At 44.3% G+C, this 71,269-nt stretch overlaps 4 protein-coding genes across 10 annotated transcripts; all 4 read right to left on the reverse strand.

Moving 5' to 3' along the window:
• Positions 1-25,189: 25,189 nt before the first annotated feature.
• Positions 25,190-31,201, reverse strand: LOC123123892 (putative disease resistance protein RGA3). 2 transcript variants are annotated; one of them, XM_044544532.1, is made up of 5 exons: positions 26,703-31,201; positions 26,210-26,318; positions 25,954-26,091; positions 25,723-25,835; positions 25,190-25,624 (listed from the first exon to the last, which is right to left on the reverse strand). In XM_044544532.1, the coding sequence occupies exon 1, from the start codon at positions 31,011-31,013 to the stop codon at positions 26,859-26,861; it is 4,155 nt and encodes a 1,384-aa protein (XP_044400467.1). In that variant the 5' UTR covers positions 31,014-31,201; the 3' UTR covers positions 25,190-25,624; positions 25,723-25,835; positions 25,954-26,091; positions 26,210-26,318; positions 26,703-26,858. The 2 variants fall into 2 exon arrangements, with proteins under 2 accessions (XP_044400467.1, XP_044400466.1); XM_044544531.1 differs by having other exon boundaries at positions 25,192-25,641.
• Positions 31,202-34,431: 3,230 nt separating this feature from the next.
• On the reverse strand, positions 34,432-37,780 carry LOC123123893 (DNA-directed RNA polymerase II subunit RPB1). Of its 2 annotated transcripts, none has more exons than XM_044544534.1 (6): positions 37,318-37,780; positions 37,163-37,230; positions 36,996-37,046; positions 36,752-36,811; positions 35,554-36,585; positions 34,432-34,927 (listed from the first exon to the last, which is right to left on the reverse strand). In XM_044544534.1, the coding sequence occupies exons 1-6, from the start codon at positions 37,598-37,600 to the stop codon at positions 34,919-34,921; spliced, it is 1,503 nt and encodes a 500-aa protein (XP_044400469.1). In that variant the 5' UTR covers positions 37,601-37,780; the 3' UTR covers positions 34,432-34,918. The 2 variants fall into 2 exon arrangements, with proteins under 2 accessions (XP_044400469.1, XP_044400468.1); XM_044544533.1 differs by having other exon boundaries at positions 34,432-34,937.
• A 1,065-nt stretch (positions 37,781-38,845) lies between these two features.
• LOC123123894 (mitogen-activated protein kinase kinase 3) lies at positions 38,846-47,317 on the reverse strand. Of its 5 annotated transcripts, none has more exons than XM_044544538.1 (12): positions 47,072-47,317; positions 46,842-46,940; positions 46,560-46,718; positions 45,895-46,146; positions 44,233-44,451; positions 43,986-44,123; positions 43,692-43,859; positions 43,118-43,231; positions 41,684-41,791; positions 40,353-40,444; positions 39,524-39,903; positions 38,846-39,322 (listed from the first exon to the last, which is right to left on the reverse strand). In XM_044544538.1, exons 3-11 carry the CDS (start codon positions 46,674-46,676, stop codon positions 39,540-39,542), a joined length of 1,572 nt encoding a protein of 523 aa, XP_044400473.1. In that variant the 5' UTR covers positions 46,677-46,718; positions 46,842-46,940; positions 47,072-47,317; the 3' UTR covers positions 38,846-39,322; positions 39,524-39,539. The 5 variants fall into 5 exon arrangements, 4 of the variants coding, with proteins under 4 accessions (XP_044400473.1, XP_044400470.1, XP_044400472.1 ...); XM_044544535.1 differs by having other exon boundaries at positions 39,519-39,903; XM_044544537.1 differs by having other exon boundaries at positions 38,846-39,416; positions 39,519-39,903.
• A 20,777-nt stretch (positions 47,318-68,094) lies between these two features.
• Positions 68,095-68,504, reverse strand: LOC123126230 (60S ribosomal protein L28-1-like). The gene is made up of 2 exons (XM_044546609.1): positions 68,351-68,504; positions 68,095-68,261 (listed from the first exon to the last, which is right to left on the reverse strand). Exons 1-2 carry the CDS (start codon positions 68,496-68,498, stop codon positions 68,095-68,097), a joined length of 315 nt encoding a protein of 104 aa, XP_044402544.1. The 5' UTR covers positions 68,499-68,504.
• Between the last annotated feature and the right edge of the window lie 2,765 nt (positions 68,505-71,269).

Consider the following 71,269-nt stretch of genomic DNA (forward strand, 5'->3'; position numbering starts at 1 on the left):
GTAGAGTTCTGTAGAACTGTGTAGTGTGCTTGAGACCAAGAATGCCCGTCCCTGCATATTATTGAGTCCCCTCCAAGCGTGTCTTTTCCAGTCAGTCTCCCCTCATACCGCGATATAGGGAGACCTATCTTCTTAAGGCCAGGAATGAAGTCAACACAAAATCCAATGACATCCTCTGTTTGATGGCCCATGGAGATGCTTCCTTTTGGCCTAGCGCGGTTACGGACATATTTCTTTAGGACTCCCATGAACCTCTCAAAGGGGAACATATTGTGTAGAAATACGGGGCCCAGAATGACAATCTCGTCGACTAGATGAACTAGGACGTGCGTCATGATATTGAAGAAGGATGGTGGGAACACCAGCTTGAAACTGAAAAGACATTGCGCCACATCACTCCTTAGCCTTGGTATGATTTCTGGATCGATCACCTTCTAAGAGATTGCATTGAGGAATGCACATAGCTTCACAATGGCTAATCGGATGTTTTCCAGTAGAAGCACCCCCAATGCAACCGGAAGCAGATGCGTCATAATCACGTGGCAGTCATGAGACTTCAGGTTCTGGAACTTTTTCTCTGGCATATTTATTATTCCCTTTATATTCGACGAGAAGCCAGACGGGACCTTCATACTGAGCAGGCATTCAAAGAAGATTTCCTTCTCTTCTTTGGTAAGAGCGTAGCTGGCAAGACCTTCATACTGCTTTGGAGGCATGCCACCTTTTTCGTGCAAACGTTGCAGGTTCTCCCGTGCCTCCGGTGTATCTTTTGTCTTCCCATACACGCCCAATAAGCCTAGCAGGTTCACGCAAAGGTTCTTCGTCACGTGCATCATGTCGATTGAAGAGCGGACCTCTAGGTCTTTCCAGTAGGCTATGTCCCAAAATATAGATTTCTTCTTCCACATGGGTGCGCGTCCCTCGGCGTCATTCGGAACAGATAGTCCGCCAGGACCCTTTCAAAAGATTACGTGTAGATCATTAACCATAGCAAGTACGTGATCACCGGTACACATGGTGGGCTTCTTCCAGTGATCTGCCTCGCCTTTGAAATGCTTGCCTTTCTTTCGAAATTGATGGTTGGTCGGAAGAAATCGAGATGGCCCAGGTACACATTCTTCCTGCATTTGTCCAGGTATATACTTTTGGTGTCAGCTAAACAGTGCGTGCATGCGTGGTATCCCTTGTTTGTCCTGTCCTGAAAGGTTACTGAGAGCGGGCCAATCGTTGGTGGTTACAAACAGCAACGCGTGCAGGTTAAATTCCTCCTGTTTGTGCTCATCCCACACACGTACACCGTTTCCATTCCATAGTTGTAAAATTTCTTCAACTAATGGCCTTAGGTACACATCAATTTCGTTGCCGGGTTGCTTAGGGCCTTGGATGAGAACTGGCATCATAATGAACTTCCGCTTCATGCACATCCAAGGAGGAAGGTTATACATACATAGAGTCACGGGCCAGGTGTTGTGGATGCTATGAATGCTCCCCGAAAGGATTAATGTCATCCGCTCTTAACCAAACCATACGTTCCTTGGGTCACCTGCAAACTCAGCCCAGTACTTTCTCTTGATTTTTCTCCACTACGACCCGTCAGCGGGTGCTCTCAACTTCCTTCCCATCTTTCTTACGGTCCTCTCTATGCCATCGCATCAACTTGGCATGCTCTTCGTTTCTGAACAGATGTTTCAACCGTGGTATTATAGGAGCATACCACATCACCTTCGCAGGAACCCTCTTCCTGGGGGGCTCGCCGTCAACATCACCAGGGTCATCTCGTCTGATCTTATACCGCAATGCACCGCATACCGGGCATGCGTTCAAATCCTCGTACGTACCGCGGTAGAGGATGCAGTCATTAGGGCATGCATGTATCTTCTGCACCTCCAATCCTAGAGGGCATACGATCTTCTTTGCTCCGTACGTACTGTCGGGCAATTCATTATCGTTCGAAGCTTCTTCTTCAATATTTTCAGTAGCTTCTCAAATCCTTTGTCAGGCACAACATTCTCTGCCTTCCACTGCAGCAATTCCAGTACGGTACCGAGCTTTGTGTTTCCATCTTCGCAATTGGGGTACAACCCTTTTTTGTGATCCTCTAACATGCGATCGAACTTCACCTTCTCCTTTTGACTTTTGCACTGTGTCCTTGCATCAACAATGACCCGTCGGAGATCATCATCATCGGGCACATCGTCTGGTTCCTCTTGATCTTCAGCAGCTTCCCCCGTTGCAGCATCACCGTATTCAGGGGGCACATAGTTGTCATCATCCTCTTCTTCTTCGCTGTCTTCCATCATAACCCCTATTTCTCCGTGCTTCGTCCAAACATTATAGTGTGGCATAAAACCCTTATAAAGCAGGTGGGTGTGAAGGATTTTCTGGTCAGAGTAAGACTTCGCATTCCCACAATTAGGGCATGGACAACACATAAAACCATTCTGCTTGTTTGCCTCAGCCACTTCGAGAAAATTATGCAGGCCCTTAATGTACTCAGAGGTGTGTCTGTCACCGTACATCCATTGCCGGTTCATCTGCGTGCATTATATATAATTATGTGTGTCAAAAACCATTACAGATTCACATGGATAGATAAGTGACCAAATTAATAGAAGTTCATCATCACATTAAAACCAAAGTACATACATAGTTCTCATTGAACAACATATAGCTCTCCAGAGCATCTAGTTAAACCATACATTGAAACTATGTAAAACCTTTCAATGCAACAACAAATGCGATCATAATCACAACCAAGGTAACAATTGATCCAACGCCATAATGATACCAAGCCTCGGTATGAATGGCATATTTTCTAATCTTTCTAATCTTCAACCGCATTGCATCCATCTTGATCTTGTGATCATCGACGACATCCGCAACATGCAACTCCAATATCCTCTTCTCCTCCTCAATTTTTTTTCCTTCAAGTAATTGTTTTCTTCTTCAACTAAATTTAACCTCTCGACAATAGGGTCGGTTGGAATTTCTGGTTCAACTACCTCCTAGATAAATAAAATCTATGTCGCGTTGGTTGGCATAATTGTCATAAACAATAAATGAACCAAATAGTTATAAAATGATAATATATACCACACCCGGATCATAGACAGGACGAGGCCGACGGGGGCGGATACCAAAACCATCGCACTATATAATAACAAGCAATAATAAAAGTAAGAAAATTAGACAAGTATCTATCTAAAGTAAGAATTTTTTTTCTTTTAGAAAGAAGATAAGAACAAGAGGCTCACCATGGTGGTGCCGATGATGAGATCGGCGCGGGCGATCGATGGCGGTGAAGACGGGGACGGGACGTGACGGACCGCTAAACCTAGACAAATCTCGGGGAAAATGGAGCTCGGGGTCGAGTTTCGAGAGGAGAGAGCTTAACTAGTGTGGCTCGGGCCTTTCATCGAACACCTCTTGTGCATAGGAGGTGAGCTAGAGCACCACAAAGCTCTCCCCTCGCCGGCCACAAAAAACAGAGCAGTGTGGAGTGTTCTGCTCGCCGGCGAGGGGGTATATATAGCCACCTCATTGGTCCCGGTTCGTGGCACGAACCGGGACTAAAGGCTACCCTTCTGTCCCGGTTCTAGGCACGAACCGGGACCAATGGCTGTGGGCCAGGAGCGAGGACCATTGGTCCTGGTTCGTGCCTAAAACCGGGACAAATGGGTCCACACGAACCGGGACAAATGCCTCCCGAGGCCCAGCTGGCCCCCTGGGCGCACGAACCGGGACGTATGCCCCCCGTGGGTCCCGGTTCGTGACAGAACCGGGACTAATGGGCTGGCCAGGCCCCAACCAAAGCCCTGTTTTCTACTAGTGAATATAGATATGAAAATAGAAGTTGCAAATAGAGGAAAAAGCAAATAGCAATATAGATCTAAAAGTATATGATAGAAAAATAGACCCGGGGGCCGTAAATTTCACTTGTGGCTTCTCTTAGAAAATAGCATACGGTGGGTAGACAAATTACTGTTGGGCAATTGAAAGAAAAGCAAATAGTTATGACGATATCAAAGACAATGATCATGTATATAAGCAATATGCCCAAGATTAGTAGGCCGACTCATGCCTGCATCTACTACTATTACTCCACACATCGACCTCTATCCAGCATGCATCTAGTGTATTAAGTTCATGAAAAAATGGAGTAATGCAATAAGAACGATGACATGATGTAAACAAGATCTATTCATGTACGAATAGACCCCATCTTTTTATCCTTAATAGCAACGATAGATGCGTGCCTTGCTGCCCCTTCTGTCACTGGGAAAGGACACCGCAAGATTGAACCCATTACAAAGCACTCCTTCCCATTGCAAGATAAATAGATCAAGTTGGCCAAACAAAACCCAAATATCGAAGAAGAAATACGAGGCTATAATAATCAAGAATGGATATTAGATCATGGCAAATCTGATCATAAACTCACAATTCATCGGATCCAAAGAAACACACCGCACAAAGTCATTACATCAAATAGATCTCCAAACGACCATTGTATTGAGAAACAAAGAGAGAAGAAGCCATCTAGCTATTGCCTACGAACCCGTAGGTCTGAGTGGAACTACTCACGCATCATCGGAGAGGAACCAATGAGGATGATGAACCCCTCCGTGATCGTGTTCCCCTCCGGCGGAGTGCCGAAAAAGGGCTCTAGATTGAATCTCGTGGCTCTGGAACTTGCGGTGGCTGGAATGAAATTTCTTCGACTCCCCTAGGGTTTTGGGGGTATGAGACTATTTATAGAGCGAAGAGGCGGTGCGGGAGGCCACCGAGATGGGCACAACCCACCTGGGCGCGCCCTGGTGGGTTGTTCTCCCCTCTGGCACTTCTTCATCCCATCTTGTGTCAATTTCCAAAAAAAAGCGCTATGTTTGGACTCCGTTTGGTATTGATTTTCTGCGATGTAAAAAACAAGCAAAAAACAGCAACTGGCACTAGGCACTATATCAATAAGTTAGTCCTAAAAAATGATATAAAATAATTGTAAAATGATTGTAAAATATCCAAAAATGATAATATAACAACATGGAACAATCAAAAATTATAGATACATTGGAGACGTATCAGTGATATGTTTGTTGAATTGTGTTCTGTCTATTGAAGCAAAGAATAAACAGATTGGTGGCTCACATTTCTCTAAACAATAATTTATGTTGTGTGTGTGCGCGCGCTTTCTTAGGTAAAACATACTAATAATTTTCTACGGTGTTCGGGTGTAAGAAATATCCTAAAAGAGATTTGATGAGTATATTTTTTGCTGAGTCATAAATAAAAATAATTCTAGATTATATGAGGTGTCGCTAAGTGGCTTTTCCACAGATGTGGCTCACATTTCTCTAAACAAATAATTTATGTTGTGTGTGTGAGCGCGCTTTCTTGGGTCAAATGTACTAATAATGTTCTACGGTGTTTGGGTGTAAGAAATATCCTAAAAGAGATTTGATGAGTATATTTTTCGCTGAGTCATAAATAAAAATAACTCTAGATTATGTGAGGTGTCGGTAAGTGGCTTTTCTGCGGATCTTACTCACACCATCGCTAGTTGGCATTGCTTTCGTCTTTTCCTTTGATGGCCAACTCTTCATTCCAATTCGTCCGGACTTATAATTGGTTGGTGGGCTTGAATGCCCATAGGCTTGTGGGCTCTATTCTTTACTACGTAAACAACAATATTTGTGATGTTCATGCAACATTTAATTTTCCACTTAAAATGAAGAATGCTTTCGCTCAACACTTTAATAATGCAATACATATTCAGTAGCTACAGTAAATAATTCACCAAAGCACCACAATAATCATGATCACTTGTTACTAACAATATATAGTGATCAAAATAAGAAAATTTATTGTTTATACTAGAAAATCAAATGCCCCATTTTTAATGGGCTACGGTTAAATCAAAAGTGGTACACATGTGTTTCTCTAGTGAGATTCATCATTCATGATCGAAACAATTAAATATTGAAATTGAGACTAAAGTGTGTGAATATTTGATATCTATATATAAAAAAATAATTTCAAGTATAAGCCATTTATATGGTGGTTGAGACCATTGGGTAACACCTCCCTCTTCATTATTCAAGTTATGCAATTATCCATGAGGTAACACCCTCTTACCTCAATCTTAGAGGTGGGGCGAAAGAAAAGATGAACCCTTAATCAAAAACTTGGTGAGTGCCGACGCTCTGAAACATATCTATTTTGTAGTTAGATTGTGTTTTTCTAAATATTTTGCTTATTTTCATAGCAAGATTACTAGACGATGGAAGCGAACTAAGGTTGTTAATACAATTCAAGGGCCCGCAGACTTGTTGGGTGCTGAAGTATAATTTGCCAGGAGCAATGCTATTCATACGTATGGGTTTTACAAAAAGTTTACGAGCTAGTATAGTCGGCAAACAGTTAGCTAAAATCGCTAAAATGCTAGACTTACGTAATTGTTTTACGTAAGCCTACAAACATTTCTTCTCGCTAATGATAACCCACCCCACCCCACCCACCCCATGAAATTTAGGCTGAGCCCGCGCCCCACTAATCTCCAATCAAAATGTGCCAAATCATCCTGTAAAACCCCTCTCCACATAAAACCCCGTAGGTGTAGCAAAGCTCCGTGAGGTAGTTATGATCCAAATGAACTAGTATGTAGAGTTTTTGTAGGAACTTGTACATAGGGATAAGATTGCTCATCTGCCACACACTCATTATCTATCACTCGTTCGTCTTGTCAGTAGTTGGCTTTTATATACCATCCTAGTTGCATGTCAGGGCATGGTAAATGGAAATGCTAGCAAGTGCCTTGACCTTAATCTTGCCACATGTGAACAGATGACATCAGCAGGATTTTTTTGGTTTTCGGCTTAAAAATGTTTTATCTCCTAATTAAAAAATCCAATTAAAAATCTGTTTTCATTATTAAATCCGTCTCGACGAGATCTTCAAAACTAGACCCTATGTTGATATGTTTCGACAAAAAAAAATTTGTCCAAAAGTTGCCATGATGTTGACACTGTAGTTGCCATAGTGCTTAAACTGAAGTTGCCATGTGGCAATTTTAGTATTTTGATGATGGCAATTACAGTACTTTGACCATGAAAATTATTTTTTGTATGAACCATGGCAATTTTAAGTACATGTATCATGGCAATTTTAGTTTATTGTTCATGGCAAGTCTAGTTTCTTAATTTCCCGTTTTATAATATGTCAAAATTTACTTTTAAATGTAGAAGAAAATAGTTGAAACATATCATGGCAATTTCAGTGTAAACACCATGACAATCCATGTGCAATAGATATGGCAACTTTTAACCCAAAAAAAATTCGTCGAAATATATTGATATGAGATCTAGTTTCGAAGATCTCGTCGCGAGGGATTTAATGGTGAAAACGGATCTTCAATCAGATTTTTCATTTAAGATATAAAACATTTTAAAAATTGAAAATCCAAAAAGATTTACACATGCATGCATGCGGTGACATGATGCAGTCTGTGTGTTATAGGGCGTGTGGGCGGATTTCGCTCCACCACACGTGTGAACGTTAGCGTTGTCCTTCTTTTGATAACTAGGCTTAATATTGTAATACATACTGCCTTCGTTTTTCGACAAAGGGATAAATTGATTGGCTCAAAAAGGAGCATCAAGAGAATGCATACCCTAAGAGCACACACTCGGCCTCTGCATAGTTAGGATGCACACAACCAACACTAACACGCGCACATAACAAATATGCCGGCATTAGCAAAGTCATATAAGACCAAAGCTATGCAGAGAAAAATCCAAAGCTATGCCGAGGTAAAAGAAAAAAAGTCCAAAGTGATCATATCCATGATCAGTAAACTATAACAATTACCATATCCACACCATCCATTTCATGACACCACACAAACGACAAGGTCTTCAACAACAACGCTTTCAAAAAGGGAGCGACACTCAAGCGTTGCTGTCACCGGATCCAACCATCTAAGTTAGAATCTAGGTTTTACCCTGAAGAATCAATCCAAGCATATCCGAGCAATGCATTTAACAAGGTAACAACGTAAAAACATCGTCATTGCCAAATATAACAAGCTCAGGTCAGACATAGGATTTCAACCCGGAGCTCGCGGCCTGATGCTCAAGTAGCACCATCGAAGTCATCAAGTCTTGTCGCCACCACTTTTCCACCGTCCCATCAGCTACATGCGATGTCCACCGCCACTGCACAACCATCCCTTGTGTCAAGTCATCGACCATATTTTGTATCACACCATCGAAATCAACCACTAAATCTTGAGATGAAGACTCCAAAGATCTTTCGGTGACCGCCGCTGTCATGGAGCATTAGGAGGCTACTGCAATATAGTCTACATGCACCCCATTCAGCCAACCAGATCTGAAACACCACCACCAAGCCATGGACTATAGCACTGTCGGTCATCTCGCCGGTGATCAGAGGATGCCATGGTGACGACGGGCGCGACCAGTTGCCGATCCGGTTTTTTTTCAGACCTCGCCAAAGCTACAGCCGCAGTCGAACCTCCGGCGGTGGCCTCCGGTTGACGTGCTCCACAGTCGTAGACAAAACCACCGCTACATCGCCAGCCAAGGGAGAGCCAGATCTGGCGGAGTCCCGTCGGAGAAGCCGCCCGAGGCCGCTGTAATCACCCAGTGCGGTTGTCGTGCCTGCCGGAATCAAAGCGACACGCCGCTGCCTTGCCCTAGAGCTAGGAACTCGAGCGCCACCATGCCAGGAGCACGCTCCAGAGTCACGCCATCCCAACCTCCTAGCGCCAGTAGACGAAAATGCCCCGTCGCCGCCATCACCGGAGCCTGTCGAGCTTGGCTGGCCGGTGCCTCTGGCGACGGTGATACGAGAGGTGGGAGTGGGGGAACGACCGGTGGCGCGATTACCTCCCTTGAGTCGTCAGGGAGAGTGACACGGGGGTCACGTGAATCCATTGTGTATCTAATTTGAAGGACGCCCCGTACTGCCTTCGTAAACTAATATAAGACCTTTCAGAGCATCTCCAATGGCCGCGCAACGCGCGGCGCGCTAAAAAAGCGTTTGCAGCGCGCTGACCGCGAGTTTTTGCATGGCGAGGAGCGCTTGCTCCAGCGGCCGCTACAAAATATAGCACGCCTGAGCCGCTCCAATAAACGCGCTAAACTGCAGCGCGCGAGAGCAGCCGACGCTTGTTTTATGTTGCATTTTGGAGACGATGATGATATTTCATACATCAAAACAAGACATGGCATAGTTTAAAATCACCCAAACAAGTTCATGACATAAAAGTTCAAATTCATGCCCGCAACATCATCCAACCAAGTTCAAAATCCGAACCAAGTTTATGACATAAAAGTTCACACAAACGAATGGCACATCAACAATCATGTCCTCGTCTTCGTCCTCCTCTTCCTCCGATTCATCATCCTCATCCAAAGACGATTCTTTCTCCTCCTCTTCATTGTCACGCCGCATCATCATGTGAAACTCGAAAGGTGTTGGCAAGATCTTCAACGGCATCATGCGAAGGTGTGTGATGAGGCACACCGGAAGACATTCCACCCATGCCGCCCTGAGGTGCTCTCATGCCTCCCATGAGAGACGCAAAACACGGCCAATTCGCCGGCGGCGGCGCGGGCGGGGCGAAAATGGCGCGGCGGAGAGGATGCGGCACGAGCGCTCGAGCGTGCGGCGCTCGGAAGCGGGCACAGCAAATAAACGACGCGTGATGGCATTTCGGACCGCGCGCTTAACTCTTTATGCCGCGCGCGCGGTTATGGTGCCTCCGCTAGAGCTCCCTGAGCGGTTGCGCGCGCTAAAACCAAAAAATTCCAGCACGGCACTTATATAGTGCGGCTGTTGGAGATGCTCTTAGAAAATATTAATTAACACGAGTGCATTGCACGGTGGAAGCAAAATAAACCAGATTCATTGCACCTGATTTATTACATTCGATCACCATGGGGCACCAAAAATTAGTACCCCTTCGATCGGAATTAATTGACGCAAGGAGGAGTGTTCTTCGGAACAAGTGACTACATACAAAGCAAAATGAGTGAATCTATACTCTAAAATATGTCTGCATACTCCCTCCGTCCGGTGAAGAGTGTACATCTAGCTCCAAAATTTGTCCACAAAAGAGTGTACTTCTATCTTCCCAATGCACTTTAAAGTGAGAAAAAATACTTCTCTCTTATCACACAGTAATCAAGACCAATAACAATCTACACATGGTCTTCTTAATTTCTACATGCACTTAGCTCATTGGGGGTTCAGTAATTAAAGAGAAGAGAGATGGTGGTTTATATCTTTCCATTGCATTTTTTACTCAACTCCATAATTTGTCCTAAAATTTCTAGATGTACACTCTTCACCGGACGGAGGGAGTACATCTGTATGTTGTAGTCCATTTGAAATGTCTAGAAAGACAAATATTTGAGAATGGAGGAAATATATTATTAATCTTGTCAATAATCAAGGCAACTTTAGAAAATGTATTAGGCCCTATATATATGAATGGAAGTACATGTAATACTTGAACTAGCATGTGAGAATCGCTACCAAACGTTGGACTCACCCGTCACCACCTAGCTGCGATATTAACCCTGGCCATTTGATTGCTACCCCTACGGCCTCCACTTGCAGTGGCGGAGCTATTTGTTCTCCTGGGGTGGCTGTGCCCCCCCCCCCCCCCCCCCCCCCCCCCCCCCCCCCCCCCCCCAACATTGACAAAAAGTCTGAAGGATTTTTTTTAAAAGGGTTTAGATGATGATAAATTTATTATTTGGCCCCCTCAGGTCTGCATGTTTTATCATTTGCCACCTCCCTGAGCTTTTTCCCTAGCTCCGCCACTGACCACTTGAGTATAACTACCATGAATTTCCCATGATCAGCATATATGCCCTTATCATCTTCTTTCCCAGTCACCACTTAAGCATAACTACTATTTAGTGCCACCAATATTCAATTTCTGTATTCTCTATGGAGGTTTTTTTTGGAAAAAATGTCATAGTTTTCATAAATATGTGTCTCCATTACTTGCACTACCTCAACCTACAAATTAATACTCACATCAAAACAAATGTGCTCCACTACAAATATGCACTTTAAGCATAACTACTATTCAATGCCACCATCATTGTCCGCCCCAGCAAAGCAACGCTGCTGGAGGTTCATTAAACCATTGTAATTAAAGATGAATACTCCCTACGCTCTTATATTATGATACGGAGGGAGTAGATCAAAAGTTTCTCAACAACAACAAAAATAAAGATAAAAGCAACGCTACTAGAGGTGCCACGAAGCACACATCATTTGTTCCATAATTCCGACTGTGCCCCCCCCCCCCCCCCCCCCCCCCCCCCCCCCATCCTCAGCTGAACAAAAAAAAAAAGCAAAGCTACTAGAGGTGCCACGAAGCGCACGCAATCTTAACTCACCTATATGGCTATATCCAACTGTTGTGCACGCGACTGAGGCACGACTATTCCCCAGCTAGCTGAGAAACAGCAAAACCACACAAAATTATCCATCTTGATCTTGTCGCACGCAACCAAGTGGTGAGGGTTGCTGCCTCAAGCAACGGGACTTGACTAATAGATACTGGATCTTGGAAAGGAGAGCAATGCGGCCGGGTCTCTACTAAAAAGATTGTAGCGAAAGCATGGTGTAGGTGATGACCTTCAATTGCGAGTGTGGTGAGGACACAAGTGCTGGTGGCGTGTAGGGCTGGACCAAAAGCTCGTCCCTCGCAAGCTTAATGAGCGCTCGATAGTTCGGCTCATTAAATTCGTAGCTCGCTTCTTAATGAACAGAGCCAATCATTGATTTTAGCATGTTAACTTAATAAACGAGCTTAACGAGTACGCTGGTGGCGTGGCTGTGGGCTGCCGAAGGACGGAAATATTGTGCTGCAATGAAACAAGCGTATAAATTTTCTCTACAGTTAAACGATGCAAAGTTTGACAATAAGTTCTCTATAGTTTTTCCAATAAAAAAATTTATGATTAAGTTTTTCCTATAAATTTGATCAAGCTTTACACTCATATCATTCTTTGAGTGCAATTTCATATGAAAGTATATATGCAGAAATTACACACTGTGAAAAGTTTGCTGGTGTGGAAGGAAAGCACATACACTCTCTTTTTTGCAAAGGGCGCATGCACGATTGATGGTATCCAGAAAGTGCCCCTGATTTCCGCACCCTCATCAATTGAGGCACAAGAATAACGGCAAGCTTGCGACTAAGAAGTGCATAATATTACTGGAGAATAGTCGCGACCCAACATGACAACCATTTTATCTCACGGTTTTTTTTATTTTGCGAAAATTCAAGCTTTACTCAGAAACATTGGAAGTCACCAGAAGCAGTACATCGGTGCACACAAAGTGCAAAAGGCTCCTAAACAAAAGGAAACTACAATGAAGTTCAGGAGGAGCCACGGTTTTTTTAATATTGACAATTTAATGTTGGAGCAAACTCCCCATTTTGAAATTTTTAGACCAAAGACTTATTATTTCTAATTCAAATATTTTTTCAAACTACTTATACAAATTATTATTTTTCATTGGTACATGTTTATTAGATTCAAGATAAATCCATTGAAGTAAAATCCACCCAGTTGGTCACCTCTTAGTTCGCGGGTCCGAAGGAGATGAGGGTGTGCTCGTTCTCCCTGACCTCCTCGAGTAAAATCGCTTTGTATGCACCAGGTTGTCCGTTCTTGTTCAATGCTTTGATGTTGAGGCGATATTTCAGGCCAGCGACATTTGCCACCTCGCCGCTCACCACCTTGACGAACTTGATCCCATCGTGCGCCTGCTTGATGTGCTCCGCCATTGCCCACCCACCGAGCTCTTGGACGTGTGGTTCATTGTCAGGGTCTCCAATCGGATACCACTCTTCCTCGGCGGACGTTCTGAAGGGGTAAGCCACGACAACAACGGCGACAATGATGAGAAGGAGGCTGCAAGTCCTCATTGTTGACGGTTTTGTGGTGGTGTGGCTTTCGCTTGACATATGCGCTTATGCAGCTTTGAGATCAATCACAATGCTTGTAGTTGTGATGGTTGAAGATGGATGAGTTGCACGTATACCTGGCCAAAACTCGGGCCGGGCCGGGCTTCGGGCCGGGCCTAGCCAAGCCCGAGTCAAAAAAACCCAGGCCCAAGCCTGGCCCGCCATCGGGCCTAGTTTTCAGGCCCGAGCCCGGCCCAAACACATAAAAGCCCAATGGGCCTCGGGCCTCGGCCCGGGCCTCTTCAGGAAATTGCAAAAATGACGGGCCCGGGCCCGGGCCGGCCTTCGGGCTGAAAATCTAGGCCCGAGCCCGGCCCGGGAGCAGCGTCGGGCCGGGCCGGGTCGGGCTTTTTCGGGCCGGGCCGGGCTTCCCATGGCCAGGACTAGTTGCACGCATCTAAATAGGCACGACCATTGCAAGGTAGATATTAATTGCATACATATCTGCCATGTGTCATTTATTAGTATCAATCAAGTGTGTAAAATTGTTCTATCAAAATACTTCTAAAGTTAGTAATCGTGTACATCAATGCATGTTACTGTTAGACAATATATTAATTACATTGGAAATTAGTATTTGATAAAATATTAATTGCACGTTGATATTTGATAGGACATAATTATCAGTTGGTGCTTATCATATCATATTAATTAAGCGAGGGTGTTGAACAAGTTTATCGCTAAACACCAGAATGACATAAACCACTGATAGGTGATAGATGCCATTGAATGGATGAGATACGTTGGATCTCCGCAACTTGCTATTTGAAAGTTTAATATATATACTCGAGGAGGTATATTACTCGAGGAGAATAGTCACGATTCATTAAGTACAGCCATTTTATCTCGGGATTTTTTTTAATGTTGGAGCAAACTCCCCATTTTGAAAATTTTAGACCAAAGACTTATTATTTCTAATCAAAAAAAAATCCACACTGCTTACACAAATTGTTTGTTTTCATTGGTGCATGTTTATTAGATTCAAGATAAATCCAGTGAAGTACAATCCACCCAGTTGACCACCGTTTAGTTCGTGGGTCCGAAGGAGATGAAGGTGTGCTCGTTGTGCCTGACCTCCTCGATATGCACCAGGTTGCGGAGATCCAACGTAATAATATATCAACTTGCTGTTTAACTTTCACTTGGTTGTCAAAATCTTGGAATCTCTACCCAATTTTTTGAATAGCAAATGATTGGCAAAAAAAAGAAAAGGTAGGGCATGCTATGGTATGAACCAAACACAGCTTTAGAGCTTGACCCATATATAATGTGCAACACAAATATTACTCTGGGCCCAAACGTCACTATGGTAGAGCGTCCCATGCTGTCATCAATTTATGAGATACACATCCAACCACCAACTAGTCTAAGCACTAGAGTATTTCAAACCAAACCTAAATTCAGTATGTTACATGATGACAAGATACACGCAAGCCCTGCAACGGCAGGGAAAAACTTGCGGGGCATGGCACGGCGCCGCGCCCGATACATCGTGCCAACACTGTCACCGCCACACTATCATGCTATGCTACCATCAGTCGGAAACGTATGAGTAAATGCTACATTGTACTCTACACAATTAAGGAGCTAGTATCGTCGCACACAGGCAGGCAGATGACGATGGTTCCCAAATTATTCAGGCCAGTTTCTGGGAGCTAAGCTCACCGCTCTCGCGCAAGCTTGACTGCTTCAAGTCTCTCAGCGCCGCTGCAACAAGCTAACGAAACAACCATTGGTTAGTTTCCATACAGACTCACTAGAAACTTTGTGAGATATCAATTGGAAACAAAAGCTGTCTGGGGATAAATACACCTTACACATGACCGTGTGCAATGAAATTGGAACATAAACACTTCGATGGATGTTGATGCTGCTGGGTTGTCTTCCATCTGTCAGCTAGGCGTCTCCTTGCTTCCTTCCTGATTGATCTCTTAGCTGAATGTGTCGGGACTCTGGAACGAAATGGAGAGCGACGTCCGCTGGAGCGTCCGGTTCGCGGCGGACTTGGCGACCGCGCGGCACGTCACGCTCGACGACGGTGAACTACGACTGCACAGGGAGGCGCTCCGGATCGTGCTCATCGACGCGAGTGGGATCACGGTGGATGCTCGCTACCTCAGATCTGGTGAGTCGATCGACATCGGGGATATCGTCTCGTTTCCTTGCCATTTCGCTAGGGTTTGTGATCGCCTCCCGTCGAGTGGCACGGATCCGGCGAGGGTGCGCCGCCGTATGGCCCACCGGGGTACACGGTACGCGGGCACGGGCACACGGGTCTGGGCTCGCACCGTCGACCGCCACATATGACAGATGGCCCCGGGGTGCTGGGGTGCGGACCGGTCCGCCATGGATTGGATGCGCGCCACGTGGGTGAGGGGAGATCGGACCGCCATGAGAGAGATGGACCTAGAGTTTCTGGGAGCGCCGTGGGTATTAAACGTGCGGCCGCTACCCCTCCCCCCATTTTAGATCTTGACGAGAGCCTCGCCCACTTCTAGAGCGCTCGGCCTCTCGCCAGATCTAGGGTTCGTCCAAATTTCTCCTGGTGGGAAGGCAAAATCCATGGTGATCTTCGTTCCTTTGCTCAAGTAGTTGCCTCCCCTCCCCCCACAAATCCTCCTGCTAGATCCAAGGGAAACGCGTCTGTTGAGATGAGAGGGGATGGCTTTGGTGCGGGCCGTCAGGGTCGCGGGGCTGGGCGATTTGATCGCAGCCGCGGCTTCGACTCCAACGTGTGGAAGCGCAAGACAGAGATGGGGAGCTCTTCCACGACCGATGACAAGTGGGAGAAGGCGGCCGGTGGCTCGCAGGCGAACCACGCCTGGCAAACTCGGTGGGATGGCGGCGCTGGTGACCTGCAGGGGTCGCACGAGCCGGCGCTGGCCGAGGGGCAGCAGGCAGCTCCTCCTCCCCGTCAAGAGAGGCGTGGGGGAGACAATGGCGGCAAGAACCCCCGCGCCTTCGAAAAGAACAACACCTCTCCGAAGAATCGCGAGCATTCTTCATCTGGTACTATCGCCCCTCTCTATGATAGCTGCCAGATCTGTCACCTGCCTGGTGCTACCTCTTGAGCACTGCGTTGGTTTTCCCTTGAAGAGGAAAGGGTGATGCAGCAAAGTAGCGTAAGTATTTCCCTCAGTTTTTGAGAACCAAGGTATCAATCCAGTAGGAGGCTACATGCAAGTCCCTCGCACCTACACAAACAAATAAATCCTCGCAACCAACGCGATAAGGGGTTGTCAATCCCTACACGGTCACTTACGAGAGTGAGATCTGATAGATATGATAGGATAATATTTTTGGTATTTTTGTGATAAAGATGCAAAGTAAAGTAAACAAAATAAAAACGGCGCCAGAAGTAGCTTGTTGTCGGGAGATTAATATGATGGAAAATAGACCCGGGGGCCATAGGTTTCACTAGTGGCTTCTCTCAAGAGCATAAGTATTTTACGGTGGATGAACAAATTACTGTTGAGCAATTGACAGAATTGAGCATAGTTATGAGAATATCTAGGTATGATCATGTATATAGGCATCACGTCCGAGACAAGTAGACCGACTCCTGCCTGCATCTACTACTATTACTCCACACATCGACCGCTATCCAGCATGCATCTAGAGTATTAAGTTCATAAGAACAGAGTAACGCTTTAAGCAAGATGACATGATGTAGAGGGATAAATTCATGCAATATGATAAAAACACCATCTTGTTATCCTCGATGGCAACAATACAATACGTGCCTTGCTGCCCCTACTGTCACTGGGAAAGGACACCGCAAGATTGAACCCAAAGCTAAGCACTTCTCCCATTGCAAGAAAGATCAATCTAGTAGGCCAAACCAAACTGATAATTCGAAGAGACTTGCAAAGATAACCAATCATACATAAAAGAATTCAGAAGATTCAAATATTGTTCATAGATAAACTTGATCATAAACCCACAATTCATCGGTCTCAATAAATACACCGCAAAAGAAGATTACATCGAATAGATCTCCACAAGAGAGGGGGAGAACATTGTATTGAGATCCAAAAAGAGAGAAGAAGCCATCTAGCTAATAACTATGGACCCGAAGGTCTGAGGTAAACTACTCACACTTCATCGGAGAGGCTATGGTGTTGATGTAGAAGCCCTCCGTGATCGATGCCCCCTCCGGCGGAGCTCCGGAACAGGCCCCAAGATGGGATCTCACGGGTACAGAAGGTTGCGGCGGTGGAATTAGGTTTTTGGCTCCGTATCTGATCGTTTGGGGGTACGTAGGTATATATAGGAGGAAGGAGTACGTCGGTGGAGCAACGTGGGGCCCACGAGGGTGGAGGGCGCGCCCCCCTATCTCGTGACTTCCTGGTGGCTTTCTTGACGTAGGGTCCAAGTCCTCTGGATCATGTTCGTTCCGAAAATCACGTTCCCGAAGGTTTCATTCCGTTTGGACTCCGTTTGATATTCTTTTTCTGCGAAACTCTGAAATAGGCAAAAAAACATCAATTCTGGGTTGGGCCTCCGGTTAATAGGTTAGTCCCAAAAATAATATAAAAGTGAATAATAAAGCCCAATAATGTCCAAAACAGAAGATAATATAGCATGGAGCAATCAAAAATTATAGATACGTTGGAGACGTATCACCTGGTCATTTTACTGTCCGATGCCCGCAAGCTTTTTGTGAGAGATGTAAGAAGTGAGGCCACATGTCCATTGTGTGCAATGAGTTCTTCCCGTGGGATGACACTCCTGTGATGTGTGCATTCCAATCTAAGGGGCAGGGTTTCTTCTACATCCCTGATTTCAGTGTGGACAGATAGGCTAGAGAAAATGTTTTCAACATTGTGGTCACTATAACTGATGGCTCTGCTCCAACCAAAGATATTGAGCATGAGTTGAGCGTTTATGTTGGACAAGGATGGCGCTGTTCCGCCAGATTCTTTGCTCCACAAAAATTTGTGATGAGAATGCCGAACCCTAGGGAAGTTGACAGAGCTCTTTTTGTTGAAAATATTAAGCTGAAGCAGTGTGGTGTCAGTGTCAAGTTCTCTCCCTGGTCTGAGGATATTGACTCTGAGGGTTTGCTGGAGATCGCCTGGGTTAGGATTGGAAAAATTCCACCTAATAAGAGATGTGATAAAACAGTAGCTTATGTGGGAGGCCTAGTTGGGATCACTCTGGAAGTTGATATGTCAACTATCAACCGCCCCTCGTCTGTTAGGGCTAAGATTGGATGTCGCTCGATTGCCCAACTCCCTGCCACTGCTGAAGGAGTGCTTGCAGGACGTTTTTATAGATTCACTTATGAGTTTGAGGAGGTTTTGATCAAAAATCATGTTGAGGAAGAAACTGTGGATCCCATTCCTGATGAAAGAACCAAACCAGACCAAACCCCTAAAAGGAAGCGTGCTGAACACGATAAAGGAGAAACTCACACTGAATCTGCTGGACGTAGCGCCCCTGGGGGATCTTATCGCGGTGGCAAGGCCTGTCGCCTGCTATGCGATGAAAAAGATGGATCTATCTCCTCTGAGAGTGATACAGACAACTCATTGCTTATTGAAACCATGCAGAGAGAGATTGATGAAAAAATGCATGAGAGGTGTGGGGGCTCATCGAACTAGATTGTTCCCATGAACCCTGATGTTGCTGAGTCCTCTATCCAAGATATTCAGATTGTGGAGGTGACTGGTGAGGTGGACCCTGGACTAAAAACTTCAAGCAGCTACATGGTACAACTCCCATCTTCTGAAAGTGTGGAGGAAATCATACTTACCCCTCCACTAGCACCTGAGGCTCCACTGAGATTCAGCAAGCGTAATGCTCCTGGAATGCAGGACAAGATGGAGGACAAGGCCAAAAAACTTGCTAACAAGAAAAATCTGGAAGGTAACACTCCACCTGCTCACAAAAATTCCTTTGTTGTCTTATCTAATAATGAACTGATTAGTAGGGCTAGTAAGATGGGGGTAGATATACCTGATGATAATTTTACTGTTGTTGACATTATCAGAGAGCTAGAATGTGCTAGAAAAGAGTTAGAGGACAAAAAGAAGAGTGATACCACAAGTCAGGTGCATGATGACCTGGTGGTGATTGATGGTTTGGGTAGGAACACCCCTATGAAATTAGAGTGGCTAGACCAAGAAGAACATATATATGAACAAATCTCTTCTGTTAAATCTAGAAAGAAAAAGCAGCATGAATCTGCTATGAAGGTTCCTAGGCCTGTGACTAGGAGCTAGAAGAAAAAGAATTCTGACAATGATCCTTTAGGTAACCCTGCCCCGTCTCCTGGCAGGGTTACTCGAGCCAAATTCCATAAAAAGCGTTCCAAATGAGAGGTCTCATTTGGAATTGTCGAGGGGTAGGCAAGAAAGGAATGGCCGCCTGCCTCTCAGACATGATCAGTGACCACTCCCTGGATTTTCTGGGGTTGCAGGAAACTATGAAGAAAGACTTCACTCCTAAATGCTTGAGAAGGATTGATCCCTTTGACATATTTCAATGGGACTGGGTGCCTTCTGTAGGCAAATCTGGAGGGATCCTGTGTGGTGTGAGGAGAGATACATTAGAAGTAGTTTCCTGCTCTAAGGGCAAATATGTGCTCCAAATGGTGCTTTTTGACAAGAAGAAAAAGTTTCAGTGGGGATTGCTAGTGGTCTATGGGTTGGCACACAATGAATTCAAAAATGAATTCTTGATTGAACTGGCTGCCTCATGTAGTGACATGAGTGTGCCCTACATAGTGGGGGAGACTTTAATATTTTGAGGCACCCTGGCGAGAAGAGTAAAAAATGGGGAACAGTAAAGCTACTGACCTACTCAATTCCATCATCAATACTCTAGCCCTTCGAGAAATACACATTAGTGGGGGTAAATATACCTGGACCAACAATCAGGCTCATCCCACCCTAGAAAAGCTAGATCGTATCCTGATGTCCGAGAGTTGGGAAGATGCTTTCCCAATGGTCTCTGTGAGGAAATTAGTTCGAGAAATCTCTGACCATAACCCCTTGTTGCTCTCCTCTGGGGAAGAAGGGCGTGAAGCGCCAAAACCTCGAGAATTTCGTTTTGATCTTTCATGGATCAAAGATGACAACTTCTTGCCCACTATTGGGAGAATCTGGGCTAGGAAAGTTGCATCGACCGACCCAATAGATGTCTTGAATATCAAGTTGAAAAGATTTAAGACCTACTTCAAAGGGTGGGGCTCGGACAAGTATGGGCACGATAAGAGAAGAAAAGAGGAGCTTCGCATAGAACTGTCTATGCTGGAGGAATTAGGAGAGGAGGGTATGTTGCCCCCTGACCTTTACAGTAGGAAAGTTGATATTAGTGCTGAGCTCTATGAGATTTTGGTGAACGAGGAAATTTTCTGGCTTCAACAATCCCATTTTCTGGCTTCAACAATCCCACGAGCGCTGGCTCCTCAAAGGGGATTTGAACACTGACTATTATCATAAAATTGCCAATGGGCGAAAACGCAAAAACACAATCCAATCACTAAGGGTGGGGAGACAGTGATTGAGGGCACGGATAACCTAATTTCCCACGCTACCGAGTTTTACAAAGAGTTATTTGGCCTAGCTCCTGGTAACCAACTCCACCTTGATCCGGATACCTGGTCGGCTGAGGAGAAATTAAATGAGAAGGATAACGCTGACCTTTGTCGTGCTTTCACAGAACAGGAGGTCAAGGAAGCCCTGTTTGATATGGCTCCCAACAGGGCTCCTGGACCCGATAATATCCTGGCTGAATTCTACCAGGCGTGTTGGGAGATTGTCAAAGACGACATCATGGCCTTGTTTGAACATTTCCACCAAGGGAAACTGGATGTGCAGCGGCTTAATTACGGGATTATTACCCTTCTCCGAAAAACCTCTGGGACTGAGAAAATCCAGCAATACAGGCCCATATGTTTGTTGAGATGCCCATATAAACTGATTACGAAGGTCCTCGATCGTAGAGTGGCTATCTACGCGGATAAACTCATTAGTCCTACCAGAATGCATTTGTTAAAGGCAGAAACATTATGGATGGTGTCCTGTCTCTCCATGAAATTCTTAACTACACCTATGTTAAGAAAAGAGTGGGAATTGTCCTTAAACTGGATTTTGAAAAAGCCTATGACAAGGTTAATTGGGACTTTCTCCTAGAGTGTCACAAGATACGAGGTTTCAGTGATACTTGGTGCGGGTGGGTTAAGCAAATCCTTTACAATGGGACTGTTAGTATTAAACTTAACAGCAATGTTGGCCCATATTTTCAAAGCAAAAAAGGGGTCCGCCAGGGGGACCCTCACTCTCCTCTTTTATTTAACCTGGCTGTTGAGTGCCTCACCAAAATGATAAAAAATGCCCAGAAAAATAAGCTGATAGTGGGCCTAGCTTCCGATCTTATTCCTGATGGGGTGGCGGTCCTTCAATACGCAGATGACACCATCATCTGCATAGAAGATGACGTGGACAAAGCAATCAACCTGAAGTTGTTGTTGTACATGTTTGAGATGATGTCTGGCCTGAAAGTTAACTTTCAGAAGAGCGAAATTCTTACTGTAGGTGGAGATGAGACTGTTGTTAATAAATATGCTGAGATATTCGACTGTGAGGTCGGCAGTTTCCCACTTAGATACCTGGGCATGCCTGTCAGTTATGCTAACCTGAAAATCTTTGACTCGGAATTCATTGTTAGCAAATACTTAAAGAGGTTCGATGCCTGGATTGGCAATGCTGCCTCAATGGGGGAGGAGACACACCCTGCTTGATTCGGTGGTCACACAGATCTCCTTATACCACATGTCGATGTGGCTAATGAATAGAACCTTCATTGAAAGGCTAGACAAACACAGGCGCCGTTTCTTTTGGCAAGGGTGTAACAAAAAGAAAAGATACTATCTTGTCAAGTGGAGCAGAATATGTAGATCCAGAGACAAAGGGGGGTTAGGCATAAAAGACCTCCGGAAGCAAAATATTAGCCTCATGGTTAAATGGTGGTGGAAGCTAGAGACTCAGAATGGGTTGTGGCAAGACATCGCCCGTGCCAGATATCTCCGCAACAAATCTGTTGCTGAAGTTACTCCCAAGTTCTCTGATTCGCCATGCTGGAAAAACCTGCTTAAAGTGAAAGACATCTATATGATGGGTAGGAAAATTGAGATTGGGGCTGGAAACTTGACTAGAGTGTGGAAAGACCCAATGAATGGGCTGCCCCCATTGCAGGATCAATACCCACGTTTGTTTGAGATTTGCAACCGTCCGGATAGCGCCCTGGACGAGAGAAATGAGCTTGAGACTACCTCTATTTTCAGGCGTAGGCTTACCCCTGAACTGTCTAAACAGTGGGAAGCCTTGCGCGCTGCTATTAAAAGCATCCCTCTGACTGAGAAAAGTGATCGAGTCTTTTGGGGCCTAAACCAAAATGGCAAGTTTACGACCAAATCAGTCTACAAGATGCTGGAAAGACCTCTTAGTGGATGCCATTACAAGTGGATTTGGGGAGCCAAAATCCCTCTGGAGATTAAAATCTTTCTCTGCCAGTTATCACAGGACGCGGTGCTCACGAGGCAAGTGATGAAAAAGAGAAAATGGCCAGAAAACCCATGCTGCTCCTTCTGTAAAGGGCTGGAGAAAGCTCAACATCTCTTTTTTACTTGCCCGGTGGCCAAGGTAGTCTAGCGATCCATCGGGGTGGTGCTGGGCACTGACAAATGCCCCAAAAACTACTGGCAATACTTCGTGTGGTGTCACAAATTTCTTCCCGGGAAGAAGTCTTTTTACACGGTGGGCCTGGCGGCCACCTGTTGGGCGATATGGTTGGCGCGCAATCGTGCCACTTTTGAAAAGAAACAAATCAAGACTCCTTTTGAGATTGTGTTTTCTCTGTGCTCCTTTCTGTTATACTGGGCAGGTCTACAGCAAGGGGATGCCGCCAGGGAGCTGCGCACGGGAGCGGAGATGATCAGGGCTAGCACAATGCAGCTGATGAAGATGTGCGACGCCGCCAAGCAAGCGATCCAGGGTGCCTGATGCTTTCAAAGTGCTGTAGTTGAAGAAGATGGATGGCTCGAGCCGTCTACCTGTTGGCGTTTCTACCCGGAGAAGATTTCTACCCGGCTGGCAAATTTCTATGACTGATCTAGTTTGGTCTTTTGAGCTTGTAATAGGATAGACTTTATATTCGTGCTACTCAGGTTTTCGCCCCGCAGCACTCGTTTCGACGACGAGGGAGTGCGGTGGGTGTTCTGGTAGTGCGGGAACTCGCTCTACCTCTTTCCCTCCTCCTGTTTTCTCTGTTTGGAACTGGTTGTATTTACGTTCTATGCAATGGAAAAGGGGTAAAGCCCGGTTCTAAAAAAAAGATATCTAACACTTCATAGGTGAACTGTAACAAAACAATAAATGTCTCCAGAACTCAAATTATGTGTGCACTAGACATCCCTAGTTTAGTCATCTCCAAGTCGGTGCAAATTAACATCAATAACTTCCTATGGAAATCTCTAGTTTAGCCATAAGTGACGATGATCAACATCATTGAAATTTAGCAGCAACAAGTTACTGGGGATAGATAGCTAAATTTACTCACTGCCCCAGTTTATACTTCATAGTTATCTCGGTGGTACGAAATTCTGCTTCAGAATGAAAAATGAGCACTCACCCTGTGGGGAGCTCCATGGCGTTACTGCGATTGTGGCGGCGCATGAAGACGGCCGCTGCGGCCCGTCAGGTCGGGGGCCACGCCGGCCGGCGCCATGCGGAAGGCGGCCATAACCTCCCAGTAGTCCTCCGCGCCAGAAGTCGTGGCGGCCGCGGATGTTGTGCCGGTCGCCGGAGTGCCTGCAGAGCTCCTCCTCCGTCGCGCCGGGTCCTGGCGTCGCGCAGCCGTCCTTGTCGATCTTCCAGTTGCGTGGAAGATGACAGCCCGGCGGCACGGGGAGGTAGTAGTGGTGGAGCTCTGCCGCCTCCGGCGCGCCGATGCTGGTCGGCCAGGAGCCGGGGACGTCGTCGTCGCCGCCGGGGCTGCTGCTGCCGTGGTAGAACGACGTCGCGTCGGTCGGCAGGGGTGTGAGGGACGTCGGTGGGCGTCAGGTGTGAGGGAGCGTCGGTGCGTCGGGGTTTATATAGCGGCGGGGGGCAGGTGAGACGCCGGGGTCATTAACGCCGTCACGTTAATGACCGCGCGGCAGCCGAGAGGGCGGGGCAGGTGAGGCGGCACGCGGGGTGACGGGCAGCGGGTGGCAGCGATGCGACGAGGCGGCGGGGGAAGGCATCCGCGCCGGTTTGAGCCTCGGGCGTCGAGATCGACGGGGCTGCGGGGCTGTTGGGCGACGGGGCAGGCCAGGCAGCGGGACTGTCGGCCGGCAGGCGAGGTGGCGTGCGGAGGCGATGTGGCCTCAGCGGTGGCGCGGCAGGCGAGCAGGTGGCGGCAGTGGCGTGCAGCAGTGGCGCGGCAGGCGAGGAGGCGGCAGGCGCGTTGATTGCGGGCGCGTGCAACCGCATGCGGGCAGCCGCATTGGCTCCTCGGGCGACATGATTGGCAGGGGACATGGGGGGTGGGGGCGCGACGGGTGCCGGCGGTCGGGCGGGACGGCCGAAAAAAACCATGCGCATTCGAATACGTATACGCTCCGGCGGGCGCGCGGGTGGGCGGCCTTTTTTTTCAAATTATGCCCATCGTGCCCTCGTTATGAAGGGGTATCGAGCAATCCTGGCCGTCCTTGTGTTGGAGGGGGTCTGCCGTAGCAGAAGTGAACAAAAAATACACAGGCGAAACTTGAAAAGAAGAAAAAACTAAAGCCACACGCAAGCGGATGGTGCCACACCTTCATTTTTCTCCGAAACAAAACTGAGGCATGCTCGACAATTGTCCACACTTCCCTTTGGATGAAAATGTACATCTCCCTGGTCCTGCTCTGCTCAGGTGCAGAGTTGGTGCCGGGTTCCTGCCGGTTAGAAGCTTCTTTGCCCTCCATTCTCTATCATCTGCTGAACCAGGGAAAGCAGAGGATAGAGAAACCGGGTTATTGGCATTTCCCCTAGTAAGCATTTGCGCAGAGTCTATCTCAAATAATTTCAAGACAGCTCCTCTGTTACATATATGATGTATCAAGTGCTTGGAGAATGTGGCCCTTGAAAGCAACATCCTGGCGACAGATTCGAGTATTTCAGAGATTCATGCACAACACTTTTGAGGCAGCATTACTAGGGAAAATCGAAATGTGACAACAAGGTGTGACCTACTGACCTTTAAGCATGCCAAGACAAATGCTTCATTCATGTTTATTTGCTTGGATACAAGAGTTATACCCTGAATCAACTGTGAAATTCACTACTCGGACTGCAATCAAGAGTTTTTTTTTTAAATGAGGCAAAAGACTTGCCATTTCATTAATTAAGAAGGAGTTGTAACAGTGTCCGAAGACAACAGCCATAAACTGGCAAAGATAAAGCAACTACTCGCGGGGTAAAATTACATCAAGTCCTTGGCACCTGCCAACACCCATAATCTGGCTTCATCCAAGATCTTGTCCACAATTATCATCGAAGGCGTAGAGACATTTCGAAAGATCCTAGTATTCCTCTCCTTCCAAAGTTCCCAAGAGTTACATCAGGTGCTTGAAGGGCGGCCCTTTACAAAGCAACATCCTGTTAAAGGATTCAAGTAAGTGGAAATAAAGGAACTTCATTCATAAATAGCAAACATTTTTTTGGATATTAGTAAAATACCTCCACTTCCCTGCGTGTGAATGATACCAAATGTATTGGCATGTTCAGTTCTGCTGCTTTTTGCGAAAAAAGAGCAGAAGAATCCAGCCTCAGTTCCAACGACAAGAAAACACCTGTGAAAAAAATATTCTTGCAGTCACAACTCAAGTCTTCTTCTTGCAATTACGACTGAGATCATAAATTAAGGATTATAAATTTGGTTGGTGTACTGAAATGTCGATGTGTACTAACCCTGATCCGCAAGTGACATGTCCGCAGATGCAGATGCATATAGCAATCCTTGCATTGCTGAAAGGATTCAGAATTTATTTTTTTAAGTTAAAGGATTCACAACTTATTATGCACACATTGTTACAGTGCCCGGCAGCCCTGTCAGAATTTAGAAGCGATGAGAAAGTAAGCATAGAGGGATACAGAAGCTTATAGCACTGGAATGGTCAGAAACTTGCCAACATTGCAAAATGAAGAAGTCGGTTGTATCTCGCACCTGCTTCCAGGTGCGAGAAGAAGCAGGAGATATGGTGAAAATCCCACTATTTCACACTCCAGGCGCTTCAAATCCCACAATTCCGTTATTTCCAAGCATGCTTGCACTTCTGAAATAGGTTGCACTGTGTTAAAATTTCCATACAGGAGCAACTAAATCATACTCCCTCCGTTCGTAATTACTTGTCGCAGAAATGGATGTATCTAGACGTATTTTAGTTTTAGATACATCTAGTTCCGAGACAAGTAATTCCGAACGGAGGGAGTAGTTCTAAATCCGCTATAGCCTTTTCAGCAGGGTGCCGCTAAATGGTCGCTTTCACAAATAGCCCGCTATAGCCCGCTTTAGCCCGCTATAGCTGATTTAGAGGCTCGCCGCTATTTCACGTAGCCCGCTATTTAAAACATTGAACTAAATAGAATGCAGATTTTGGCTTGTTTCCTTAATGAGGTGGTCTTAAAATGTTAAATGTATAAATAGAATAGATATTCACCTCTAGGTCCATCTGGTATCACCTTAGCATTCAGCCGCTCTATGCTAGCTGTAACGCAGTAATATGCCATCCCAGAAGTAAAGGTGATGTAGTCTGGGACACAACACAAAAGCTAACAGCACTGTGAGGCCTTATATGTCGGCCTTATACGTCATCCTATAAGAAAAGGTGATGTAGAATCTCAGCGGCGCGAGGCATTATAGGTGGTTCATCGGTTGCAACTAAATCTGAGCTTGTTCTTTCGATTTTCTCGATTAGCTCGTCTATCTCAGCACTGCGCGGCCATATACGTAAGTATCTCAGCGAAACTGGGAAGCCCTCCTTGGGCATCGATTGGATTTTTGAACACCAATCCACACGTAACTCCTTGAGGGAAGAAAGGCGATGCAACCCTTGAGGAAGCGACTGCAGACCATCGCAATGATAAAATGTTAGATTCTGGAGGGAGGTCAGGAGCTGCAGCGCTTTCTCCTGCTCCTCCGTGAAGCTTTCCGCCCTCATATCAGTATCGAATTTAAGTGTGTGGAGGGCCGGAGCGAGGAGATTGCAAATAGGAGCAACAAGCAATCCAGAGATGTCATCCACCGTGAGTACCTCCAATCTAGAGATGTAACTTGCAGGCAATAATTTGGTCCTGGCCACCTCTGAGAGCAGATCTGCTGCTAAGGTGTTGCTGAAGCTAGCATCCAAAACCCTGAGGTTGACTGTGATGAGAGGATTGAATCCGTCCACTGTTAAATTACTACAATGTACTAGCTTTAGACTGGTGAGGGACGTGAGGTTTGAGAGCAGAGCCATTGACTTCATGCTTGGCTCTTTGTAAACATCAAGTTCCCTCAGGGAAGCAGGGAAAGGGTAGATTATCTGAGCTTCTCCCATGGGCCATTGAGAGAAGAGTTTGCCACAAATCAATATTCTTAAACTCATCATCGATTCTCCACAGGGAAGCAACGAGTTGTCCTCTTGAATTCTTCCTCCATTCTCCACTGGCACAAGAACCAGGCTGTTGCAGGATGTAAAGCTAAGTTTCTGCAGTGAGCTGGATGAGGGGAACTGCGTCACACATTCCTCCTTATATTCAGGGCAACCACTCTTTATCTTCAACATAGAAAGAGCCGGAAAATAGTTTAACACTTTTGACGCTGATTTTCTGTTAAGATGAGATACATGTAAGGTGAGGGTTGTAACTGAATGGAAGACAATGCTGTCATCAACCTCTTCGGGGAATAAACCGTCACATTTCCTGATATCTAGTGTTGTTATGGTTTTAAGCTTATCAATATCTGTCAAGGAAATGTGTGATACATCTTCAATAGTCATATGTTCTACTTTATCCAGATTGTGGAAGACCAAAGCACCGCTGTACCCACTAACAACCAAATTCTTTTCATGGTAACCCAAACTTTCTGAATCACCTCTTTTAACAACCAAATCAGTCAGTGTGGAGGTGTGAGGCATGGAGGGCAGAGACATCATGGGGCACCCAGAAACTCGAAGTTTGCGCAAATTGGTCCAAAACACCTCCGAGAATGGCATCACATGGAGATTGGGACACTCAACACATTCGATTCTTTCAAGACTTGGAAAGGAACGACAATTAGGTTCCACAACCCATTCAGCAAATTCCGACATCTCATGAAACCCAACTTCCTTCAAGCGCATAAAACATTTGCCTGGAGCGCCACCACAGCGAGGCCCAAACTGACGCATTCCAGAAATTCTCTTCAAAGTGAGTACCTTGAGATTTGGTAGCTTCCCAAAAGGTGGAAGTGTGTTCCAAGATACGCCTTCTAGAGTGAGAGTCTCTAAACTTGTTAGCCACATACCAGGACACAACCAACTAGGACCAATGGTACAACTAGGATTTGTGATTGTTAGCACTCTAAGATTAGAGTGTGGTTGAAGAGCACCAAGAATATCAGCATCCATAGTTACCCGATCTCTGTCCCAGAGCAATTTCAACTCCTTCAGATTCGTTTTCAACATCAGTTTGGCTGCAGCGGCTTCCTCCTTGGTCTCCACGTGTTCAAGACCATGTATAATCAGTTCTTCTTCAAGCTCTGTGAGTGCCCCAAGTTCTCTCAGTTCAAATCCCACACTCTCCTTCTTAACACGGAATTCTTTTAGCCTCCGCAGATGCTCGATTTTTCCAACATTCCGAATATTGGAGTGGAGTTCACTTTTAGCACGGAAATCATGTAAATTCTCAAGGTGGCTAAAGTCTTCAGGCAAATCAGAACTACCATGCCAATCATCTAGGTCCAAGAATTCCAAGTGATAAAATCTTGATAGTGTACTAGGTAAACACATTTCAGAGTTGTAAGATGAACTGATTTTGAGGTACTGGAGGTGGATAAGTTTTGAAAACCTATGTGGAAAACATTCTGGAGAGTTCACTGCTATGAATAGGACACGCAGACTATTTATTTGCTTGAAGCAATCTTTCAAAAGCTTGGCGATTCTTTTTTCATATCTTCCGGCGATTCCTTTTTCATATATTCCAAAAATCATCAAGGTCCGCAGACTAGCAATGTCTATCCTCCCCCTTAGTTTACACATTTCTTCCTCAAAATTTGTACCATATCTCTCTTCTATGGTGATGGATAAGTGTCGAACTGACTGTGGAATCGCATCAGCTCTGGAATGTGAGCCACTTATACTGAGGCATTCTTGTGCAGAAACACTCCGACATAGCTCATGCATTAAATCATGCAATACATAGTAGTATCGACCATGATAATCAGATTGCTTCATGAGAAAACCGTTGTCCACTAGTTCCTCCAAGTAATTCCTGTCAACTTCCTGAGTAGATTCTGTGATGCCAACTGCAACAAGAAGGCGGTTCATTTCTGAATTATCAAACCGATGATCTTCAGGATAAAGGCCAAAGTATGAAAAGCATTCCTTCAGATCAGAAGGGAGGTAATCGTAGCTAATTTTTAAAGATGGCATGATCTCATCATTATTTTGGCGCTTCAGCCACTCATGCTTTTTAAGAACTCCATTCCAATGTTCCTGAGAAAGGTCCTTGTGCAATAGTCTGCCAACTGTTTTGGCTGCTAGTGGGGAACCCTTTAGCTTATTTGCAATTTTTCCTCCAATACCAGCTAACTGATATTCATAATCCTCAGGCTTGTGATCACCAAATATACATGCTTCAAAGAACGCGAAGAAGTCCTTAGACTCCAAACCTCGCAGCTCTAGTGGATCAACTGTTTTCACCATGTCTGCTACCTTTGGGAATCGAGTTGTGACAAGTACCATGCTTCCTTTGGTTTCCCCCTTTGTGAACGGAGCTAGCAGGGTCTTCCACTGATCCTCGCCGTCGCATTTCCATATATCATCCAAGACAATTAGAAACCTTTTGGACTTGAGACGGTGTGCTATGGATTTCTGAAGCTGGTCTAAATTGCTTGTTTCATTTGCAACACAGTTGCTTCCTTCTTGTTCAGTTGCTGGTATGCAGCCAAGGATCTCCCTGGTGAGCTTAAGCACATCGAAATCAGTCGACGCACATACCCAGACCCTGACTTCAAAGTGATTTCCAGCTCCCCTAGTATCACCATACAGCCTTGCATCATTATAGAGGTGTTGGGTGAAAGTTGTTTTTCCAATACCCCCTGGACCAACTATAGGAAGAACAGAAACAGTCTGTTTGCAGCTGATGATACGGTTGACAGTTTCCTCAAAAGTGTCTCTCCTGCCATACAATGTATCCTGTATAATTGTGGATCCAATCTGTGGCCGGTGTAGGGCGGCTGCCATGCTGTTGCTTGGGATATTGCCAAGCAAATCGGAGACGGAATCACAGTGGGTCTGCATGTCCTGTAACACCGACTTGATTTTCCTAGAGAAGATCACTGGGTGGAAACGTAAGTCATCACCATGATCAGCATCATCGCCACTATCATCTTGTGCAGAGGAACAAGAAAAGCATGCGGCCCAGCTGCTAGTGGCAGTTTGGCGGAGAGCATTGCGACCATGACGGAGAAAATTGGCCTGGGTGGTGGCGTAGCTGGTGCCGTGGAGCCTGTCATGGATCTGGAAGTAGTGGAGCTCATCCAGCAGGTCCTCCGCCTGGTCGGCGTTCCTGCTCAGCGCCGGTAGCAGGTCCTGCAGTCCGGGGTTGTGGCCGACGTCGCTCACCTTGGCCTTGTGCAGCAGGCCTCGCGTGTGCGCGAGCTTGGCCTTGATCTGCTGGGAGTTGTGGCCGAGCTCGAGGCTGTCCACGTACGCCGCCACCGGGACGGAGGACAGCATCGTGAACACCTTGCCGAGGAGCGTGGCCGCCGGGCCGAGAGCCGTCGCCATCTGGCACTCCGCCGCCCGCCTCGACTCAGCTCCGATCTCCGTCAACGCCGCCGTACGTCCGTCTGCACTCCGCCGCCCGCCGTACGTCGCGTCACCGGGGCAATAATTGGGGGTTTGACGCCGGTGGAAGCAGCGAGGGAAGCTGCAGCTCTAGCGGTGTGGGGATTGCTTTCATGTGGTTTGAGTCGTTTGACGAACACGTGGATACAAATCAAATTATTGGGACCCAAACCGATAAGGGAATGCAAATCTTTTACAGATATACCCTGCTGAAAGTTATGGCTACAAATTTATCTGTGAAAGTTTGTTTTTTTTCTTTCTGGGAAAGAACGTCGACTTTATTAATCAATCAGACAACTGCGTACAGTGTACCCTGGGCCGGTTCCACTTGTCATTGACGCAGTAATTTTCTTCGGGGGTGAGCATCGTCAGATGTAGTGGGGCGCCAGCTTTCAAAATCCGAGCCACTCTCCTCCCCCCTCTTCTCTTTGCTTCCCTTCCCCTCCCGATTCTCATTCCCCTGTCCGGTCGTAATTGTAGGGCGTAGATTAGATCGCGTTTTTTTATTTTTCAGAGCAAATCGTTTTCGGTTAAGTTTTACAAGATGGAGGAGGCGAAGCTTCGTGAGCTCGTTGCGCTTGATCCCGAGCTCAAAATTCAGGGCGATGGTATTTATAGGAGGCAAAACTAGCTAAATGGGTTGCCAAGATCGATCGATGCGATCTTGTTCTGTTGTCGTGTGCCTGCGGGAGTTCTTGCTAAAGGAAGAGGATGACCGCGTGGGGTCCAATTGTCGGTGTCACAGAGAGAAGAGAAAGGGACAAAAAGACAGAGGAGAGGTGGAGCGGGCTATGCCCTAATGACGATGCTGAATTGGCTGCGCTACGCTAGCTCTCGCGCGGGGGCGAGGAATAGCCAAATGGGCTGTGTGGCTGGAATGGGTATATACCCTATTAATAATAAACCATGCATCGCTTCTGGTCGTTCGTCACACCTTTTGCAAAAAAAGTTCCTCTTTGTTTTAGATATTCATCCCGCGGTCCTTATTTTAGTGAATATCTAAGAATCTAAGAAAACATTTCATTTTTACAAAACAAACCCTGCTTTTATTTCTATTCAACTCTGATGCAGAAGCAAGGCTGGCAGGTGGAGTTGAAGATGTGCATCGTTGGGCAGAGAAGGCCTATGCAGGGAGGCGATGGTGTGGGCGTGCAGCAGAGGACGAGCGGGAGGCGGCGCTCGATGGCTGAGGATCAGCAACAGAGCTGTGGTAACGGCGACATGGGCGCGCGGGACGCGGCAAAGAGGAGGAGGCAAGCCGCGACCATGGCAGCATGAGCAGCCAGAAAGAGAGAGATGCGCGGGAGCTCGAGGTAGCCAACAAAAAGAGGGTGAGATATGGTTCATGTTTACCCTGGAGAAATTAAGAAGGGTGCTGCCGCATGTATTACGCATCTTCTAAGAATCCTAAAGAAGGGGAGAGAGCCGATCTGAAGATAAACAGAAAACATGGTGCATCCATCGTGTTGTTGCCCGGCCTAGACAAAATTGGACAGGCCATTGATTTGCACAGAGATGGACAGCCATAATGTTACATGATGATAAGATTCTCCACAGATTTCTTATGAGAATCAAGAAATTTAATCATTTCTTCTTCAGAGCTTATATTGGAATCAATTGATTCAATCTTATCAGAAACTTTCTGAAAAAAAAAGTGACAAATTAAGGCACGGACAAGTTAATAATAATATTCTGCAGGTCAAAAAAATTGTAACCTCTAATCAAGCTATAACAACCTTTATTTCATGATGTAAGTACCATAGATTTTGAATCAAAATACACATAAAATTTTCAGCTACCAAATACTTATTATTTTTTATGAATAATTTAATGATTTATTCTGTCGGGAGGTTTGTATTTTTCTTGATATACACAGGAGAAGGAACCCCTGTAGCGTTATAATAAGCAACAATTCAACTCAGCTTTACTTCATCAACAATTTAATGATTGGATGGTTTCCATGAACCATGTATTTTTAGTTTTGCACAATATACATTAGACTAATCGGGATAACAGAGGATGCTGAAAAAACAAATCACTGCACTAAATGGGTATTATGTTTCCATACTGGCATCATAAAGACATGTATTGACCCGCGATGCATCATATGCAAATAGCGATAACGTTGGCGCTATTTTGTTTAAATCTGAGTCTGTAGTTTTACTGAAAAAAGTTAAGAGTTCAGAAAACGTTCTAGTTTCAATAATGTATTCCTTAGTAGTTTTTTAAGATTTAAATAAGCCAGAGATACACGCATGCCCTGCAACGGCAGGGAAACTCGCAGGGCACGGCACGACGCCGCGCCTGATACATCGCGCCAGCACTGTCACCGCCACACTATGATGCTATGGTACCATCAGTCGGAAACGTAAGAGCAAATGCTACATTGTATTCTACACAATTAAGGAGCTGGTATCGTCGCACAGAAGCAGGCAGATGGAACCCTAGCGCCGGCAGATGCTAAGCACACGCACAGATAGTTTTTCCCTTTGTCCTGGCGGCTGGAACCCTAGCCGCAGCCAGGGGCCAATCTTCTAGCACCGTCCTCCGCCGGCGACCTCGGTCATCGGTAGTGAGGGGGGTCGCCGGATCCACGCACGTGGATCGTTTTTACTCTCTCGTAATCTAGGTTTTTTGGCTGTTCATCGTCTTGGCTTCGGCGGCGACGATGACGGCGCTGAATAAAGATTCTTCAGATCCTTCCCGGATGAAGTCATCGGTTCTATGGTTGGAGATGGATTTGAAAACCAGTCTGTTCAAACAAGGATGGCGTGGCGGTGACGGTATCCTCATGGTGGACATGTGTCCTCGAGCTCCACCATTGCGACGGCGTTTGCTCCAGTGTCGGCGCGGAGCTTGGGAGGTAGTCCAGGAGCGGATGCAGATTGTGATATGCATCGACGACATCTGGAAGTCGGAACTTGTGCTGGCTTCGTGGTTCATGGATGGCAGGTATGGTTTCCTCCTTCGGCGTCTTAGTCGTGGGGGTGCCAAATCTGAAGTTCGATGGCCTGTCGGGGTGTTGCCCCGGTCTGATTCGTTCAACGGCAATGGCTTCACTTCTGGTGAGCCGCCTTGAAGGTCCGCAAAACTGCATATCAGCGATGAAGCCGCGTCGAGCTCGAGTGAGAAGGTAATCCGTCATTATTTTCTTCGGTGGCTGATGTGGTGGTGCCGGGGTAGGTGACGGGCGCTGGTGTCAAGCTCAGACATGTTCTGCTATCTTTTTAGTTTTGTCATATCGGTCCTTACGTGACTTGTACTTTGATCTTTATGATATGAATGAGACACGTATTACCATGCAAAAAAAAAAGCTGTCTGAGGAAAAATACACTTTAAACATGACCGTTCAAGGAAATTGGAACAAACTACAGAATATGGATCAAATTAACTAACTGTCTGAGGAAAAAACAAAGTTCAGTATGCTACATGAGATACATGACCTGCAACACCTCGCAGTGAAAGCTCAACAGGACACGGCATAGAGTCGCCCCTTACACATTCACGACCACACTATCATGCTACGCTATGCTACCTTCAGTCGGAAATCGTACGGGTAAATGCTACTCCCTCCGTTTCAAATTAATTGACCTCCATTTGTTTAGACACGGATGTATCTAGACACTAAACAAGTATAGATACATTCGTATCTACACAAATGAAAGTCAAGTAATCTGGAACGGAGGGAGTACAATTTACACAATTATAAGGAGTCGTTACCGTCAAGTCGCACAATGCCGCACCGATGAATAAGAACCTTAATTCATCGTCAGATTATTCAGGTCAGCTTCTGGGAGCTGACGACTGCTCCCCGCTCTCGCGCAAGCTTGATTGCTTCAGGTCTCTCAGCGCAGCTGCAACAAGCTAACCAAACAACCATTAGTTTAGTTTGCAAAATGAACGATTCATCAGAAAGACAGAGTTAGGCATCAACTGGAAAACAAAGCCGTCTGACTAAAACACACCTTACACGTTGACCGTGCAAAGAAATTGAACAAATAAACACTAGCAGGTGGTTGCTAATTCCACACAAAAATGTACTCCCTCCGTCCAGAATTAAATGTCGCTGAAATGGGTGTGTCTACACACTGAAACGCGTCTAGATACACACATTTCAGCGACAGTTAATTCCGGATGGAGGTTGTACCCCTTTACATATCTAACGCTTCAAAATAACAAACAGCGATAACTTACCATAGACATCTCTAATTGACTCTTCCCCAGCAGTTCCAGCAGTCAAACTATGTATGTACTAGGCATTCATAGTCTATAGTCATCTCCAAGTCAGTGTAAATTAACAGCAATAACTTACTATAGAAATATCTAGTTTAGGTTCATAATTAACCATGATTAACATCAGTGAAATTTAATAGCAATATAGTTAGGATAGACAGCTAAATTTACTCACTGCCCCAGTTTATACTTCATAGTTATCTCGGTGGTACGAAATTCTGCTTCAGAATGAAAAATAAGCACTCACCCTGTGGGGAGCTCCACCCTGTAGTCTGGGACTTCTCCGAGGCTCGGCGTTCTGGTGTTGCAAAAATGATGGACTGTTATGGGCAACGGGAGATGGGTTATGGTTTTGCAGATGGGATGGGTGGTTCTGGACATTGGATGGTGGATTCTGGTTATGAGAATAGGATGGACTGCTGTGGACAGTGGAAGATTGATTCTGAAGATGGAAATAGGATGGACTGTTGTGGACACTGGACGATTGATTCTGGTCATGGAAATAGAATGGAGTGCTCTGGATATTGGACGATTGACTCTGGTTCTGCAAATAGGATGGAGTGTTCTGCGAATAGGATGGACTGCTCTGAACCATATACCGAGGATTCTGAGTTTGCGAATAGGATGGACTGCTCTGAACCATATACTGAGGATTCTGAGTTTGCGAGTAGGATGGACTCCTCTGAACAATATACTGAGAATTCCGAGTCTGCGAGTAGGATGGACTGCTCTGAGCAATATACTGAGGATTCCGAGTTTGCAAGTATGATGGACTGTTCTGGAAAACAGGCGATGGATTCTCATTTACCGAATGGGATGAACTGTTCTGGACAACAGGAGATGGGTCCTGGTTTTGCCGATGGGATGAACTGTTATGGACAACAGGCGATCTATCCTGGTTTTGCGGGTGGGATGAACTGTTCTGGACAACAGGCGATGGATCCTGGTTTAGTGAATGGGATGGACTGTTCTGGACAACAGACGGCAGAGCACCACTCCCTGAACTGCCATCGGCATGATTCTCCCTCGATTTCCCTCGAGTTTGAATCTCGCTGCTAGTGGCAGCACTACCACCCTTCCTCGAATACTGATTCGCGGCAGCTCTAGCCCCGGCTATCGCTGCAGAAACACTCTCAGTTTTGACCAGGGCGGACTTTGAAGAGTCGAAATTAAGAGATCCTGGCTTGAGAGACAAGGGGTTTCTGGGATCTGGAAGCGGGAACTTGACCGGCAGCGGACCTTGAACAGGCGAAAGACCCCTGGCCGCTCCCTCATAGACCTGCGATGCGACACGACACGGCGCAGAATAAGCTCAAACGGTTGCAGCGACAAAAGAAGGATGAAAAGCATTGCTTTATGTTAGAAACAATTAATAACTAGCGGGTGGCAGGCCCGGTTAGCAATCTCAAAACATGATATATGCAAAGCAACAATTAATAACTAACCCTTCTTTCCAAATTGTACACACCCTGGTAACCGCGCATCTCGAACGGAACCACCAACTTCTGCACAATTCAAAGTGCATGGAAAATTGTCAAAAAATAGAAAGAAAAAACAGGCATATCAGTCTCAGGCATATAAGGTGCGTGCAATGATCAGCGGCGCTTTGACAAGGTGGGATGTGAATCTAGCCAATGACAGCATTCTAATTGCGACTGACCGATACATGGGAGGTTTCGGGGGGTTTACCTGTGGATTCTCGCAAAGCCAGCAGAAGTCTGTCAAGCCTTCAAGCCTGACCTGCAATCAAATCAATTCAAGAAGCACCATATTTAGCAATGTTTGAGTGGCATGACAAGACAAGCTGCACAAATCCAGGCCATGGACAGCAGACGAGAGGGATGAAGTTGTCTTACTGATTGAGGCACATCCTCCCAGCAGACCAGCTCCTCGGACCTCACGCAGCCGACCACCTCGACGCACCCTGAGCAATAATCGGCAATGGCGTCAGCAAGCTTAGGAGCAGCAGCAGCAGCAAGAAAGTTAAGAGGGGGAGGCGGCGGATAGGGACCGAGGAGGCGGGAGACGGGGTAGTGCTGGGGGAAGTCGATGTGGTGGACGCCGTCGACGGCGTAGATCTCCCGGTAGAAGTCCTCCATGGCGGCGACGGTGTCGGGGTCGGGCACCTTGGAGGCGGCGTGGATCCAGAGGCGGCCGGTGACGGGCGACGGCCAGGAGCGGCCCTCCACGCGCTTGATGCCGTGCACCAGCAGCGACGCCCACGGCTGGTGCATCGTCAGGCAGGGGTTCCGCAGCCCCCCGCCGCCGCCTCCCCCCGAGCGCCCGCCGCGCATCGCCGCTCGTCGTGGCCCGGAGAGGAGAGGAGAGGGTGGGCGGCCGCCGGAACCGAATCGAATCGGGATTGGATTGGAGCGGCGGCGGCGGCGGCGGCGGCCGGCGGGATGATTGATACAGTCGTCCTACTCTACTCTACTGACACAGTTGGTTGGGCTCAAACCCTCGTATAATGGGCCTCAAGGGTTGCCGCTATTTATTTACTGCATATATTTGCTAGATATTCTCAAAAAAAATCCCTCAAAAAAGATATTCTCAAAAATTATTGATAGATGAAATTTGCATGGTACCGTCGATTTGTTTTTTTTTCCTTTCATAGTGTGAATCAAATTCTGGTTTGAATTTCGTGACACGGTGTACGCACATTTTTCGATGCTGTATGTAAAACGATAAGTTGTTCATGACTCCTACCTATGTTTTTTCTTCTTCTTATAAACGATCGTGCGTGCACTAGCACTAGATCCTTTCTCGATTTGATTGGACGATGTGAAAGATATTTCGATGATCTTTTTTCCATATCTATCTTTTATTACATCGGCTCTTACAAGGCGGTAATTCAAATTGAATGGATAGATCATTGGATGTCGTTTTCACCTATGGTGGATCTTAATGGATGGGGAACGGGTCAGGGGTATGGGGGTCCAAGTTTATTCCGGCCGGTTACCCATGTGTTGCTCGATTAATATTATAATTCAACACTTCTTTTTTACTTTAACTTACACTGAACTCTAATAATGTCTATGTGTCAAACTACAATTGCTTATATGTTTCTTGTTGTTGAACAACCTTAATTACTTCTCCCCCTCTAAAAAAAGAAACTATAATTACTTCCGTGCTCTTAGATTGATCCGCAATCAATTCTACATCAAACCCGATGGGTCGACGGGAATGGTTAATCGACGGGTATTGAAAATGGATCCGAATATGGACCCATGCCATGAGTAGGGTCGTGGGCAGGCAGGGCAAAATAGACACGTCCATAGTTCAGAAATCCGACCAAATTGCTCTTTCTGGTGCACATAATTCAGAAACAAATGTAAATATGGCAGAGCCCATTAATATATATCAGAAGATCTCTTTAGGAACATCGGCACGGACTCCATTTTCAGCCAAGAAAATCATTCAAAAAAGTTGTGATATGCGACCTTCACTATTGGAATTTACTTAATTTTAAATAAATAAACAACACAGAAAGCAAAAATCGGTTGCCAGCTCTTGCTATAGACAAGATTACTCCCTCGAAATAAAGTACGTCAAATTTGAACTTCTCAGACATCTTAGTACCAGTTCAAGAAAAAAGAAAAATGTCAAACATAATGATACAGTACCAGCGGAGTTAATTATAGATAGTCTTTTATACATAAGCATTAGTAATACAAACCTACATTGAGAGGCGTCACTTATTAGCGCACACACGTGCAATCTTCTCATCTACAACAGAAATTGAGCAGCCTCGACTAAACCTGCACCATGTGTGAAGAGTATCTATCTACACACATGAATCATTAGAATCGCTTCATTTTCCTTACCACCTTACAAACAACAATCAAGTTATGTTTCAGCTACAAGTTTGATTGATCGCATCGAGAAGAAATGGAATCAATGTCAATGGTAGCAGGACTGCATTGTGATCTGAAGCATGTCGAAGTTATGGGGTCGCGAGGCGTGGAAACCATGACTTAGCTTTCATCATGGACATTGACGGCACAAACGGAACATAACTGCAAACCAAGCAATCTCATAAGCAAACAAATGATCGATGGCAATAAGAGCAATCCATCAAACTGAAAGCTTGGTTGACAACAAAAATTAGATCTGTTTCAAATGGAAGATAAAGAGTATCAGACGTTGAGCTCGACCAGAAACACACGTAAGATTTTGTTGTCAAACAGTATACATGAGATTTGTGAGGCTTACCTTACACTTTATACATTGTTTTCAGGACTGGACGATGTAGAGGTCTTGCTTTGCTATGTAGTAGCATCCCATGGAAGTCCCTGGAAGCACGGTAAACTGCTCCCGGAACTGGCCTACCCGCTTGCTTGGAATGTCGATATTGATTTCGTCCAGGCTGGGCATCCCTTCAGCTTGCAACCCTTCACCAGATATTAGGAATTGGTTGCCCGTGATGAATGATCCAGACACACGGATAGCGATTTCTGTTTCCCCATTCGCACGACAATGCAGCTTCTCAACAACATGAACAATTTTTTCTCTAGGCCGATCACCTTTTAACTTCTTCCTTATATTTGATAAAGTATCAAATATGGCACTTTGTCCGACATACACATTCCCTGAAAAACTGCAAAAACAGGAACCACATATCATGCATGTGTTCAGAAACAGCTCGGTTTCTTCCACACACAACTATAGTATAGAGGCACAACAGAAGCAACAATGCTTGACAGGATAAATTTGGAAAAATGGCAGTAACCAGCTAGTTACTACCTGGTAGAAGTAGAACAAGAGAAGCACAACACTGCCTATAGGATAAAGTGCAACTGTCAATTCAACTAGATACATCAACTTGTTGGCAACTCCATGCTAGTTTTAGCAAATTTTCATATTGAGGATCACACAACACATTCTTGATATTATTAGTACCAAACTAATTTTAAGAATACTGTAACCAGTTACTGGAGTCATAATTTACATAAAGGTTAAATGCCTAAAAAGCAGTAGGATGCTATGTGCTGTGGTACGACTAAAGTTTTATGATCATGTTAAAACATGTAACGTTGCCTCAGGTACCTGAAAGATGATTCTTCCCTGTAGAATGTCTTCATATGATCCCAAGGTCCTTCAGAGCCATTAAACAGGAGGTAATAATGAACAGCAAGCATCTGGGATGAGTGGGAAAAAGAACCTGCTTAGTACTACACACACAGGATCGTCAGTTTTTTCTTCACATTTTAATGACATTTTCTAAAACGTAAAAGGAGCTAATTGATTAGTTTTCACTTCAAAAGTTTGGATATTATTATCATGTGTGTGGGTCCACAAGACAACAGGAGACAAGCATATCCGTGAAGGCCTTGGATAAGTTATGTTAGAGATGGTGAGGAGTCTTAAGAAAAGGAATAAATCAAATAGTAAGTATCCGTTGGATGCGTTTGGGTCTAATAGCAGGAGTTCTATCAATCTAGGAAGATACATATGATTCGTTCTTGAGTTTGAATTGAGATCTGAATTGTGGAACCGGGCCAGCTAATGTTGAAGAATCAACAGACGAGTGGAAACGGAAAAGGAGAGGATAAATAGTAAAGTCAAAGAGAGTATGGGGATAGAGGGGCTTGAACACTCTCGACTTATATATTAGTATTTATTTTTTGACGGATTCCGCTCAAAAAGAAAACCAAAGGGTTTCTCTGAGCAGCAAACAAAGAAATTATCAAGTTTTGGAATAATCTGAACTGACCTATCAGGCCAGTATTCTATACAGGACTAGCACTAGTGTAACATTTTACTCGTTCAATGGAAGTATAGGAATCCTGCAGTGCATTCGTTCAAATGGATCACACTTGTGCCACTTTGTTCTTCCTATTTTCTAATGTACAATCATAGTTATCAACAAAATCGATCAGCCAGACACGGTTAAGGTGGCTCAACAAGTAGGGTTCATAGAGGATGGGGTAGTGTTCTTTGGAACCATAGCGCACAACAACGCAGCCCCAGACTCCAGGTCGATGACCTACTGTATACTAGCTATATTATAGATTGGGAAAAGAAACAATGAACTAAACTAAAATTGAAAGACAAAAAAATATGTCTCTCTCCCTACCTCTGTTTTGTACCCAAGCAAAGGCGGACAGAACAAATAGGAATGGCACCCCTGGTGAGTGGTGACCACCAGCGGTGAGGCGGCAGAGGCCAAAGAAGGCAAGCTGGCAGTAACTCCATCAAGCGAGTGCTTAACTATACCTCCTCCATCTAGCCTCTACCCCAGCTCTCCCTCCCAGCCCCACTTCTAAGGTCTAGCATCAGTTCTTGATATAGGGCGCATGTTTCATATCATGTGTGCGCCCTTATAGTTAACTGAAGTAGAAAGAACAGTAAGCTGAAATATGCTCTACAGAATTCACCTCCGCTATTTGCTTCAATCTTTCTGTTGGGTTAACAACACCCCTGACATATGCTGCCAAGTCCACACCAGTTTGCTCATACCTCTTGATGAATGGGTGTGACAAAAGCTGCATTACATTAAACATGTTAATCAACTATAAGAAAACCAAACAATGGAAAAGGATAGAAGATGTAAAATGCATCGTCAAGATAAATAACATTCTGTTACTAGACCAAGCCATAACTAATCAGCACGTACATTTTGCTTATAAAAGTTTGTGAAATGGACCTCCAATAACACCCTACACAAAATTAAAGGCAGATCAACAAACAAAGCTCTAGAATGTGCCTTGGTGAAGAAATCAGCTAACTAGAGTTCTGATGGCACATACTGGAGAGCAACAACCTGCTCTTGCATCTGCAATTTCATGCAGGAAGCATCAACTCCAATGTGCTTGGAAAGATCATGCTTCACTGGATCTACAACAGCCGATGCATTGCCTAATGTGCTTCACTGGATCAAGGATGACAGGACTCACAACTCAGCCTAAGCATACAAAAGGGAAACTGCAATCCTACTACAACGGACATGTGATCATTAAGGAAGCAAGGAAACAACAGTAGGCACAGAGAAACTGGTGATCAGAATTCAAGTAGTGTTCCTATTATAACAGACATGTTGCCAAGTCCAGTTCATGTTGTAGAGTCCAGCACATGTAAGGCCCTCATTATAATGAGATAGCCACACGTTAAATCAATTATCAGGGAGTAACCCATCTTCTACTTGCTCCATCACCTCATTTCCTTCTCCCTGTGCCTAAGGTTTCCCATCCCTAGCTGAACATATCTCCACGGTGCCCAAGCACCAAAAGTGACCAGATCTGAGCTTGAGGTCATTGATGGCCACCAGAAGCAGCAGCAGCAAGGACAGTGGCATGACGGCTGCAAGGACAGTGGCATGGCAGGCACTACAGCAGAGGCACATCTGGAGCAGAGGAGAGGGCGCAGAGTCATTCTGGGCACGTTGCCGAGTATAAGAGGTCTATGGTGGACAGTGAACATTGGTGGCGGTGGTGGCCTGGCTGTAGCAGCGCCTGCGACTCTGGGCTGCTAGGGTATGGAAGTATGGACATGATGGTGCGAGTAAGAGAAGAGAAACCAAGGTCTCCATTCATTCCAATGGACCAATGATAGGGGCACCGATGTCCTCAACTCCTCATCAACCAAAGGCCAGTGGGACATAATTACAAGAGAAGGCAAATCAGTTAAAAAAAACATATACTTAACCAGACAAGTACACAGTACTTGACAATTACTGACACCAATGCTTTATCAAGAAAAGTTATTACCAGTAATATGTAATAACATTCAAATAGACCACAATAGATTGATGCAAATTGCTAACCTACTGGACTCAGATTACATGAAAGTTAGCATATACATGTTTTCTTTACCTGCTCGCATGTAGGCCTTGCATCAGCATATTTCCGCAAGCAATCATTTATGAAGGAACAAAATTCTGGTGTATAGGCATCTTCTGGTGGTGCTGGTGATGGATCATCGAGTATCTGAAATAAGAGAGTTTATGATTAAGAGAGAACAGCAATTGAGTGAAAGAAAACAGTATCTGAAGTATGAGATTTTAAGATTAAGATAGGGCAACATATGAAGTGACAGAAAACAACATTCCAACAGACAAATGATGATGAGAACATTCATAAGACCAATATATGTAACGGTACATATTTATTTCATTGAGCTAATTTATATATTCAAATAAAAATACAACTGACAAAAGTTAAAGCAGCCAGGAAAAAGAAAAAGGTTGCAGAAACTAGCATAACCAGCGGACAGACTTGCAGAAATATAACATTTTTTGCCATCTCAACAAGTCCAAATACAAACTACCATGTGAATCGCTCAAATAGTTCACGCATTTTGCATCAGACTAAAAGGGATGATATTGCATCCCACCATACATAATGACTGAAAACAGACAAGAACTGAAAAATCTGAGTAGCCAATCACCTGCAGCATGAGATTGGCTGGGCCTTCATTGACATTATATGGAAATTTACCAGTAGCACACTCCAATATCGTTAGTCCAAGACTCCAAATATCAGCAGCATAAGAGTAGTTCTCATTACGAATTCTCTCAGGTGACATATATGTCACGGTTCCTACAAAGGTAGCACACTGAAACATATTTATTTAGCAGAAAATATGTAGCACATTCACGCTAAATGATTTGAAGGCATTGCAATACTATTATACAATAATTAGCTCAGATTAACCAATATCAAAAGTCACCAAGTAGCATACCATAGCCATTGTATTGTCCAAACCAGCACTTACACCAAAGTCTGTAATTTTTGCCTCTCCCTTGAGGTTTACCAGTATATTCGCTGGCTTTAGATCTCTATGCACTAGATGTCTTACTTCATGCAAGTACTTCAGGCCCTTCAGAATTGTACAAAGAATAAATTATAACTTCAAAAATACATCAGGACACAGCTTAATGTTGATTAACGCGGACATGAAAGGAAGAGCGTGTGTGGAAGATCCATACAAGTAATACTTTCAGTAGCATATGCGCAAGAACTGGCTCTGGTATTGATTTCTTGACTCTTATAACGTCTGCTAAAGAGCCACCATCCATGTATTCAAGGGCAATGCTTATTTGTCCAGAATCGGGCATGTAAAATGCACCCTGGAATTCAACTAAACCAGGATAGCAACTTGCTTCACATAACGTTCTCATCTCATTAAGAATTTGTTGCCTTTTCTCCTGTAAAGGTATGAAGACACGTGAAAATATGAAAAGAAAATTTTGTAAATCAGTTTATCAACTGAAACAGAATGGATTAAGTATAGCAAAATATATAGACAAACATAAAGTACCAAAATCACTTCGCGCAATGCCAAGCATGTTGTGCCGCAATAGTATATGAATTGAAGCATAGAAGAGTGAGCATTTCTATTCTTTGGTGTAACTACTTTCATTCTGCAGTCAGAACTGACTCTGCTACTTGACTGCCACTGCAAATAAACCAGAATCCCTTTGTGCTGCCTTCAATGCAGTGCAAATACATGTTTTGGTTTAATATACTCAACTAGAACTTGTTTCACTCCAGCTTACATACAGAAAATTGCGTAGTGGGATATTTGGTCGCCTTGAGAGTGGTTAAAAGGAAATGAACATGTCATATTGTGATGCATGCTACTAAATTATGGGGCCAATGTGTCGAGAGCATGGCATGGTGGAGAGAGCTTGCTTTGGTGTCAGAGGAGACTAGAGATGAGATAAACTTGTTGTTCTCATTCTTTGCTTAATCAAATATCATGAAATGAGCCATACCATCTCTAGTAGATGGAAATATAAAACTAGACAGCGCTGTGGATGAGAAATCGGTAAATAGGTGGCTTGAAATTCTAAAAACCGAAATCCACCGTCCTGGGTATTTTTTGCCACCCTTCCTTGTGCAGGTCATGGGCCCATTCGGAAATCACTATTGCAGATGTGTCAGGAAACAGTGCAGGTAGCTAAGGATGAGGAGTTAATGTCGTCTTTCCATTAGTCGGGCATGTCCTAACTAGCTAGGCAAGTTTAGATGAGTAAGAGTACGTTTCTGCAAGTTCGGTGCAACTACCTAGACTGGGTCTGATAAGAAGTTACTGTCCGAATAGTACTATTTGTAATCCCAACGAAACAATGTATACATAGTAACAGTTTCACATTGCTTCACTTTACATATCCAACACATGTTCTTCCCTTCTAAATAAGAAACATTGTGAATAGGCAATAGAGATATTGACAGCTTATCACTAGTAACCAAATCCTTCAGGGGAATGTGATTGATGTTACCCACCCATGTGCTGCATATCATGGGCCCATTGTGATGCACATGACCCCAAAAGAAAGGGAAGGATGCTCCAGCATACAAGTGAACCGCGCATAGAAGAACAAGGGTTTGTTTTGCTCCCTTTAATACTATTTTGTTTCAAAACACGAATGAGAATTCGACTAGATATCAACACAAGTTCCACTTGAATGTGGGTACAAATATTAAGTCAAGTTTTCAGGATCTTCTTTATAAGTTCAGTCCAATGAAGCAGAATGAGCAATTATTAGGAAATTAAAAGCGAAAACACCCTTGTCGAGATGTTCATGGAAACTAGCAATGCACAACAATGTGGTTGTAAACTGCATTTCGGGCCGTAAAGAATGTACCTTCTCAAATATGTTTATCTTCTTCAAGGCCAGAATTCGATGAACTGGTATGAAAATAGCTCTCTGAACAACGCTGCTTGCTCCGTTTCCAATGGGACCAAATATATGCATGTCTTCAGATGCACATCGGTATGCCTTCTCACCGGTATCTGGCTCTTCTGGCCCAGTACTTCGCTTATGAAAGCCATGCTCATTGATGTTATACTCACCAAACGATCTACTCAGTAAATTTATTGTTCCACCATCAGACACCTTCATGAAAGAAAGAACATAAAAAACAAACACTTCCACAGCTAAACAAGTTTAAGTCACAAAGATTAAAAACAAAGCTCAGATAAATTCTAATTGGAAACTTTCAAAGAGTAATCTCATGATCACAAACAATAATCTTTGTCCTATCACTTCCATATGCCAGGATTGATTGGTCAAGTTGTGCAGATGTCTAGGCCCATACAGCGAAAGTGCTACCCCAAAGGTACAGAACCATTGAGCATGTATATTCAGTTGCTGGCAGGATGGTTTTCATGACTGGAAAGCAGAAGTGAAACAACTGGTACCAATTCCATTTACAGACAACAACCCGGGTGTAATGCCGCTGGTGTTTGACACAGACAACCAAATTTGGTTTGCATGCAGAGAAGAAAGAATGACAGGGTGTGTTTTACCACATAGGAATCGCATGTGTCCTCCGGGAAGGGAACTCGGGTGCTGACGCCGCCCTTGTCCGAGTCGTCGAACAGCAAGGGCTGCAGCTTCTTCTTTAACTCCTCTAGCCCCGACATGGGGGCTCGCTGGTGACCAGACGGGCGCAAATGTACGTCGTCCTGCGTTGGTTCACAGGAGGCTGTCAGAGAACCCTAATGGTGGATGGGTTAACAGTTAGCATCAACAACAGCAGACAAAATCTGGCCGCCCAAAAATAAATAAAAAAATAAAATTGGGCTTACCAAGCAGCGAGGAATCACGGTCTCTTCAGTTGAGCAGAGAAGGCGGCGGACGGTTGGGTTCGGTTCCCCGGACGAAAAATTGGAGCTTGGGCGGCGGACCTGATTACATCCAACAAGCGCCAACAGATCAATAGAGCATGCATACACTGGAATTCTCTAACCCGCACCGATTCTAAATCGAACTAGGCAACTGATGAAATGGGGATCAGGCTTTGGGGGAGCGGGATCACCTCGGTTCTCTTCGTAGTGAGGAGGGCGGGCGGTGAGGTCCTGGCGGCGGCGAGCCCGTCGGGAGCGGGCCGAGGATGCTCGCCGGACGGATCTGTACGGGCGGAGAGCAGAGGATGCGGAGGGGCGCGGCGTGGCTGGGGCCGACGGTGAGGAGGCGACGGGCGGGGGGAGGAGGCGGCGGCGGTGGTGAGCCCGGCGACGGGGGAGGAAGAGAGGAAGGAGGATGCCACTCTGCTCCGTCCTCTGTCTATATGCCGCTTGTGGCATACGTTAGTTTTACTTTTTCACCTTTCATTTTTACCATCATAAAACAACCATTTGCTTTACCTTTTCTTTTCATCAAAATTCAAAGATATCACAACTCTAGTAAAAAAAAGGAGAATATCTCACGGATACCAATATTCTATGAAAACTTCGTGCAAACCATGTTTGAAAGTTTCAAAAAAAAATCTGAAAAAAATATGAGATGTGAAGAGGATGATGTTCTATTGTCATGTGAAATTTCAAGTTAAAAAATATTATGGGATGCGAGCTATGAAAAAGACAAATTCAGCAATGAATAGTGACGTTACTATTTGGCACTATTTAATGCTGATTTTGTTCTTTTCATAACTCATATCTCATAATGTGTTTGAACTTAAAAATTTGCAAGGCAATAGAACATCACTCTCTTAACTCCCCGTAATTTTTGAGATTTTTCCGAAACTTTAAAACATCATTTTCACGTGGTTTTGACCGGTTTCCATCGAATGTTGGTTTTCATTTGATATTTTCCCTAAAAAAAGGCTTCACCATTTGTTAAGAAAATATGTTCCATAGTAACTATTCATCTTTTCGGAACATGTTTCCATCCGGACATCTCATACTAGATTCTTATATCCATATAAAGACATGCAAAAAAATAGAACCTACGTACTACGTCGATCATATCTACTCCTCGTCGGAGATCACGACGATCTCCGCTCCGGCCTCCTCCGCCTCTATCTCCGCGTCGAGCTCGACGAAGAGCGCGTCGGTCTCCGCCTGCTCCGGCCGGAGGAACGCCTGGTTGGCCTCCACATAGGCCTCATCCTGGATGGACTCCAGGATGGCCTGCTGCTCGGCCATCTCCTCCTCCTCCTCCTCCAGCTCCGGCGAGTCCAGAGGCAGCCCGACAGCGATGCGGGCGGCGCGTGCGGCTTCCCTCACCCGGATCTGCTGCTGGATCTCGTAGCGGCGCTCCGGCGTCCGCATGGCATAGTAGGTGATCTTGCTCCGGACCATGGTTGAGTGCTGGAGCGTGGGCAGAATGCCGGAGCGAGAGAGGGAGGAGGTGGAAGGGCTCGGACTGGCGGCACAGTGAGGGGGAGGGGGATGGGTTAGGGTTGCGGGATGATACGTCTCCGTCGTATCTACTTTTCCAAACACTTTTGCCCTTGTTTTGGACTCTAAGTTGCATGATTTGAATGGAACTAACCCGGACTGACGCTGTTTTCAGCAGAATTGCCATGGTGTTATTTATGTGCAGAAACAAAAGTTCTCGGAATGACCTGAAACTCCACGGAGATTATTTTTGGAAATAATAAAAAATACTGGCGAAAGAATCAAGGCCAGGGGGCCCACACCCTTTCCACGAGGGTGAGGGGCGCGCCCCCCTGCCTCGTGGGCCCCCTGGAGCTCCACCGACCTCAACTACAACTCTATATATTCACGTTCGGGGAGAAAAAAATCAGAGAGAAAGATTCATCGCGTTTTACGATACGGAGCCGCCGCCAAGCCCTAAACTCTCTCGGGAGGGCTGATCTGGAGTCCGTTCGGGGCCCCGGAGAGGGGAATCCGTCGCCATCGTCATCATCAACCATCCTCCATCACCAATTTCATGATGCTCACCGTCGTGCGTGAGTAATTCCATCGTAGGCTTGCTGGACGGTGATGGGTTGGATGAGATTTATCATGTAATCGAGTTAGTTTTGTTAGGGTTTGATCCCTAGTATCCACTATGTTCTGAGATTGATGTTGCTATGACTTTGCTATGCTTAATGCTTGTCACTAGCCCGAGTGCCATGATTTCAGATCTGAACCTATTATGTTTTCATGAATATATGTGAGTTCTTGATCCTATCTTGCAAGTCTATAGTCACCTACTATGTGTTATGATCCGGCAACCCCGAAGTGACAATAATCGGGACCACTCCCGGTGATGACCGTAGTTTGAGGAGTTCATGTATTCACTATGTGTTAATGCTTTGGTCCGGTACTCTATTAAAAGGAGGCCTTAATATCCCTTAGTTTCCATTAGGACCCCGCTGCCACGGGAGGGTAGGACAAAAGATGTCATGCAAGTTCTTTTCCATAAGCACGTATGACTATATTCGGAATACATGTCTACATTACATTGATGAATTGGAGCTAGTTCTGTGTCACCCTATGTTATGATTGTTACATGATGGACCGCATCCGGCATAATTCTCCATCACTGATCCAATGCCTATGACCTTTTCACATATTGTTCTTTGCTTATTTATTTTACCGTTGCTACTGTTACAATCACTACAAAACCCAAAAATATTACTTTTGCTACCGTTACCGTTACTTCCATACTATTTTGCTACTAAATATTTTGCTGCAGATACTAAGTTATCCAGGTGTGGCTGAATTGACAACTCAGTTGCTAATACTTGAGAATATTCTTTGGCTCCCCTTGTGTCGAATCAATAAATTTGGGTTGAATACTCTACCCTCGAAAACTGTTGCGATCCCCTATACTTGTGGGTTATCAAGACTATTTTCTGGCGTTGCCGGGGAGCATAGCTCTATTCTTTCAGTCACTTGGGATTTATATCTACTGGTCACTATGAAGAACTTGAAAGACGCGAAAACAAAAATTTATCCCTCAACTACGAGGGGAGGTAAGGAACTGCCATCTAGCTCTGTACTTGATTCACCTTCTGTTTTGAGTAAGCTTGCGACACCTAAACCTGCTTCTGCTATTAATTCTGATATGTCGCATGTTATTGATGATGTCACTTCTACTATGCATGATACTTATGATGAAACTACTTCTATGCTTGATACTATTGTGCCACTTGGTGAATTTCTTGATGAACAACTTGCTAGGGCTAGAGAGAATGAAATTATTGAAACTGATAATATTGATGAAAGTGATGATGAAGACTCTCCCCCTAAATATGAATTGCCTGTTGTGCTTGAGGGCTATGTTATGGATGAAGAAACTGCTAGAGACTTTCTTGCTTGCAATGATAGAAGTGATCTTAAGAAATTATTAGCTAAGCTTAAACAAAAAACTCTGAATGCTAGAATGAAATATGATCCTGCTTATGCTACTTCACCTATCTTTGTTACTGATAAGGATTATGAATTCTCTGTTGATCCTGATATAGTTACCTTGGTTGAATCTGATCCTTTCTATGGCTATGAATCTGAAACTGTTGTGGCACATCTTACTAAATTAAATGATATAGCCACCCTGTTCACTAATAATGAGAAAACTCGCTACTATTATATCCTTAAGATATTTCCGTTCTCATTAAAGGGTGATGCTAAGATATGGTTTAATTCTCTTGATCCTGGTTGTGTGCGTAGTCCCCATGATATGATTTATTACTTCTCTGCTAAATATTTCCCTGCTCATAAGAAACAAGCTGCTTTAAGGGAAATATATAATTTTGTGCAAATTGAAGAAGAGAGTCTCCCACAAGCTTGGGGGAGGCTTCTCCAATTACTTAATGCTTTGCCTAATCATCCTCTCAAGAAAAATGAAATACTTGATATCTTTTATAATGGACTAACCGATGCTTCCAGAGACCACCTGGATAGTTGTGCTGGTTGTGTTTTCAGGGAAAGAACACCAGACGAAGCTGAAATTCTATTGAATAATATGTTGACTAATGAAAATAATTGGACACTTCCTAAACCAACTCCTAAGCCAACTCCGAAGAAAAGGGGTGTTCTATTTCTCAGTCCTGAAGATATGCAAGAGGCAAAGAAATCTATGAAAGAAAAAGGTATTAAAGCTGAAGATGTTAAGAATTTACCACCTATTGAAGAAATACATGGTCTTAATTGACCGCCTGTTGAAGAAATATATGATCTTAATTCATCACCTATTGAAGAAACACATGGTCTTGACAACCCGACACTGGTAGTAAAGGTAAATTCTCTCTATACATATGATAAAGCTGAAATCCCTCCTACTAAGTTTGCTAGCCAATGTTTGGATGAGTTTGATAATTTAATGGTTAAGCAAGAAGATTTTAATGCTTATTTTGGTAGACAATTAAAACAAAATGCTTATATGATTGAACACTTGGGTGATTATATGTCTAGAGTTAAAGGTGAACTTAAACTCATTAGTAAACATGCTTCTATGGTTATTACCACTCAAGTAGAACAAGTACTTAAAGCTCAGAATGATTTGCTCAATGAATTGAATAGTAAGAATAATGATTTTGCTGTTAGAGTGGCTACTAGAACTGGTAAGATGACTCAGGAACCTTTGTATCCTGAAGGCCATCCTAAGAGAATTGAGCAGGATTCTCAGAGAAATAATATTGATGCACCTAGTCCTTCTAAAAAGAGGAAAAAGAAAAATGATAGGACTTTGCATGCTTCTAGTGAACCTGTTGTTGACACACCTGAGAATCCCAATGATATTTCTATCTCTGATGCTGAAACACAATCTGGTAATGAACATGAACCTAGTGATAATGTTAATGATGATGTTCATGTTGATGCTCAACCTAGTAATGACAATGATGTAGAAATTGAACCTGCTGTTGATCTTGATAACCCACAATCAAAGAATCAACGTTATGATAAGAGAGACTTTGTTGCTAGGAAGCACGGTAAAGAAAGAGAACCATGGGTTCAGAAACCCATGCCTTTTCCTCCCAAACCATCCAAGAAAAAGGATGATGAGGATTTTGAGCGCTTTGCTGAAATGATTAGACCTATCTTCTTGCGTATGCGTTTGACTGATATGCTTAAAATGAATCCTTATGCTAAGTACATGAAAGAAATTGTTACTAATAAAAGAAAGATACCGGAAGCTGAAATTTCCACCATGCTTGCTAATTATACTTTTAAGGGTGGAATACCTAAGAAACTTGGAGATCCAGGAGTACCAACTATACCATGCTCCATTAAAAGAAACTATGTTAGAACTGCTTTATGTGATCTTGGAGCCGGTGTTAGTGTTATGCCTCTCTCTCTTTATATCGTAGACTTGATCTGAATAAGTTGACACCTACTGAAATATCTTTGCAACTGGCTGATAAATCAACTGCAATACCTGTCAGTATTTGTGAGGATGTGCCTGTTGTGGTTGCAAATGTTACTATTTTAACGGACTTTGTTATTCTTGATATTCCCGAGGACGGTAGTATGTATATTATTCTTGGAAGACCCTTTCTGAATACTGCAGGGGCTGTTATTGATTGCAACAAAGGCAATGTCACTTTTCATGTTAATGGCAATGAACATACAGTACACTTTCCGAGGAAACAACCTCAAGTCTACAGTATCAATTCTATTGAAAAAATTCCATCGATTATTTTTGGAGGTTTTGAATTTCCTCTTCCTACTGTCAAGAAGAAATATGATATTCTTATTATTGGGGATGTGCATATCCCCGTTGTGGTAACATAGTGTTATTCGAAATTTCTCCAGTTCCATGTTATTCGGAATGGGTTTGTTAACAAGACTTGATCAACCTTGTTAGTGGATTCCTTTTGATGAGCATGAGATGGATGAAGTTAGAAGGCACAACCTTCTGTACCCTCTTTTTACTTTATGTTATTTAGTTGAAATAAAGCAAAAATAGTATTTTCTGTCAGTTTTCTGATTTATCCGTGCAATAAAAAATACCCCGAAAATAAAAGTTCTCCAAATGCCCCGAAATTGAAATATGATTTTTTCTGGAATATTTGAGAATATCTGGCACTGAGAACACAGCAGGGGGAGCTGGCACCTGGCCACGAGGGTCCAGGGCGCGCCCCCCTGCCTCGTGGGCCCATGGTGGCTCCCCTCCACTTATTCCTGCACCCACACACTTCTTCTTCCTCCCAAAAAAATCACCAACCAGCTCAAGCACGAGTTCTAGCTCATTTTGCTGCGATTTTCGATCTCCTTGCTGAAAGCTCCACTCACAAACCGCTTTGGGGGATTGTTCCTTGGTATGTGACTCCTCCATTAATTGGTCCAATTAGTTTTTGTTCTAGTGCTTTATTCATTGCAAATTTGTGCTGCCTAGGTGACCATGTTCTTGAGCTTGCATGTCAAATTTATATGGTTCCAAGTAGTTCTAATGCATGATATAGGCTCTAGGCACTTGTAGGAGTAGTTGCTATCAATTTTGTTGAGCTTGGTTCACTTTTATTTTGAAGTTACTAAAAATTTCAGAAATTTTTCAGAGGAAGAAATGTGTTTAGGAAAATGTACCAAGGTGGTTCTTCAAGGAAGCAAGGACCCAGGCTTGCAATGCGTGATGCTGATGATGAACCACCAAGGGACGCTCCAGTGCGGGCTTGTGAATGGCCTTCAGAGGACTTCATGGGTCAAGCAGGAATCAAGGAAGAATTTAATGCATATATTTGTAACGTTGATCTTGTGAGCATCGAGGCAGATAAGTGCCGTCAGTACCACTATCTCACTAGTTCCTTTGTGAGGAGGTTTGAATTTTCATCTTCACGCAATTCTCAAACTGTCCTGCTTGATCTTTATGAAAATTATTATACTATGGACTTAGAGAATTTTACCACTGCTTGCAAACTTCCACAATGGGGTAGTACTAGTGAGCCTCACAAATCTGAGTTTAGAGATTTTCTTGCTAGAATAACTGTGGGTGAATCTAGAGACATAGCACAGGCTACCATAGGGAGCATTCATTTTCCTGCTATACATTATTTTGCTCTCTTTAGGTAGGTGCATAAATGGTAACGATGAAGCATGTCACATGTGTGTCCCTGACCTCAGTGTTCTCAGGAGTGCTGTGTTACGAGATAAACATTATAATTTGGGAGCCATTGTTGCACGTAGGTTGCATAATAATAGATTTAATGGAGATTTCTTTGGTGGAATTTATGCAACCCGTTTAGCTAATTTTCTTGGTGTAACCATACGTGAGGATGATATTGAGTTGCCTCCTGCTTATTTAGATTACGAGGCTATGGTTCGTCATCGTTTTGTTGAGAGGAACAATCAGTTCCTCCAGTACCGACTAATCTTTGACAGACGACGCACCTATCACGTCGCTCTCCCTGCTTCTACTTTCTTTGACTTTCAGACAAAAGGGAGACATTTTATAACCAGAGAGGAGGCGGATGAGTATAAGAGGAGGGCTGAGATAGCTCGCCTCCAAGCTGCAGCCCACAATGCAATAACTGCTGCATCTCAGTACGACCCCAACTATAGCTTTGGATATCCGCCAGGCCAGCCGTGGCAATAGACCAACTTAGGCCAAAAACCTAAGCTTGGGGGAGTACGTATTTCTCACCGACATTACATTTATGTTCACACACTCATGCTAGTTGTCGGTGCTCATACTCTTTCACTGTAATATCCATGCTAGTTTATTTTCCTTTTTCTTGCTTTCTTCTTGTGTGTTTGATAAATCTTAAGAAAACTAAAAAAAGTAGTTGTAGCTTTTAGCTAGTTTACTTTTCTTGCTGTAGTAATAATAAAAAAAACCCAAAAATATTTCCTGTTCTTCTTTTGCTTGTTGGGAGCTTTCCCGTGTAAATAGTTTTACTTTTTTTCTTTTCTTTGGGGGTCGATAGGAGAAGACCATGATTAAATTGTTGAAGTGGCTCTTATATGCATTATTGTTGATTTAACCAAGAGCCCATATTGCCTTGTCTTCTCCTGTTTATTGAATGCCTGCAAATTCCAGCTTAGTCCAATGCACGTGCACTATTATTATTATTATTCACATCGTTCGGTCGTGCAAGTGAAAGGCAATAATGACGATATATGATGAATTGATTGAGATGAGAAAAGCTGGTATGAACTCGACCTCTCTTGTTTTTGTAAATATGATTAGTTCATCGTTCCTGATTCAGCCTATTATGAATAAACATGTTTGCAATGACAATTAGAGATCATAGTTGCTTATGCCATGCTTAATTAGCTAGGAGTTTATAATGGTTTACCTTGTGTGCCAACATGCTATTAAAATGGTTGTGATGTGGTATAGTAGGGTGGTATCCTTCTTTGAATGATTCAAGTGACTGAACTTGGCACATGTTCACACATGTAGCCGAAACAAAATCAACATAGCCTTCATGATATTTATGTTCATGGTGGATTATATCCTACTCATGCTTGCACTCAATGTTCATTAATTTTAATGCATGTTCATGACTGTTGTCGCTCTCTAGTTGGTCGTTTCCCAGTTTTTTGCTAGCCTTCACTTGTACTAAGCGGGAATACTGCTTGTGCATCCAATCCCTTAAACCCCAAAGTTATTCCATATGAGTCCACCATACCTTCCTATGTGCGGTATCTACCTGCCATTCCAAGTAAATTTGTATGTGCCAAACTCTAAACCTTCAAATAAAATTCTGTTTTGCATGCTCGAATAGCTCATGTATCAACTAGGGCTGTCTGTATCTTCCATGCTAGGCGGGTTATTCTCAAGAGGAGTGGACTCCGCTCCTCACTCACGAGAAAATGGCTGGTCACCGGGATGCCCAGTCCCATGCTTTATGCAAATCAAATCTAAATAATTGCAGACAAAACTCCCCCGGGATTCTTGTTAGTTGGAGGCACTCGTTGTTTCGAGCAAGCCATGGATTGATGCTTGTTGGTGGAGGGGGAGTATAAACTTTACCATTCTGTTTGGGAACCGCCTATAATGTGTGTACCATGGAAGATATCACCATCTCTTGGTTGTTATGTTGACAATGAAAGTATGCCGCTCAAAATATTATTTATCTCTGCTTTAAAATTGAGCTCTGGCACCCCTATAAATCCCTGCTTCCCTCTGCGAAGGGCCTATCTATTTATTTTTATGTTGAGTCATCACCCTCTTATTAAAAAGCACCAGCTGGAGAGCGTCGCTGTCATTTGCATCCATTACTATTAATTTATATTGAGTATGACTATGACTGGATCTCTTTTACCATGAATTACAATGTTTAGTCAGTCCTTGATCTTTAAAGGTGTTCTGCATTTATGTTTTGCGGTCTCAGAAAGGCTAGCGAGATACCATCTTGTTATATCATATTATGATTGTTTTGAGAAAGTGTTGTCATCCGAGATTTATTATTATTGCTTGCTTGTTGATTATGCCATTGACATGAGTAAACATGAGACCTAAGTGTTATTGTGAATATGGTTAGTCATAATCTTTGCTGAAAACTTGAATGCTGGCTTTATATATTTACAACAACAAGAGCAAACAGAGTTTGTAAAAGTTTTTCTTTATCACTTTCAGTTTATCAACTCAATTGCTTGAGGACAAGCAAAGGTTTAAGCTTGGGGGAGTTGATACGTCTCCGTCGTATCTACTTTTCCAAACACTTTTGCCCTTGTTTTGGACTCTAACTTGCATGATTTGAATGGAACTAACCTGGACTGACGCTATTTTCAACAGAATTGCCATGGTGTCATTTATGTGCAGAAACAAAAATTCTCGGAATGACCTGAAACTCCACGGAGATTATTTTTGGAAATAATAAAAAATACTGGTGAAAGAATCAAGGCCAGGGGGCCCACACCCTTTCCACGAGGGTGGGGGCGCGCCTGCCCCCTGCCTCGTGGGCCCCCTGGAGCTCCACCGACCTCAACTCCAACTCTATATATTCACGTTCGGGGAGAAAAAAATCAGAGAGAAAGATTCATCACGTTTTACGATACGGAGCCGCCGCCAAGCCCTAAACTCTCTTGGGAGGGCTGATCTGGAGTCAGTTCGGGGCTCCGGAGAGGGGAATCCGTCGCCATCGTCATCATCAACCAGCCTCCATCACCAATTTCATGATGCTCACCGCCGTGCGTGAGTAATTCTATCGTAGGCTTGCTGGACGGTGATGGGTTGGATGAGATTTATCATGTAATCGAGTTAGTTTTGTTAGGGTTTGATCCCTAGTATCCACTATGTTCTGAGATTGATGTTGCTATGACTTTGCTATGCTTAATGCTTGTCACTAGCCCGAGTGCCATGATTTCAGATCTGAACCTATTATGTTTTCATGAATATATGTGAGTTCTTGATCCTATCTTGCAAGTCTATAGTCACCTACTATGTGTTATGATCCGGCAACCCCGAAGTGACAATAATCGGGACCACTCCCGGTGATGACCATAGTTTGAGGAGTTCATGTATTCACTATGTGTTAATGCTTTGGTCCGGTACTCTATTAAAAGGAGGCCTTAATATCCCTTAGTTTCCATTAGGACCCCGCTGCCACGGGAAGGTAGGACAAAAGATGTCATGCAAGTTCTTTTTCATAAGCACGTATGACTATATTCGGAATACATGCTTACATTACATTGATGAATTGGAGCTAGTTCTGTGTCACCCTATGTTATGATTGTTACATGATGAACCGCATCTGGCATAATTCTCCATCACCGATCCAATGCCTACGACCTTTTCACACATTGTTCTTTGCTTATTTATTTTACCGTTGCTACTGTTACAATCACTACAAAACCCAAAAATATTACTTTTGCTACCGTTAACGTTACTTCCATGCTGCTTTGCTACTAAATATTTTGCTACAGATACTAAGTTATCCAGGTGTGGCTGAATTGACAACTCAGTTGCTAATACTTGAGAATATTCTTTGGCTCCCCTTGTGTCGAATCAGTAAATTTGGGTTGAATACTCTACCCTCGAAAACTGTTGCGATCCCCTATACTTGTGGGTTATCACGAGACGCCGACCGACTTAAATAGCCGGATGTCATCTTGGGCGACGAGCCGGAGTGGCGCCACGCGGCGTCCATCGGACCGCCGGGTTTCCGGACATTTCCGTGTGGGGCCAGGCCGACGTGGCGGGCGCGCCCGGGCGCCCCCATATCTGCCCCATATTTAGGCTGGATTTGGGGGGTGCTGGTCAGCCCGGGCGTTTGAAGGTTGTTTGAGGGGCCCGTCTAGGTCCAAATTTCGTGACCGGGCAGCGACCGGGTGGCCTGCCCGGGCATTTGAGACGGGTTTGAGGGGTCCGGTTGTAGATGCCCTAAGGCCCTATAAGGATACCAGTGAATAGGGCCACCATCTTTGTCACAGGGCCTCTGCGGTTGCTTCGTCGGTGAACCTGGCCCAACAATCAACATTGTCTCTCCATCCCGCGGCTACAACGGAAAAATGGTGAAAGAGTAACTGACCACCCGTCTTCTAGAAAACGTCAATGGCTCGCGTCTCTCCCTCCCCCGCTCCCTATCAGCCTTGATGCCACCAACCTCTCTCTGTCCCCGATGCAGCGATGCTCGTGGTGGCAACCCTAGCGGCTGCGGTAGCGCTAGGGCATGTTTTTATAGAAAGATCCCACCCCGATGAGATTGCGGAAATTCGCTCCCAATGGGAGTCGAACCCTGGTCTGTAAAGACGCGCCACTGCGACCTTGCCACTGGGCTACTGCCCAGTTCTCTCCCACGAGCCTTTTTCATATCTGATATAAGTAGTGTTAATGTATTAATCATTTTTGTTCATGGGCATGGTAATCTCCACAAAGAATTGTTTTGCTTTATTCATAGATTGCATACTTATGGACATCTCAGCAGAATTAAGTCAAAGCATGCATTCAGTGTACTTAAGGACATGGTGTTTAGTTTTATGATTGCATACTCGTTGATGTTGGATCACAAGCCTGGATGGCAAGCTCTCGTCTGAGAGTCCATTGGAGCTAGTATTTTTTATTTGGGGTGCTGACGGAACTTAATTAATATTTACAGCAGATTCTTTGATCTTGGACCCGAATCATGGACGATAGAAAGGTTAAGGTTCATGATGTTTCGAGCAGCGATTAGTATTGGTAATGAATATTACTAGAGCCTAGAGCATAACGCGCGCTTTGCCGCGCCGTTTCTTGATTGTAAGTTAAACTTTTATGGACTATTATAGTTAGAGGTGAACAGTTCTACACCGAAAATCAAAGAACCAAGCTGAATTGAGTTGACCGTTTGTTTCTGGTTTATTGGATTTATTGTGTTCGGTTTGATATTTTCATCGCTAGTTGTTTTTGTTTGGATGTATCGCTAGTTGTTATACTATTAGACCATATAATTAAAAACCGATTTTCATTTTCCCTAACTTTCCTACTTTGTTGGCATGTCTAGATTTATTACCACAAGGCCTGCCTACAATCTCCCACGGCTGCTCATGTTGGCTTGGTTGTCCTCCATCACAAATATATTGTTCGAGGAGACCGAGGGGAAGACGGAGAAAGCGACGACTCGGTCGCTCGCCGCAGAACCAGCAAGCTGGCATGACCGCCACACAAACAAACAAAAGGAGGAAACCAGTTTGCACCTCCCCGATAGCGAAATAACCCAAAAATGCAATGCGTTGAAGGACGATCAAAGGTGCAGGCCCAGGACACTTCAGTTGCCAGTAGTCTCCCTATAGGGCATCGGCCCATCTGGTGAAGCAAAAAAAAAAACAAAGAAGAAGGAAAACTGAAGAAAAAGAGTAGAGAATATTTAAAATGTTAATAAATAAATAAAATATTCATCAATTTTTTAAAAATATTGTAGAAATAATAAATTCCATGAATTTTAAAAATATTCCAGAATTTAGAGAATGTCCATAATTTTAGAAATTGTTTTTGAAATTCAAACAAATTTCTTGCAAATTTAAAAAGGTAAAAGATTATATCCGACCGACAGATCTCGCGCTATGCTGGATGCGCGAGCACCATCTGATCTGTCGAGATCGTGCGGCTCGCAGCCCACACAACATCACACTCACAAGCACTCTACCTTATGTTTTCACATGGCACGCTCTACACGTCCACTCGTTTCCTCCTGCGCAGACGCCCTTTTCCTCTTTTGCTTCTTCTTCCCGCACCTCATCACAAATTGATGCAACTCCTACCGCCCCTTGCTAGTATGAAGGGATCCCATGTTTTCGGCCTGCTTCCAATCAATTTTGTGGCGCAAATTGAGTGGAGGGGAGGGTAGGGAGGTGGAGAATTGTTGCTATGGGGGAGAGGGGCGGCGCTGCCGTCATGAGTAGGGCGGCCACCACAAACCGACATGTGATATGTCACTGCAGATGCTACAACCAGCGCCGTGAGAGGTTGGATCCAGTAGATTGGGATGCTAGCACCGCACCCCGCCATGTTGCATTTAGCAGTTGACGGGAAGCAACATGTGACGGAAAATCTGCAACCAGCGGACAACCCTGCTACAACTGGTTGTCGGATTTGCTCGAACTGGCAGATGTGAGATGCTAGAACCGGTTTACATTGTTGTCGCACCTGTGGTGTACAATTGCTTGAATGAGCCGGTGTCGGAGCTGGAATCGTGACCGCAAGATTCTACAACGGGCAATGGCAGTTGCTATGAATAATGTTGAGACAAAACTGCAACCGACATCGAAAAAAGTTGGGCACAGCTGCAACCAGCGATGGCGGCGAGCAAGGGCGAGCCCAGTGCTACAATTGGCAATAGCGTTTTCTACAACTGATGTCGACAAATGTTGCAACCAGTCACGGTGCTACCACACCCTTGGTTAGCGATGATGTGACCAACTACTATGGTGCTACGATCGTGGTCGACGACCGGCATGACAGTGCCCCGGTGGCGAAGCTCGACGACCATGGCCCTGGCAGTGCCTTGACAACCTTTGCGACACCCCTCGAGCAGAGCTCATCGCCCCATGGCCACGACGACGGGGTGATTCTACTACGGGGCGTTAGGATGGCGCCACGGTGAGATGCAGGGATGACACACTGCTTGAGCGACGTGCGTTGGAAATTTCCTTTTTTTCCTGTGAGATGTGCGAGAGGAGGAAGACGAAGATCCAGTGGCTAACCAACGGTCGCGCGTGCTGAATCGGATGGCCGCGCAATGACCGGTGCCTAGTAGACTCCATTAAAAAATGTACACGTATTTAAAAAGATCATGAATTTAGAAAATTTCTTGAAAACATAAGTTTTCTTCATTAAAAAATCATGAATTTTTAAAAATATTCATGGAATTTACAAAATATCCATGAATTTAAAAGGAGTACTAAAATTTTACCTCAATGGACCTTTAAATTAGTACTACTTGGCTTGGTACTTATTAAAAGATGGCTTCATATGGTGAGTTCATATGTCAATGTTTTGCCCCACAGGTCATGTACTGCTTGAGCTCAGTTGCTAACACAAGCAAAAAGAAAAAAAAATCAAGTTGAGGCGCTCGAGGCCCAATCTATAGTGAAACGCGTAGGCTACACACAAAGCCACACCAGTAAGTCTGGTTTTTATAGCTGTCCTTAGTCTGGACTACTACTCGGCCCGCGGTGTGGTACTAAGTACCAGGCCTTCGATGTTCTTTCCGTTTTCCCTGCACTGACAAACGGAGTCCACTCGAGTAAAAAAATTGAAGCTCTCCCAGCGCTCTATTTCCTGGGAGCTTAGTAACTCAAAAGATGGTCATCAGCTTCTTAGTGATTGCCAGTCTTTTCGACTCCTCATGCCATCACATAATAACAAAATATAATTTTTCTTCTATGACATCGCATTCTAGCTTTGTAGGCTATAGTAACCGGAATTTTTCAATAAATTAGAATTTTGTACATCCAAAAAATATGACTATCATACACCACCACTACAATACAAGAAGGCTGGTTATGAACCTCTTGGAATTTTCTCATTTATGATCCTATCAATAATAAATGGAAATGGTCATTTGACTTTGATCGGCAAAAAATGCCTACGATGAAACCTTAACCTCCTTGCATATGTTCCACAACATTTATAGACTTTTCTAGATGATGATATATGTCCAATACAAATTTTCTTTTTGATATTAAATTGATGAAACAATAACAGGAATATATTGTTATATCACGAGTTAGATTGCAAACATGCAACCCACTTTGAAGACCATCATAAAATTACTATAATTAGTTGTATCCATATGTATTTATGTATATTACGAAAACTTTAGTCATTTGATCTTACAATGTTATCTTTTTGGTTATTACTTACTAACTGGAGTACCACATGTGTTCCTAAAGGAAATCTTCCATGAAACAACTTATTCCAGCATAGTTTACCTTCTCCTATGATTTATATTTAGTCAAGTTTAGATTTTGCATGGTAATTGTATATAGTGTTAACCTGTTCACCTTCGTCATTGAACCACATAAATTTCCCTGCCAGAAAATCATATGGATTAGCATCCCTCTAGAAAAAAAGAAAATACAATGGGTTTGAAGGATTTTAGTCATCCTTGCAGATTTATGACATGAAATTGAATGGGGGATAATTTTAGGAGATTGAGGAGCAGAAAACCCATCAATCAAATCATCTATATCAATGCAAGTATAGCTGGATGGAGTGACTCGTGCTTTCGAACCATAAACTAATGCCGCCTCTCGGGAGCACATGTTACTATTCCAATATATATATCTTTTATCTTTTACATTAGAAAATCATCATAGCCGTCAAGTAAAAAAGAAAAGGGGTTCAATATTCCCTTCCAATGTAAATCCTTGCCTTTAACCTTCAAGCTATCCTATGATGTGTTGTGGTTGTTGTTAGACATTATTTTTGTATAGTACTAAGGATAAGTTGGATTACTGGAAACTGCTATCCGACCAGAGAAAGTATACAAGTTGTTGCCATCAAATCACTATCACTAGTAGAAAACGGGCCATTTGTCCCGGTTCCAGAGGCCCATTAGCCCCGGTTCTGGAACCGAGACTAAAGGGTCGGGACTAAAGCCCAAAACCTTTAGTCTCGGTTCGCTTACGAACCGGGACAGAAAGGCACTACTATGGAAAACCTTCACTAGTAGAAAAAGGGCCATTTGTCTCGGTTCGTAAGGCCCATCTGTCCCGGTTGTGGAACCGGGACTAAAGGGTCGTTACTAAAGCCCTAGGCCTTTAGTCCCGGTTCTTACACGAACCGGGACAGATGGGCCTCCACATGGCCGCTGCGGCGAGCCCAGGATGGAGGGCCTTTGGTCCCGGTTGGTGGCACCAACCGGGACCAAAAGGCATCCACGCGTCAGCAGCTGGCAGGAGCTGAGGTTTTTGTTTTTTTTGAAAGGGGGTGGTTTAGGGGTTTTGGGGGTTAATTTAGGTTGTTAGCTAGCTAATAGAGAGAAGTGTCCTCTCTTATCTCCGTGCTTGGTTTACCAACGCTACTGCTATGCCTAAACATGGCTTAGATTGAAGTGAAGGCAACATGTGGTGCATGTCGAAAGTAATACTAATCCTAACTTGATCAAGTTTGGATTGTACTACTTTCGACATGCACCACATGCATGTTGCCTTCACTTCAATCCAATCCATGTTCATTTCACCCGCTGATATATAATAACTCTTCATGCTCGCATCATGCATCATCATAATAACAAGTCCTACTAATCATCATCATACAACTTCTACTCGTTATTAATAACAAGTCATACGATCATCATCCTCATAGTCATCGAACCAACCCTACTTAATTGTTCTTAGCACATGATCATCAATATTAGGTAGGACCTAAATACCCTCTTTAAGGTAAAATAGCATAAAACAATATAGACCCTGACTCTCCATTATGGAGAATGGAGATCATCCCGTCTCCAATTCTTGCGCTTCGCTTCCTTTTGCTTCCAAGAACCTCCTTACGACTGTCCATACATTTTTTCCATTCTTTGATTTTCATGTCTCCACTTCTTTTAGAAATCTGGTATGGACAGTTGAGATTCATAGGATGACCTGGCTGTATGTTCAAAACATAAGGTTACCATTCTGATACATCAAATGAGGCACATAAGCCATCGGGATTCTCTGTTGAAAAACATAGTAATAACTTCATAGTTAGCAATGATGTACTAGTTTTAGAAGTATGCAAAAGATGCAAGGACGTCGTAATAGTAAAAAATCTTACCAGGGTATCTCCATGGAAGTTACCGTAGTTCAACATGTGCACTAGTGGCACGTATTGACCATAATGTTGAGGAGTTTGATTGTAGATATTGTAATTCTCAAGATCAGTACAAAATGCGATCAGATGATTTTTCTCCTGATAAGTTAATTCGGAGCCTTTGGTGTAGTAGGTTCTGTCTACCATCTTTCACACATTCTTTGAAGAATGAAAATAAGCTGCCAATGGAAATAAGCTGTCAACTATTTTTAAATAAACAATATAAATTAGCTAATAACTATGTTTGAGAAACTCACATAGCGGTAGAATTGGAGGCGTATCAACAAGGACCCAAATGTACATATTGTCTTGCTCGATTTCAGGATCACAAAGATCCATGGTGACAAGCATATCCTCATAAAAACCATACATCTTGCAAAGTGCTTCCCATTTTTTGCAACCACAACTTTACTTCAAAATCCACACCATGATGGGTCCTTAGGTGAATTTTCTTTGTTTCGAAACTTTCATGGTCTTCAAAACTCATCCTCTCCAAGACATAGTGTCTTGCATGGCATGGGATAAGCTAGTCGAATTGTAAAAGATGAAAAGTACACGTTGAAATATTTGAAGTCGTGCTTAATTACGAAAAAAACACTTGTCGTCGTTGCGTACCGTTTCAACATCAAAGGTCTCCTCGAGCTTAATGCTGAAGCGCCAATCTTTGTCCAGGTGAGGCCTATCGCACAGACCTTGGTCGTCGTGGCACCAGTCGCATTCCCACGGGAGACTTTCGTCGTCCGAGTACGACATTTCCTATGTTCATAATTCAAAGATTAGACTTGTACAATTAAATATATGTACTACAAAAACAAAATTAGAACACTATTATTCATCACGGGTTGACTATCGGTCTGTCGAGTCTTTTCTTGAAAACTCTCAGGTCACGTGGTGTATATATTCGACCGTCGATGATGGTAGCTCCTCCTTTCGTTCCCGAGTGCATTACACCAAATTGTCTAGCACACGGGAACAAAGGAGAAGCTACCCCCACGACAACAGTCGGGATTCTTCGTCCTCTCATGTATGGTGGAGACTCTCCCTCACTGATTCCTCTCTGACATTTGCGACCGTTGGTGATGGTAGCTCCTCCTTTTGTTCCCGAGTGCATTACACCAAATTGTCTAGCACACGGGAACGAAGGAGAAGCTACCCCCACGACAACAGTCGGGATTCTTCGTCCTCTCATATATGGTGGAGACTCGACAGACTTAAAGTCAACCCGAATATCGTTTAATTATATGGAGATTTGGCTGTCCTCACCTCGAGGTCGGAGGGGGGTCGGTGAAGGGGACGACGGCGGGGATGATGGAGGGGGCTCCTAGATTTCTGCAAAAACATAACCCTATAAGCTATCAACTAATCAAATGCATACGCCTTGCATAGTGCTCTCCAATTTTAGCATTCAAAGTAGGAGTAGTTTTCCAATTTGAGAATTCAATAAGCAAAACCAAATCGTAAAATAAAGTAGTATTCAAATTAGCATGCATTCAATTATAAGCAAAACTACATCATCTCTTGCATCCGTACATCGTCGAATATTATCACTAATACACCTCGAATAGTATCATACATATAGCATCGCTAATACAGCTAGAACCGTAGCGCCCGATGGGTATCGACGCGGGCGGTGGACACCCAAAGAGAAGGAACCATCACAGGATCATAGCTCCAGTGAGATCCCTGAAGAACGTGCCAGGTATTGTCGAACCTGCCCTTCGATGCAACCATGTAGTGACGGACGTGCTCGTCCTCCTCGCTGACACGGTGACGTACCACCTCCGCGGTGTCCGAAAGCCTCGGCACCGTCACTGACCCACGCGACCGCCACCAAACAAGGTTTAGGTCAACGACGGGCTGGCTCCTCACCAATCTACGCCCCCCGGAAGGTAGCACCTCCCAATACCACTACAAGAAATATGTCAACTTGTGACCTTGACTATTGGTCACTGAAAGGTCATTGTTTTTCATTTGCGACCTTTTTGTGACAAAAAACAGAAGGTCAAAAGCTGGCAGTCGTAAACTGAAATTAACGACCTTCTCTGTGAGAAGGTCGTAGACGTTTACGACCAAAACAGAAGGTCGTTGAACCCATGACCTTTTGTTTTGGTCACTGGCTGTCTGCCCAGGCCACGTCGGATCCGACGTGGCAAAATTGCGACCAATTCAAAAGGTCGTTACTTAGAATCAGCCCGGTCCATTTCGGTGCTTTAGATGGGCTGAGCCCATTAATTCAGTCTTTTTAATATATTTTTTCTGTTAATTTTCGCTAGCTACATGGGCCTGGTCCAGTAATTCGGCCTTTTAAATTTCTTTACCTATCCCTTTTGACAGATTTTTCTGGTCTTGTTTTTTCTGGGCCATTTCTTTGCTGGGCCTCTCAAGTTTTCCCCTCAGAAATAGTTGTTCAATATATCTTGGGCTGGGCCAAAATAATTGATCCAATCCAACTTCTCTTATTATGCCATTGACATTACAACACATCACACTACAAGTTATCTTGGGCCTAGCCCAGTTCCGATACATTTTCAAAGCAACATGGAATATTATAGGAGCCCAAAATATCTTTACATGCATTCATTCTAGCCGTACATATCTTTATGTCCAAGGAACCAGTAAGTGCCAAACAAAACTATTCTACAGCAAAGAAAAGAAAATAGATGACAAGACATCACAAAAGTTCCTATTGTCCTCCTCCTTCAACATTTAAAAACCTTCACCTGGCAGTAGATCAGTCATGAGTGAGAAACAATACAGTAGCAAAAAATGTTCAGACGATGAAAAAAATAACAGTCATTACACATGGTATTCGCATACAGATTGTAAGTCATGGATCCATTACACATAGTTTTTGTGTTGTGGACTATCTTCACGCAATTGCTACTTGGTAAGGCATTACAATGCTCCAGGAAGTGTACCACACTACAGTCAACAGTCTACAGCATGCACAACTAGGAATTGTAAGTCACATTGCATAGTCAGCAGAAGCATACTAACATCACAAAGGTAAGAGAGTATAAAGTGATGATCTAGATTGAGTTACCATCGGTGAGGAGGTCGATTATCTCCGTGGTGTGCTTGATGATGCGCACAGCCATGATCTTCTTGCCATTGCATCCATGCGCTCGATTATGGGGGTACCAATGCATCCAAGTAGAACAAAATCACCAGATTAACCCACAGCTTCAAGTACAAGCTAAGTATATATCAAGTGTCAATGAAAATAAGTTGAGAAAAACACTGGAAATAATTATATCATGTCATGCAAAGTTCAAACTGAACAAACATATGCATGCCAAGGTGAAATATTACAAAGAAAACACTCATCAGGTAGCAGCGCATACAAAATCGCTGTTTTAGTAGTAGCAAATACCCTCTGTGTAAGCAGTAGTAAAAACTCATGCAGTACCAAATTCAAAGATTTTTTGTTGTAGCTAACAGAAGTATGGAACAATAGTTAACAACTCAAGTCAGAAAAGGTAGGAGTGTCTCTCTAAGAGACACAACTGATACTAATCAAAGATAATAACAGAGCACAAAAATAGGTAGGTACATTGACTTCTTTAAAGACAATAAGCAGGACCAACAGATTCACATGTTACATCAGCATGAAGTTACAATGGCAGATGCCAGGCTGTAGGAGGAATCAACATCGACAAGTAGCAACATCTACGAGCAGTGCTTAGGAGCAGCAGCAGTGACTAACTAGCAGGAGCAGTAGCAAAACAACAAGCGGCGGCAGCGGAGTAGCAAGCAGGAGCAGCTACTGCATCTGATGGTTGGCAGTGCAACAACGGTGCATCATCAGGGACACAAGTCCAACCAAAAAATCAAGCATGCCATGCCACAACTCTGAACTCAAGGAGGAAGCAGAGACAAGCCGTGACTTATAGTTGTAGCTTAGAAGCCAAGCATAAGGGCAATTCAAGTACAGAACTCTGGAGTTAATACCTAGTTCTTGACAGACTTGGCCATCTTGCGGAACTCCTTGCGCATGAGAGTCTTGTGCTGGAGCTTGGTAGGGGTGTTCTGCTTCTTGGTCTTGGTCGTGGACAGGACAACAGCCTTGTCCTCTCCCGCTGATGGCTGGACCGCCACGGTCTTGCTGTTCGCCAAGCCTGAAACCACATCAGCCCCACAGCAAGTTAGCTCCTTGCAGAGACACTTGCAAACAAAAGGGTTAAAAATAGTGCAAAGAGCTACGGACCCAAGAACTTGTAGGAGTGCACATTGTAGAGGTTGTTGGGCTCCTTGCTGAACGGCACCTTGGTATTGCTGTTGCCGAACTGCTTGATCAAGAAGTACTTGCTCTTCTTCACGAGCTCCCAGACCGGAGACCCTGGAACGGTAGTCATTTCCCTTGGCCTACATCACCAAAACAACAACCAAACGTCAGATCCTACAGCTAGCAACAAGCAACAGGACGCACTAATCCTACAGAATGTGGAAACATTTAACCATTTGATGCAAAATTGTATGCTGATTGCAAGTAGAAACATGGGTTACAAAAAATATACAGCAGAAGCAGCAGTGAAGCTTTAGCGTCCCATCGACTACTGACAAGTACGAACAGATCTCACTGGCAAGAGGAAATCATAGTGTGCAGCTCTAACGTGGGTTGGGATCTAGCCTAGGACGAACCACATACGTTTTACATGGGCACACAAATATCATAAACAAGTATGCACATATTATGATTGAAATCTTGCTAGCGAGCAGTCAAGTATTACTTCTTTGCATGGTAGAATACAGATATTATAAACGTTGCTTCACGGCCACTGATTACTTGCTCGTTGCGCGGAGATTTTAATCAGTGTGACAACTAGTCACTAGATACAAAACAATTCATATAAACAAGGCATGTTGACCTGTGTGCGGAACCGTGATGCAGCTGATCTGGATATGGATCGGCGGTGGGATACCTACATCAAGATTCAACAATCAAGGTTTCATCAGTAAATCATAAGAAAGAAAATCTCAAGTCAAGTTTTCCTGAATCAACTAGACTTCACTGTGTAGGTACTACCAAGTACCAACAACTTAAATAGCTAAGTACCATGCTTTAGTTCTACATCTCTACAGTTCTATATTTACCACCCAATATGCCCAATTTCCCACAGACCGATTCAAAGTTATTATAGCTTAGAGGTTAAGCCTAGGGAAAGCAACTCAATTTGGCAAGCAGTGCAATACCAAGTGAATTTAGTCAAACATGCAAGTGAATTTAGAGCAGTAGCACTAGGGACTAGTAGCACTAGGGACTAGGGACTGACAGCAGTAGCACTAGATTCAGTCAAGTGAAAGTGAATTTAGAGTAGCAGCAAAATCAGGGAACGTGAGAGAGGTAGAGGGAGGCTCAACCATGAATTGCTGCTACCCCATGGTTGGGTATGTAATTGTCGCCGCTCCTCCTTGTGGATGCCAAGGTCGGAGACGCCGGATCCATGCGGGCATCCACCTCCTATCCGCACGAGCTGAAGCAAACCGTAGCAGGTAGTCCACCAGAACCTTCTTCCTCTTTGGTTGCACCAGCGGCGTCTGCAGATCCGCCATGGTCGGAGGCTGACTTTTGAAATGAAAAAGAGCACAATGAGATGTTAGCTTTGCCATGATGATATAGTAGTAACAGGGAAGCATACCAGGGATAAACTGTACACTGGAAAGGCGATAAATAACAAAAGCAGCAGTAACATATTCTCATGACAACCATGACATAACCATTGTATTTGTGCGATAAATAACAAGAGCAAGTTAGTTGTTTGCATGTCATTCACTTAATAAAACTGCATGTATATTCATCTACATTACTTCTTCAGTACATTATAATACAGAGGATGGATGGGTTTGTGTTTAAATGTTTGCTTGCACGTGTACCACCTGGAAAATCAACTACGAGAAGGAACACGATGAGCCAGAACAGGCTAGTAAGACACTAGCAGTAGAGCAACCATAATATGAAGCAAACAGAGGAACCACAAGGTAATTCTACTAATTTTATTGAAACAACAGTTGCAATTTTAGGCAGTGTGCTTGATCTCTTTATTTGATTGCTTTATTAGAACACGCCTTGCTGTTCTCTGAATCTCTGAATCATTTGATTGCTTAGTCTCTTTATTGCTGTAGACAAAAAATTGCAGGCAATGCTTCCTCAATATTAATAGTAGGAGCAACCCATTTCAAAGAGAAGGGTTTCAGAGTAGCTTTGTTAGAGGTTGACCAAATGGCCCTGATATGTCTAAACTGATGTTTATCAGAATCAAACTGTGCAGTGTAAATCATTGTGAGCACCATGCGTGCCATTCAGAACATGATGGGTAGTGGCAAATTGCCAACAAGCAAACATTAGGGGTAAATCACAGATTGAGTTTCAGGTAGAAATACTACTATGAAGAACTGCACGTGCTTTCTGAAAGTAAATACATGAAGAATTCAGGATTAACCTAAAGCGAGAGCTCCATTCCAGATACACGTAGCAGTTCACTCCTTCTGCCCCGCATGGATGTGGTCGAGGAGAACGTTGCTGTAGTTGTGGTGGAACTGCGGACGTACTTCACACCCCATGACATAAATCTAGTCCATTTGAGCACTGTGAAGACAGAGGCTGGATCAGGCCGGGGGCAAGAAGAGGGGTGGGAGACAAGATCGGGATGGGAGGCAAGGAAGTACCATGACGAGGTCGTCGCTGAGCGCGAGCAGGGAGTCGAGCGTGCCGAGGCAGAGATCCAGGACGGTGAACTGCGCGCGGAGGGGGGAGTGAGCCCCCCGGCCCCGACGACGTAGAAGAGGTCGGCACCTTGCCGGACGGCGTCGCCGACCGCGCTCGCCTCGGCCACCAGGACGGATGCGGCGGCCGTGACCAGCCCAGCCCGGTACAGCAGCACCTCGCGCACGTCCGCGTCGTCCATGGACCGTGGCCGTGAGCAGCCGAGCAGGAGCTCCCAAAGCTCTGTCTGTGTGTGCGTCTGGATCGGGATGCGAAGCGAGTTGGAAGGGAGGGAGTTCCTGCCGGATCTGGCCACGACATGAGTAGCCCGAGTGGATCTAGGAGGAGAGGGGAGGGGCTGCCGGCGATGAGGTTGGAGGTCGCCGGTGCGACTGGAGAAGAGGACGGCGGATTGGGTTGGGC

This window comes from Triticum aestivum, chromosome 5D, assembly GCF_018294505.1.
Source record: "Triticum aestivum cultivar Chinese Spring chromosome 5D, IWGSC CS RefSeq v2.1, whole genome shotgun sequence".
NCBI classification, from domain to species: Eukaryota; Viridiplantae; Streptophyta; class Magnoliopsida; order Poales; family Poaceae; genus Triticum; species Triticum aestivum.

What these genes read in the sequence shown, in the direction of transcription:
- LOC123123892 (XM_044544532.1), bottom strand. Translation starts at nt 31,013, where the DNA reads ATGGCGACGGCTCTCGGCCCGGCGGCCACGCTCCTCGGCAAGGTGTTC.
- LOC123123893 (XM_044544533.1), bottom strand. Translation starts at nt 37,600, where the DNA reads ATGCGCGGCGGGCGCTCGGGGGGAGGCGGCGGCGGGGGGCTGCGGAAC. An exon ending in CCCCGTCTCCCGCCTCCTCG is followed by an intron (nt 37,231 to 37,317) that starts GTCCCTATCCGC and finishes ATTATTGCTCAG; the next exon opens with GGTGCGTCGAGGTGGTCGGC. An exon ending in GGGAGGATGTGCCTCAATCA is followed by an intron (nt 37,047 to 37,162) that starts GTAAGACAACTT and finishes ATTTGATTGCAG; the next exon opens with GTCAGGCTTGAAGGCTTGAC.
- LOC123123894 (XM_044544538.1), bottom strand. Translation starts at nt 46,676, where the DNA reads ATGTCGGGGCTAGAGGAGTTAAAGAAGAAGCTGCAGCCCTTGCTGTTC. An exon ending in AGATAAACATATTTGAGAAG is followed by an intron (nt 44,452 to 45,894) that starts GTACATTCTTTA and finishes ATACCTTTACAG; the next exon opens with GAGAAAAGGCAACAAATTCT. An exon ending in TGCTACTGAAAGTATTACTT is followed by an intron (nt 44,124 to 44,232) that starts GTATGGATCTTC and finishes ACAATTCTGAAG; the next exon opens with GGCCTGAAGTACTTGCATGA.
- LOC123126230 (XM_044546609.1), bottom strand. Translation starts at nt 68,498, where the DNA reads ATGACTACCGTTCCAGGGTCTCCGGTCTGGGAGCTCGTGAAGAAGAGC. An exon ending in GCACTCCTACAAGTTCTTGG is followed by an intron (nt 68,262 to 68,350) that starts GTCCGTAGCTCT and finishes ATGTGGTTTCAG; the next exon opens with GCTTGGCGAACAGCAAGACC.